Genomic DNA, 72089 nt, shown 5'->3' with positions numbered 1-72089 from the left:
TCCTTTCTTCTTTTCCTCCCTGAGTTAGTATTTTGGTATTCCTTTGGCCCAATTTGCTCCTAATGCCTTCCACACTATATGTGGAATGGTAATCTTATGCCGTTTGTATGAGATCCCTTTGACTCCTCAACTCTTTCATCATTTCTATTCTCTTAAGTGATCAGAACTGAGCGTCTTCATGGTACAATCTAGGACTGGGTATAGATTTTTTTGAGGGCATGCCTTCTTCGAATAAAGGTTGGAAGTCCCATTTTTTATATGTCCAATTGTCCGAGTCCATGACCTGGCTTATTGAATAACGTCTCAATCTTCCCTCTCCCTTCAAGTTGAGAGATCATCAGCACCAACCCGCTTGTTTAATTGCCTTTGAAAAACTGGAAGGAGTGCAACTGCGGCTCCCTTCTTTACTATAGGAGAGCCTATTGTATACTTTTGGGCTAAGCCCCATCCAGACAACTTTGAGCATCCCTTTTGGTAAAATTACTTGACTCTACTTGTACATCTCTGCTAACTGAGGTATTCTCTTTTACCTACGGAAATCATCATGTTTCAAGCCTTCTCTCTCGACTCTTCCGCAATGCCCAGCGCCATCCTACGGAAGCGAGGTAGAGAGATCATGACAGGCCAGGAGATTCCTCAGGCCAGCGCCTCAACAAAGGCTTCTTCTCAATAGTATGGGGACCCTAAGGCCTTGGAGCTAAATATCTCCCCACCGAGGCAGAGAGGGCTCCCTCTCCAGCTCTCGAGTAATACTTACGCCTTTAGCGCAAAAGGCGGCGCGTTAACCCATTAGTCAAGTCTTCACCTTAAAGGCTACCAGTGTCCCGGGCGTCCTCCAAATTCAAAACTCTTGCCTGGGTGAACACTCCCCTCACAATAGAGGCTACAGCTTCTTCTCCTATTCAAGTCTCCGTCCCAGAGTAGACCTTCTCCTGATCGGAAGGCTAGCCTAAGGCTTCTATGCCTTCTGCTCCACCGTCCTCGAGCCAGCTACCCACTTCGGCACCTACCCCTTCTTGTCATCCTAAGGAGCACCTCAAGGGTTGGTATACCTTCACTTGCTCCTTCCAACTGGCATCCCCACAAGTGTTGGGTTCCATTCCTTTCGCCTGCTCATCTCCCAACTGTGGTTAAATGCAACACCACGGGGCTCTAGCCGACGCATGGAAAAGCATTGATGACTAGATTTTAGAAAGCCCCCAACTAGACTTGGCCGATCTGTTCTCTCAACGACTAGTGTCAGTGAGTTTTATCTGTTTATTCTTTGTATCCTTGAAATACTACTAATCCTCTCCTTACAGATCTATGTCATGGGGTTGAGCCTCTCATAGTACGTGGTCGGTCTGCATTGTGAGAATGAGTCCTTGAGGGCTCGTATTCAGGAGATAACGTCTCCTACGATCGCCATTCATGTTTTTGACCTGACAACCACTAAGAGCTTGATCTAGTCCTATCTGCAGATGATGGAGGAGCAGACCCAAAATGCTAGGAGCATGGCTTATGCAAAGTCAAAGAAAGTACAGTCCCTACAGACCTCCCTGAGAACTAGTGAGTCCAAATTTAAGTCTGAGGACTTGAGGCGTGCCCAGAACTTGGTTGATTTAGAGGAGAGGGAAACAGAGGTGATCACCCTCTCTTTGTAGCTACAGGAGCTCCAAGAGGCGTACACCTCTATGGAGGCAAACTTGGTGGTTAAAACGAAAGATCTGTTTTCCGGCACTGATCGAAAGGCTGGCATTCAGAAGCAGTGGGAGGTGACTCAGGCTATTCTCAAGTCTGTGCAAGATGAACTTTCAGCGACTAAGGCAGAGACCGCAGCTACATGCCAAGAGTTAACTGAGGCACTGGCTGAAGCACACAAAGCTGGGGAAGAGCTGAAGGATTATCAAGAGGGCGAGAGCTCTCGTTTAGCAGCTTACAAGACCTACTACCTAACCTCCAAAGACTTTGGGTCAAAGATAGGCAACCTCATCGACTAAATGCTTTGCTATGGTGGTGCAAGGGCCTTATTGCTGTTAGGACCTTCAGATGGCTAGAGAGGGGGGGGGGTGTGAATAGCCTCCTTTAAAAATCCAATCAATTTCCTCACAAGAGTTTGTTAGCACAGCGGAAATAAGTAAAATGAAAACTGATGCAAGGAAAAGAACAAACCACCACTAACAAAATGATGTACGAGGTTCAGGGATAACTTGCCCCTACTCCTCGGCGTGTCCGTAAGGTGGACGATCCCTTGATCTTTCGGTAGATCACACCCCGGACAAAATCCGGCTAAGTGTTTCTCCTTCTCGGTGGAGTAACCTCTCCACAAAAGTCACATAATAGATTTGAAAACAAAGCACAATGACTTACAGAGTTTTGTGGCTAACGGAATGAGCAAATGAAACTTACAGCCACGAAGCAAAACGCACGCAAAGACAGAAGGAAGTCTTCAGTCAAGAGCTCAACAACACAGCCTCTTGATCGACAGAGAGTTTTTTCAGAACCTTAGTAAACCTCTCTTCTTCCTTCTTCTTATTCTGCTTTCTCACTGTCCCGAATCACTGTCACCTGTGTCGATGATATGCGTAGATTATATACTCTTTTATGCATGTTTTTACGCACATTTACATACTTTGAGCATGCTTGATCTATGCATTTTTATACTTCCAGCTTTCCTTTTAGCATATTTACTCTTTTGGTTCGGAGATCTGTTTTTTGTGCATTTTTTGTACACAGGAGTCGATTTGGTGAAGAATCTACATCTTTGGGCAAGCCTTGGAGGAAACAAAGGGAGAAAGCACCAGGCCGTGTACCTCACACGACCCTGCAGTGGTATGGAGCTCGGACCGTGTGGAGTTTGGCACCAACAGAAGAGGAAGATGACATGGCCGTGTGAACCTCACACGGCCGTGTCAAGATTTGAAGCCAACCAGAGCAGAAGCCTTACATGATCGTGTGGATCTACACGGTCGTGTGAGGTTTCCAGAAACCAAGCAGGCTGTGGCCGTGTGCACCACACGGCCGTGTAGCATTTCCAGAGAGCAGAAGGGTCCTGGCCGTGTGAGTCACACGGCCGTGTAGCTTTGGCAGAGAAGGAACTGGACATGGCCGTGTGAATCTCACACGGCCGTGTCACGGGGCCGTGTGGCGCCCGATTCCCTCCTCTATTTAAACTCTCCTTCATGAATTGAAAGGGGATCTCTCCCCCTTTGGGAGAAGGCAAGATTTGGTGGTTTCCTCCCATTCTTGGGAGGATTTCTGGGCGATTCTAAGGGAGTTCTTGACGATTTCGACTCCGAAGCGAGGATTGGATCCGAAGACGAGGCTTCTTCGTAGATAAGTTTTCTCTTTCCCCCTTTTCTTGGTTTCTTGGATTGGGGATTTAAGAAATGCTTGTAATCTTCATTTCTTCATATATTTTTTCTCGATTCATGGAGTAGATCTTGTATTCTAGGATTAAGGGAGTATTTGTATGATGGATTGATGTAATCTCTTATGGATTTGCCATTTTCTTGTTTCAATGACATTGTCTTGCTTGTATCAATTAGATCTTGAATGATTAATGGTGATTTGTGCTTAATTCTCATTCTTGATTGATTGTTTGGATTTCTTGTGGACTTTGTAAAGATAAACTCTCACTCGAGCATCCGAGGGATCCACGTGACAGGTGCAAGCCCGTGTAAGGACGTTTGAGAGATAATCTTGAAGAGGAAATAGGAATATTCAAGAGAGTAGGATGGATTTTGTGTTTAGTTTCTTGTATCTTGATAGATTAATAAGTTGTGGGCTTCTATGTTGATATCCGAGGAAGGCAAAGTAATAGGTGCGCTTCTGTGTAAGGACAACGTAGGTTCACGTCTAATTGATCATATTTAGATACATTTCTCAGTCCTTAGCCGGTTATCTATTGCAAGAGAGAACCGACAACTTTCTACAAGTGTTTGGCAATTTAGGGATAAGAATTGGTGAACCATTTACATTCAAGAAATCTTACAAAGATACCGAAACTCCTAGAATCTCCCTTATCATAACCCAAAACACTAAACTCTTGTTTGTTGATCTATAATATTAGATTTGTTTACCTTCACTTTGCATTTGAAACGATTGGATAGTTGTTTAGCTAATTCGCATTGAGACATTTCTAGTGATTATTACAGTCCCTGTGGATACGATAATCTTTTATATTACTTGCGACATTTCTGTACACTTGCGGAGCGTGACAAGTTTTTGGCGCCGTTGCCGGGGACTGCGCTATAACATTAGGAATTATCAATTGAGTTAGACTAAACATAACATTTGTTTTCCTTTCCTATTGCATAGTTGTAACTAATCATTAGATTTCTGTTTTTATTTTCTTGTATAACTTTTACTTCTTGTTAATTCTTTTTGTACAAATTTAATTCTGCATTTTTGATTCTTTTATTTTTCTTTTTCTGTTGAATTGTCATTTGCTATCTTGTTCTTGTGTATGCGAAGATCTAACTTTGCAGGGGAATTCTTTCCTTTTGACCCTGAGATTGACAGAACTTTCCATAAAAGAAGAATTCTGCAAAGGCAAATTGAAGAACAGGAACATTTGAACATGGCGAATAGACCACTCAAGGATTATGCAGCACCTTATGCAAGAGGTTTTCGATCTAGTATTTCAAGACCTCCAGTGGAAGCTAATAACTTTGAGATCAAACCCGCAATTATATCTATGGTGCAGCAGAACCAATTTGGTGGAGGACCTCATGAAGACCCCAATCAACACTTAGAGGTCTTTTATGAAATATGTGGTACCATGAAAATGAATGAAGTTCCTTCAGAAGCAGTTAGATTGTTATTATTTGGGTTTTCCTTAAGAGATATGGCAAAGCAATGGCTGAATTCTTTGGCCCCTAATAGCATCACCACTTGGGAGCAGTGTGAGCAACAGTTTCTTGATAAATTCTATCCACCAAGCAAAACAGCTCATATGAGGAATTTAATTGCAAGCTTCAAGCAAACTGACTCAGAATCTCTTTTTGAAGCATGGGATATATATAGTAGTATGCTCAGACAATGCCCACATCATGGGTTGGAAAGATGGTTAGTGTTGCACACTTTTTACAATGGTATCAACTATCATACCAAAGTGTCCCTTGATTCAGCTGCTGGAGGGGCACTTATGAATAAAAGTTTAGATGAAGCTGAAGAAATTGACAGTGTAGCACAAAATCATCATCAATGGGCAAATGAAAGAAGTGGTGGCTATTCTTCTGTAAACCCAACAATTAAAGCATTAGGGAAGTTTGATGTAGATGCAGTCACTCTTTTGTCTGCAAAATTGGACGCTCTTACAAAGAAATTTGAAAATATGGGGACTAGTGCTAATATGGTCAATGCTATTAGTACATCTTGTGAAGTATGTGGGAGTTCAGAGCACTCAAATGACTCATGTCCATTGGGAGCTATCACTGCACAAATCAATCAACTGGAATAATGTGATGCAATCGTGAGTTACAATCAAAGGCAGAATAACCCATACTCAAATACTTATAACCCTGGATGGAAGAGTCATCCCAATTTTTCTTACAGAAATAATCAAGATCAAGGACCATCTATGGGGGTAAGACCAAATTTTCAAGCTGGGCAACAAAATTTTCAACATCTATCTTCTCAAGGCTTACCAAAGTCAAATATTGAAAAGATGCTTGAAGAAATTATCTCAAGTCAGAATGAAATGAAGCAAGATTTAGCAAAGCTCATTCAGAGAATGGATAATTCTGAAAAGCATCAAAAGATCCAGGATAGTCAAATTGCCCAACTAGCTTCCTCATCATCCAGAGCACCAGGACAACTTCCAGGAAAACCTGATGTGAATCCTATGGAGCATTGCAATAGAATTGAGCTTAGGAGCGGACGGAACTTGGGAGACTCCCAAGTGACCGCTTCAAAAGGGATACAAAAAGAAGAAGAGCTCTCTCCTCTTATACCAAATCAGATTCAAGCTAATGAGGAGAGTACCATTGAGGTTGAAGAGACTCTTCCACTAAACCATCAGAGCAAAGCTGTCCCTTTTCCTCAGAGACTTACAATGCTCAAGAAAGATGAAGAATTTGGCAAGTTTTAAGAAAAGTTAAGGAAATTTGTGTAGAGGTACCTCTTATTGATGCTATTCTTCAAATGCCTAGATTTGCCAAATTCCTGAAGGATCTCATGTCAAACAAGAGAAGAAGGGGAGAGGTTGAGACAATTGCGCTTAGTGAGGAATGTAGTGCTATTTTGGAGAAGAACACTTCCCCAAAACTAAAGGACCCAGGGAGCTTTTATATTCCTTGCAACATAGGAAAAGAATTTTTTGAAAAAGCTTTTTGTGATTTGGGGGCAAGTGTTAGCCTCATTCCCTATTCAATTTGTAATAAATTAGGTCTCAAAAACATTAAATTTACTACTATGGCACTTCAACTTGCCGATCATTCCTGCAGGTACCCTTTGGATATTATAGAAGATGTGCCAGTAGAGGTGGATGAGAATGTTATTCCCACAGATTTTGTCGTGTTGGACATGGAAGAGGACCCCAGGATTCCTATCATATTAGGAAGACCTTTCCTTGCTACAGCTGGAGCTATAATTGATGTCAAAAATCATAAACTTTCTTTGGTAATTGGTAGGGAAAGGTTGGAATATGATCTATCTAATATCTCTAACCATGTCTCGTCTCTTTTAAATGCTTGTAGCGGGACAAGCATTTATAAACTTGAGGAATGGAATTTCCATCCTCATGGAAGGCCACCAAACGAAGGAGACAATGTGGTGGAAGATGTTGGGAGAAGATCTCCCAACAAAAATGAAAAGTATATCTGTCCTCCAAGGGCGAGGAAAAGAAGTGAATGATCAAGTTTGGTCGAGCTAAAGACCTTAAACAAGCGCTTCTTGGGAGGCAACCCAAGGGTTCTTTTAGTTAGTTTTGATTTGTATTTTAATTTCTTTTAGTTTGATGCATTCTTTTGATTTTGTTTTCAGGTTAGGTGCAAAACAGAGCCAGACCGTGTGCTATACACGGCCAGGTAAAGGTTGCAGAGAAGGGAAGTGCTTGGGCCGTGTCATCCGGCCGTGTGGGATCTCCCGAGGAGAAAAGGTATAGGCCGTGTCCCAGACACGGCCGTGTAAAGAATCCCGAGAAGAAGGATGGAGAGGCCGTGTCCCAGACACGGCCGTGCGAAGAATCCAGAGAGGGAAGAGGGGGAGGCCGTGTGGATCTGCACGGCCCGTGTAGGAGAGTTATTAAAGTCTTCTTTCTACCTTACACGGCCAGATCTCGGCCGTGTTCCACACACCCCCAACTCTCCAAAACATATCTTTCTCTCCCGATCTCTTAAAAACTCCTCTCTAATCTCTCAAGATCTCTTAGATCCGATTCTCCTCCTTTCTAAGACTTGGACTTTTTGTTCTCCTAACCTAAGATCTTTGTTCTTTGAGTTCCATTTTTCCAACTCTAGATAATTCTTCCCCTATTAAACTCATCAAGATGTCCAATATTTTGAAGAAACTTCGCAAAGGAGGTGGTGGATCCAGTGGAGACAAAGAGAAGGAGCCGTCAAGGGACAAAGGAAAACAACCAGTGAAGGGCAAAGGCAAAAGGACTTCACGCAACGAAGGTAATGACAATGAATTCAATATTGTGTTTAGAAATGATGATCAAGTAACTAGATTTGCAATTCTTGTCAATAGAAAGATAGTGTGTACTAGATATATGGACCCAACTGTTCTTGATATGCTTGGAATTAGGGAAGATGTAGATTTGATGATTGGGCTTTTGGATTAGAGTGATATTATGTACACACATTTGCCTACATATCCTCGTCTTGTTTTGGAATTTTTAAGTTCATTGGTTGTCCATTTTACTAATGAAGATGATTATTTTGGAAAAATCTCTTTTAGACTAATGAATCAAGAATTTCTATGGGCATTTAGTGACTTTAATTCTTGTTTTGGATTAACCACCGGTAGCCCTCATAGGTTTGATCCAAGGTTTAATTGGAATTATTTTTGGAATGCAATAACTGGGTTAGATCAACCTTATGAGCCTTCAAGAGCTAAGGCCTCCTATATGCAAAACCCCATCTTTAGGTATCTACATAGAGTCATGGGTAAAACTATTTTTGGTAGGGGAGAGAGTGATGGGGTGGTTAAAAAGATAGAGCTTTATGCTTTATTGGCTATGCTTTATAAGGTTGAATTTGATTCTGGTTTTCATTTTGTTCAAACCTTATTAAGATCTGCTAGGGCATCATCGGGATCAATTGTTTTTGGTGGTTTGATTACCCGAATAGCTTATAATTTAAATCTTAATGTTGATGGGTTGGAAATAATTCATGGTAATGACATGATTGACATTGATGCATGTCTTGCTATGAAAATGATCGTTCGGGATGAGAATGGTTTCGCGTTTCCTAGGAGGAGTGGTTCTCCTTTACCCCTTCCTTTTCCTGAACGAACTACTATTCGTAACCCGACTAATTGGGTAATTTCTGAGTTAGATTTTGAGGATAACCCTTCTATACCTGGAGACACTGAGCCACATCATGAGCCCTCGTCATATGGACACCCGCAGCCTTCTAGTTTTATGGAGCCCGCTAGGCATTCTTTTGCATATGGCACGGGATCTTCTAGGTTTGATTTTTCAGATTTTCCTACATCTCTAGAATCGCTTCATGAGAAGCAAGATTCCTAACGAAAAATGTTGGAGGGGTGCTTCTCTTTATCTGATGATCAATTTAGGGAGGTACAAAATCATTTTCAGTTTACGAGGAATTTTCAAGGTCAAGTGGCTGAGTTTGTGCAGGATTATGATACTGATCAGGCTAGGATGAGAGATTTTATGCAGAGCATGATGCTTACTAGCCAACAAGTAGATGCTTTATATGAGTATCATAGATCTTTGGGTGAGATTCCAGGTTTTCCTAGTTTTCCTATTGGCCAACCACGTCGTAGACCTCCTTTCCCTCGTCCACCTCCACCTCCTCCACCATATTGATTTCATCGGGACGATGAAAAGTTTAAGTCTGGGGGGTGTCATGTACTGTTTAGTTTGGTTTTCATTTTCATTTTTTAGTTTTTGTTAGTTTTTCATGTTGGTTCTTGTTGCTTTATTTTGCTTGTTTTTGAAATAATCATGGCAAAAAAAAAATTTTTTTTTTTTTTAGAACATCAATCTTCACTTATATGCTTTCTTGGATTCAAGTGAAATGTTAGCACGATTATTGTCTTGATTCATGGTGTTCGAATGGTGCTAGTAGTAAACTTTGTGTAGTTCTTTTTTCTATCTTGGGAAGCATTAATAAGCTGAGAATCTTATGGTGATGAGTTTTAGTTTTGGTTCAACCTTAAGGATTTTATCTTCACTACACTTGTGCTTGATGCTTGAATAGTTGATGTCATTGAAATAGTCATGATTCATCTTGTTTGCTTAGTACTTGGTTTCCATGGTGATTTCTCAACTTTCATTTTGGTTACTGGATGAGGCTCAAATCATTAAAGCTCATTTGGAAAAATCAAAATATCCCAACATGTGTGCTAAAAGTACATTTGTGAATAAGTTTTGCACAATGCAAACACTTAAAAAAAAAATAAAAAAAATAAAAAAATAAGGGATATAAAAAACAGTTGTCATGAGTGGAATCTAGCAAGTCACCCCTTTGAGACCGAGTTAGGTTACTGGGGAAATGACTGCTTAGCTTCCCTTGAGATTAAGCACACCTTTGAGACCTTGGGTTAGTTGAGAAATATGAACCAAGTGAATGGTGAGTAAGTGCCTATCACTGGTTACTTGTCTTTCACTGGAAACACTAGGAATTCAAATTTGATGACGACTTGACTAGGACATGGATTGAAACTTGAAGGGTGTTGAGTTACTTTTACACTGTGCACAAGATTCTTATGCTTGAACCATACTTGTTTCCATGATCATGCTTGTTAATGAAACTTTTTGATAGAGTTAGGAAAGTGCACTAGGTTTTATGAATGTGTTGTAGAACATATGAATTTAGACTGCGGCATTTTGCTTGAGGACAAGCAAAGGTTTAAGTCTGGGGGTGTGATGTGCGTAGATTATATACTCTTTTATGCATGTTTTTACGCACATTTACATACTTTGAGCATGCTTGATCTATGCATTTTTATACTTCCAGCTTTCCTTTTAGCATATATTACTCTTTTGGTTCGGAGATCTGCTTTTTGTGCATTTTTTGTACACAGGAGTCGATTTGGTGAAGAATCTACATCTTTGGGCAAGCCTTGGAGGAAACAAAGGGAGAAAGCACCAGGCCGTGTACCTCACACGGCCCTGCACTGGTATGGAGCTCGGGCCGTGTGGAGTTTGGCACCAACAGAAGAGGAAGATGACATGGCCGTGTGAACCTCACACGGCCGTGCCAAGATTTGAAGCCAACCAGAGCAGAAGCCTTACATGGCCGTGTGGATCTACACGGCCGTGTGAGGTTTCCAGAAACCAAGCAGGCTGTGGCCGTGTACACCACACGACCGTGTGGCCGTGTGAGTCACACGATGCGACTTTGGCGGAGAAGGAATGGACATGGCCGTGTCACTGGGCCGTGTGGCGCCCGATGCCCGCCTCTATTTAAACCCTCCTTCATGAATTGAAAGGGGATCTCTCCCCCTTTGGGAGAAGGCAAGATTTGGTGGTTTCCTCCCATTCTTGGGAGGATTTCTGGGCGATTCTAAGGGAGTTCTTGACGATTTTAACTCCGGAGCGAGGATTGGATCCGAAGACGAGGCTTCTTCGTAGATAAGTTTTCTCTTTCCCCCTTTTCTTGGTTTCTTGGATTGGGGATTTAAGAAATGCTTGTAATCTTCATTTCTTCGGATATTCTTCCTCGATTCATGGAGTAGATCTTGTATTCTAGGATTAAGGGAGTATTTGTATGATGGATTGATGTAATCTCTTATGGATTTGCCATTTTCTTGTTTCAATGACATTGTCTTGCTTGTATCAATTAGATCTTGAATGATTAATAGTGATTTGTGCTTAATTCTCATTCTTGATTGATTGTTTGGATTTCTTGTGGACTTTGTAAAGATAAACTCTCACTCGATCATCCGAGGGATCCACGTGACAGGTGCAAGCCCGTGTAAGGACGTTTGAGAGATAATCTTGAAGAGGAAATAGGAATATTCAAGAGAGTAGGATGGATTTTGTGTTTAGTTTCTTGTATCTTGATAGATTAATAAGTTGTGGCCTTCTATGTTGATATCCGAGGAAGGCATAGTAATAGGTGCGCTTCTGTGTAAGGACAACGTAGGTTCATGTCTAATTGATCATATTTAGATACATTTCTCAGTCCTTAGCCGGTTATCTATTGAAAGAGAGAACCGGCAACTTTCTACAAGTGTTTGGCAATTGAGGGATAAGAATTGGTGAACCATTTACATTCAAGAAATCTTACAAAGAAATCGAAACTCCTAGAATCTCCCTTATCATAACCCAAAACACTAAACTCTTGTTTGTTGATCTATAATATTAGATTTGTTTACCTTCACTTTGCATTTGAAACGATTGGATAGTTGTTTAGCTAATTCGCATTGAGACATTTCTAGTGCTTATTCTATTCCCTGTGGATACGATAATCTTTTATATTACTTGCGACATTTTCGTACACTTGCGGAGCGTGACAGTCGAATCACTGCAACCAACCCAGGCGTCGCCAATCACTCTTCCTTCTCATCTGGTCCTCTGAACTCACACCAATACCATCCATGGTGTTCACTGGTGTCTCTGAGCTCGAACCAATGAGCAAGAGTCCAACTGATCGCGGCCAGTGAACGTTGAAGCTCTAATTACATCACTTGCAGTGAAATATAGCATAAAGGGCACTTGTTCTTATTCTTCTTATGGAGTTTCATTTGAAATTAACCAATGGCACGATACCTGCAACCTGTAACTTAAAGATCTCACAGCTAATGATTTGATCAGGTGAATCAAAAGTGAATCAGAAATATCAGAGAAGCAGCAGAAACAAAACGACATGTTGTGGATCGGTCAACAGACCGATCCATAGCTCTCTGGACCGATCAGGACTCATCCTGATCAGTCTGGGAAGTGTCTTATCGGTCTGTGGACCGATCAGCCTATGGGTGGATCGGTCCACAGACTGATCCTCCCTAGCGCTTTGAGTCCCAGCGCATCCCAGCGCTTCTTTCTGATCGGTCTGTAGAATGCTTCTGTGTGGTTACTGATCGGTCCACAGACTGATCAGATAACCCACAGAAACTTTCTGTATGGTTTCTGATCGGTCCACATACCGATCAGATAACCCACAGAAACTTTCAGTGTGGTTCCTGATCGGTCACGAGACCGATCAGGTGACTCATGTATCACTGGATCGGTCTGCCGACCGATCCAGACAACCAGAGTATCGCTGGATCGGTCAACAGACCGATCCAATGTCCTTGTGTTAGTTTTAGAGTCTCTCAGCCCTAAACCCTAACGTCTTCCTGGTCCAGAGAACGAGCTACCAAGCCCTCTCTGACCTAGTCGGGAGAACGAGCTGCCGAGCCCTCTCCGACTTCGTCCGGTCCAGAGAACGAGCTACCGAGCCCTCTCTGACCTAGTCCGGAGAACGAGCTGCCGAGCCCTCTCCGACTTCGTCCGGTCCAGAGAATGAGCTACCGAGCCCTCTCTGACCTAGTCCGGAGAACGAGCTGTCGAGCCCTCTCCGACTTCGTCCGGTCCAGAGAACGAGCTACCGAGCCCACTCTGACTTTGCGTGCCAAGTATCCGTACTTGGACTTTTCCTCTCCTCATGATCAACCTTGATCATCAATCAGTCTGAGTTTAATTAATATCTGATACAAACTTAAATCAGTGTCAACATCAAAATAACAGCCAGGTCAGACTGTATCAACACTCGAAAGATCTCCCCTTAAAACAGATATACCACCATTTAATTTTAGGGGAATCAAGATCCTCCCCCTAAAGACAAACTTACATTTATCTGTAAGGATAGGGGAATCAAAGTCCTCCCCCTAAAGCCAAACTTTCATTTATCTCTAAACTTAGTTATTCTCTCCCCCTTTGTCAAACACCGAAAAGGTGCGAATTAGGTAAGAAAACTTTAAAAGACTCCCCCTTAACCCATACTGTCTTTTTCTTAATTCACCTAGAACACCCTCTAAGTGTATTATAAGACAGTGATAAAGAAATAAGAGACATACAAGACATGACATATAAACAGCATATTAAAAACCAATAAGGAGTGAAACATAAAGAAAGAAAATAAACAGCATAAATAGAAGAAATCAGTAAGTATCCAGGACAGACATGCATATCCAACAACCAACACCCAAAACATAGGCAGTCAAAATGACATCATGGAACAATGTATATCAATCAGCCTCCTCATCATGAGGAGCATCAGCATCATCAACTGGAGGAATGGGTCCCTGAGGTGGCATGCCGCTGCTCGAGGATGGATAGCCCGGGAAATCCTGCGGAGGTGGGTATCTGGCCATCCAATCCATAATCGCCTGATGTGTCGCCAGCTGCTGACTGCGTAAATCATCGTAGCGCTGGTCAATCCGGACGCGCAGCCCGTGAAGCTCAGCAACCAACAGCTCATCGTGCCGATCAAAGCGACTCTCCAGCTCGGCAATCTGCCAGCGCAGATCAGGATCGGCCTCTCCATCGTCAGCAGCAGGGGGAGCAGCAACAGGAGCAGCTGCAACCTGTCGTGGAGGTCCCCGTGGTAACTCACCTAGAGCTCTCCCATCCTTCCACCAAACATCCCCATTTCGTCCTATGATTCCAGACTTGGAAAATGCCCGCTTCCCAAGTCTGCAATCCTGTCTGACCATATTGACTATTCTACCCTTAGAGACATCAATCTGAAGGGTCTCGAGCCAATTTGTAATTATATGCCCATAAGGCATATAAACAGTGTAGCCGCTCGGCTCACTATAGGAGATGATCGAAGAGTAGATGCTAGATATGATGTCAAAGTCGAGACACCGACGCAATCCATAAAGTATCAGGCAATGATATGGTCGGATCTCAGACAATGGTTTAGATGTGATAGGCAGAAGGCAGTTTTGACAATTTTAAAAAGAATGTAGTCTTGAGGAGATAATCTCAAGGTTGCAAAAGTAGGAAAGTCAATATCTAGCTCATCAAGGCCACCCGGTCTAGGATGTCTGAAGAAGTACTCATAAATATCGTCAGATGAGATATCAAAGGGTGGAGGTAAAGGATCTGGTAAGTCAGGAAATATCGAAAAGACATTACCGGAACACCTCCGACAATCGAGATAGTCAAAGAAGGATGAGAAACTGAAATCAAGAGTCTGCTTAGCAACTTTTGTTTTATAACCTACATCATTAGTCTGATGAAGGTTGTTATAAAACTCAGAGACCAAGTCATAGTTGATATCCCGTTCTAAGTAGACAAGTGAGTCAAGTTTGTAGTAGGCTATGATTTCTGACACAGTTGGACAAAATTCGTCCATGAATCTTCGATCCACAGACCTACAAGGGAGTAATTTAAAGGATCTTTGTCTAAAGGCTTCCTCAAAATTGTGGTTCGGGAATCTCCCGGAAACAGATGGTTGAGGTCTGGAAGGAGCCTTAGACTTCGACTTCGCAGGTGACTTAGAGGTCCCCTCACCCACTGGTTTCTTTCTAAGAGTTAACAAAGTGATATAATGGGGCAAGTAAGTGAGCACCGGAGCCACCCGAAACAAAAAAACCACAGATATGGTGAGAAATGAGACCGAAATGCCAAGTTCTAGAGAAGTAAGGAGTTACCTTGGTGCCATTGAAGTTTTGGCTAGAGCTTTGGCTAGGGTTCCGGCATGCAAAGAGAAGAGAAGAGGTGAGGTGTAGGGAAGAGTCGGCTAGGGCTTCCGCGTGAAGAGGGAAAAGAAAGGATCGGGAAGTTTTAAGGGTTTTCTGATGGGTGTACAGTTGATGAAATGATCGGACGGCTGTCCGATCAGGAGGTATCAGGAGCCTCCTGATCGGTCCATGGACCGATCCAGGAACATCCTGATCGGTCTGTAGACCGATCAGGAGATGATCAGTACTCGCTGATCGGTCCCTGGACCGATCAGGGAACTTCCTGATCGATCGGTAGACCGATCAGAGAATGATCAGTGGCCTTGTACCGGATTGATCTGATTGGTCTCCGGACCGATCAGGGAACTCCCTGATAGGTCTGTAGACCAATCAGAAAGTGATCAGTAGAGGGCTCTGTGTGCCAGGCTGACCTGATCGGTCCGTAGACCGATCAGTGTCTGATACTTAGATCTTCTCCAGTAATTTCAGTAACTGAAATTCGCAATTTCAGTAACTGAAATTCATAGAGATGTTCGATAGTTCGTGGAAGTTTCTCTAGGAAAACTTCCAAGTTCAGAACCTAGAACCTGGAGGATCTACAAGCATAACTATTACCTAAAAATTATGGCCTAAACTTGTTTATAGCCCTAAAGTTGCAGACATTTAGAAAACAGACAACTTAAGGCTTGCAAACTGAAATTTTCGACCTTTGTTATGTTTAGTTTCATGTTTGTCAAAATATAACCAACTTGCTATCATTCTTTCAAGGACTTGTCCTAGTATCAATCAAAATCATGAAAAGCATCGTTCAAGTGTATCAAACAGTCCATCAACTAAAGTTTCATAATTTCTAGGTAAAGGTCTAACCAAGTTTCCTTGGTTGGAATATATGAGTAAGATCTAGGAACCAAATACACATGAATTATGTAATGGTCTTCCCCATACTCAATTTATGTCTCTTCAACCTAATTATTCAAGGGATGCATGATACATTTTGAATAATTCGGCTGATCCTAGCATCTCACCCCATTTATAGAAAACAAAAATCATTTGTTAAACCTTATAGTTTGTGTGAGATGTTCCCAAGTTGCCCAAATTAATTTCCCTATTTCTCTTGTTGTTTTAATTGTCCTTATTGATCATGATGAAGTCCTAATGGCCTATTGAGCCAAACACATTCCCAATTCTCTCCTCAAATGACTAAATTCATTTTCCGGAAGAGGTTTGGTAAAAATATCGGCTAGGTTTGACTTTGACTCAACATAGGTGAGTGCAATGTCTCCCCTAGCTACGTGATCTCTAATGAAGTGGTGACGCACTTCAATATGTTTGGTCCTTGAATGATGGACTGGGTTTTTTGTTAGGTGTATTGTGCTGATGTTGTCATACAACACTTGCACTCCCTTATACGAAAGTCCATAATCTTCTAGAGTGTGGATCATCCACAACAATTGTGATACACTCTCTCCCATGGCAATGTATTCAGCCTCGGTCATGGAGAGAGCAACACAATGTTGCTTCCGACTTGACCAACTAACTAATGATGAACCTAAAAATTGGCAGCCCCCACTAGTGCTTTGCACCCAGCGTAATCGGAGTCGGTATAACCTATCAAGTCAAAAGACTCCGTGCGAGGGTACCATAGACCTACTCTAATTGTGCCCTTAAGGTATCTCAGAATTCTCTTAACTGCAATTAAATGAGATTCCTTGGCACAGACTTGATATCTAGCGCACATGCCCACAACAAAAAGTATGTCCGGCCTACTAGCTGTGAGATATAGAAGACTACCAATCATGCTTCTATATTGCGTTAGATCAACTGGTTTTCCACTCTCATCATTGTCTAGGCGAGTGCTCGTCGCCATTGGAGTGGATACTTCCTTAGAGTCACTCATTTTGAATTTCTTGAGCATCTCTTGAGTGTATTTTGTTTGATGGACATAAATACCATCTCGAGTTTGTTTGATTTTAAGTCCAAGAAAGAATGTCAATTCTCCCACCAGACTGATCTCAAACTCACTTTCCATGTGAGTGATAAATTCATTCAAATAGCCCTTGTTATTTGAGCCACAAATTATGTCATCGACATACACCTGGGCTACAAATATGTTTTCACCATCTCTACGCAGAAATAGTGTTGGGTCTATTTGACCTCTTACAAAACCCTTTTCTAATAAGTAAGTTGACAACCTTTCGTACCATGCTCGAGGTGCTTGTTTAAGCCCATAAAGAGCTTTCTTGAGCTTGTACACGTGGTTTGGAGCTTCGGTATTCACAAAACTCGGTGGTTGTTCAACATAGACCTCTTCTTTAATGAAACCATTTAAGAAGGCTGATTTGACGTCCATTTGATAGAGCTTGAGGCCTCTATGTGTAGCAAAAGCTAGCATTAAACGAATGGACTCTAATCGGGCCACGGGAGCATAAGTCTCATCATAATCGAGGCCTTCGACTTGACTATAGCCCTTGGCTACAAGTCTTGCCTTGTTTCTTATGACTTCTCCCTTTTGGTTTAACTTATTTTTGAAGACCCATTTGGTTCCAATAATGGTGGTCTTCTTAGGTCTAGGAACTAAGTCCCACACTTGGCTCCTTTCAAATTGACCTAACTCATCTTACATAGCTATGATCCAATCAGGATCGTGCAATGCCTCATCAACTAATTTTGGTTCGATTTCTGAGATCAAGGCGACCTCATTAGACTCATTTCTAAAGAAGGACCTAGTCCTAACCCCTTGTTGAATGTCTCCAACAATCTGGTCTTGGGGATGACTAGAGACTATCCTAGATTGCCTTGGTGTTGGCGGTGCCTCATGAATGGTCTCACTAGACACAGGCAAGGGCTCAGTATCAGGTAAAGGATCAGACTGAGTCCTCTCTTGCCTTTGCTCATCGTCATCGGAGTCAACTTCGACTCTTTCTATGTTTTGATCATTTAAACTTAGATTTCTAAGTTCAAATTGAATTTCTCTTACATCCCTTGATTGATCATTTGATTTAGGGATTTCTTCAAATGCTACATCAGAGGACTCTTCAATCAATTTAGTCCTATTGTTGTAGACTCGATAGGCTTTGCTGGTGAGAGAATACCCGACTAGTATCCCTTCGTCAGCCTTAGCCGTGAACTTTCCAAGATGATCCTTGGTGTTCAAGATAAACACCTTACAACCAAACTGTTTAATTGAGATTTCCCAAACCAAAGTTCATGGGGAGTCTTTCCTAAAAACCTATGTATCAAGACTCGGTTTTGCACATAGCAAGCGGTATTTATCGCTTCACCCATAAGTAGCTCGGTAATGAGTACTCATTCGTGCAGCCTCTTGCAAGACTCGGTTCTTTCTCTCCACAACCCCATTTTGTTGTGGGGTCCTTGGAGTAGAGAACTCATGCCTATATCCTTTTTCTAAACAAAATTCTAAAAATCTATGGTTTTGAAATTCTCCACCATGATCACTTCTAATTGTTTTAATTGTTGTTGATTTTTCATTTTCAGTTCTTCTACAAAAAGAAACAAAAACATCTATGGTTTGATCCTTATTTTTCAAAAAGAAGATCCATGTATATCTAGTAAAATCATCAATGATCACTAAACAGTATCTACTCCCATTCAATGAAATAACATTACTGCAATCAAACAAATCCATATGCAATAAATCTAAAGCAGTAGATGTACTTATAGCACTTTTACCTCTATGAGCCGCTTTTGTTTGCTTACCCTTTTGACATGCATCACATAATTTTGTCTTTTGATACTTGATGCTTGGTAAGTCTCGCACTAATCCTTTGTTGGCTAGCTTTCGAATGTTCTTCATGTTTACGTGGGCCAATCTTCTATGCCACAACCATGATTCTTCTTCTTTTGACATGAAACACTTAGCAGAGGCATTAGTAGCACTTTTAAAGGATACTTGGTAAATGTTATCTACCCTTGTGCCTACTAGTACCGTGTCAAGTGTGTCAATGTGTTTGACCAGACATTGACTTGAATGAAACTCAATTGTGTAACCCGTATCACACAATTGGCTGACACTTAGGAGATTAAAAGTCATCCCCTTGACTAGAAGGACATTTTTGATTTGGAGACATTCGGATATTTGAATATCTCCAACTCCTATAACCTTAAGGCTACCATTATTACCAAAGGACACATTACCTCTATTTTTGTTTTGAAGGGTGGTAAAGAGTGACTTGTCCCCGGTCATGTGCTTGGAGCATCCACTATCAACAAACCAAGTTGATAGATGCTCCCCCTTGACAAATGCCTACAAGACACGAAAGATAGATGTTTTAGGTACCCAAATCTTGGGACCTAATGCATCTACAATGAAAGACCTAGGAACCCATGCCTTGGTCACACCCTTCCTAGTCTCATGAACCCTAGAAGCATGTGATCTATGAAATTGGGTTCTAGACACTAAGGAAATGAAACTAGACTCCTTAAGTTGGTATCCTAATCCAGCCTTGTTGTAGACCGCCCTTTGGGCATTTAGAATCATATCTAAGGTCTTAGAGCTAGTTGAGAATTTCTCAAGCATTTTCTTGAGTTTCTCAACTTCACTCTTTAGGGCATTATTTTCATCTTCAAGAAGCTCTTGATGAAGGTCATCAACCTCATCTTCCCTAAGAGTCTTTAAGTGTTCTACTTCTTCTTTTAATAATTTGATTTCAGTTTTTGATTTCTTAAGTAGTGTAGATAAATGAGCAATAGTCTTATAGCATTTTTCTAAATGTGGAGAGGTTACCTCTTCATCATCCGAAGATGATGAAGCCGCGGCTGATGTATCACTTCCGGAGTCCGATTCCTCCCTTGCCATGAGTGCTAATTGACGAGTGCTTTTCTCCTTCTCTTCCTCCGATGAGCTTGAGGAGGATTCATCCCAAGAAGCTTTGAGAGCTTTCTTCTTCTTGGCCCTTTCTTCCTTCTTCTTGAGTTTCGGACACTCGCTCCGATAGTGTCCTTTCTTGCTACACTCATAACAAGTAACGTTAGTCTTATCAATATTTTGATCAATAGACTTACCTTTCCCTTTGTATCGCCGGCTCCTTCTCATGATTCTTCTCACGAAGTTGGCCATCTCGCTTGATGATGATCCACCTTCATCATCGGACTTGGAGGAGGATGAGGATGTAGGAATTTCTTTCTCCTTCTTCTTTTCTTTTTTCCTTCTTTCATCCTTGCTCTTTTCTCCTGCAACCAAAGCTATACCTTTCTCTTTTTGACCCTTATTAGCAAATTCATGAAGTTCCATTTCACAAAAGAATTCATCTAACTTAACAATTGAAAGGTCCTTGGAAACCTTGTAGGCATCTACCATAGATGACCACAAGGCATTCCTCGGAAAGGCTTTGAGAGCGTACCTTACAAGATCGCGATTCTCTACGCGTTCATCTACGGAATGAAGACCATTGATGATCTCTTTGAACCTTCCGTGTAGTTCACTTACCGTTTGGCTCTCCTTCATGGTGAGGTTTTGTAGTTGGTTTAGGAACAAGTCTCTCTTGGCGATCCGAGAGTCTCGGGTTCCTTCTTGGAGCTTGATGAGCTTGTTCCACAAATACTTTGCACTCACAAACGGACCTACCTTGACAAGTTGATCTTTGGCTATCCCACATTGTAGGGTGACCACCGCCTTGGCATCGGCTTGTCCTTTACGAGTTTGCTCGGCTGACCACCTCGACGATTCTAGTTCCTTACCTTCTTCGTCCTTCGGAGGTGTGAATCCTTCCTTGACCGAGAACCACATGGAGATATCGGTCTTGAGATAATACTCCATACGGCTCTTCCAATATTGGAAGTCTGCTCCATCGAAGTAGGGTGGACGATTGGTGCTAAAACCTTCCTTCATAGCCATCTTCTTGCTCTTTAGGGTGTTAATTCGGATGAAGAGCGCCTTGCTCTGATACCACTTGTTAGGACCTTCGGATGGCTAGAGAGGGGGGGGGGTGTGAATAGCCTCCTTTAAAAATCTAATCAATTTCCTCACAAGAGTTTGTTAGCACAGCGGAAATAAGTAAAATGAAAACTGATGCAAGGAAAAGAAAAAACCACCACTAACAAAACGATGTACGAGGTTCGGGGATAACTTGCCCCTACTCCTCGGCGTGTCCGTAAGGTGGACGATCCCTTGATCTTTTGGTAGATCACACCCCGGACAAAATCCGGCTAAGTGTTTCTCCTTCTCGGTGGAGTAACCTCTCCACAAAAGTCACATAATAGATTTGAAAACAAAGCACAATGACTTACAGAGTTTTGTGGCTAACTGAATGAGCAAATGAAACTTACAGCCACGAAGCAAAACGCACGCAAAGACAGAAGTAAGTCTTTAGTCAAGAGCTCAACAACACAGCCTCTTGATCGACAGAGAGTTTTTTCAGAACCTTAGCAAACCTCTCTTCTTCCTTCTTCTTATTTTGCTTTCTCACTGTCCCGAATCACTGTCACCTGTGTCGAATCACTACAACCAACCCAGGCATCGCCAATCACTCTTCCTTCTCATCTGGTCCTTTGAACTCACACCAATACCATCCATGGTCTTCACTGGTGTCTCTGAGCTCGAACCAATGAGCAAGAGTCCAACTGATCGCGGCCAGTGAACGTTGAAGCTCGAATTGCATCACTTGCAGTGAAATACAGCATAAAGGGCACTTGTTCTTATTCTTCTGATGGAGCTTCATTTGAAATTAACCAATGGCACGATACCTGCAACCTTTAACTTAAAGATCTCACAGTAGATGATTTGATCAGGTGAATCAGAAGTGAATCAGAAATATCAGAGAAGCAGCAGAAACAAAACGACATGTTGTGGATCGGTCAACAGACCGATCCATAGCTCTCTGGACCGATCAGGACTCATCCTGATCGGTTTGGGAAGTGTCTTATCGGTCTGTGGACCGATCAGCCTATGGGTGGATCGGTCCACAGACCGATCCCTCCTAGCGCTTTGAGTCCCAGCGCATCCCAGCGCTTCTTTTTGATCGGTCTGTAGACCGATCAAATAACCCACAGAATGCTTCTGTGTGGTTACTGATCGGTCCATAGACCGATCAGATAACCCACAGAAACTTTCTGTGTGGTTCCTGATCGGTCACGAGACCGATCAGGTGACTCATGTATCACTGGATCGGTCTGCCGACCGATCTAGACAACCAGAGTATCGCTGGATCGGTCAACAGACCGATCCAATGTCCTTGTGTTAGTTTTAGAGCCTCTCAGCCCTAAACCTTAACATCTTCCTGGTTTAGAGAACGAGCTACCAAGCCCTCTCTGACCTAGTCCGGAGAACGAGCTGCCGAGCCCTCTCCGACTTCGTCCGGTCCAGAGAATGAGCTACCGAGCCCTCTCTGACCTAATCCGGAGAACGAGCTACCGAGCCCTCTCTGACTTCGTCCGGTCCAGAGAACGAGCTACCGAGCCCTCTCTGACCTAGTCCGGAGAATGAGCTGCCTAGCCCTCTCCGACTTCGTCCGGTCCAGAGAATGAGCTACCGAGCCCTCTCTGACTTTGCGTGCCAAGTATCCGTACTTGGACTTTTCCTCTCCTCATGATCAACCTTGATCATCAATCAGTCTGAGTTTAATTAATATCTGATACAAACTTAAATCAGTGTCAACATCAAAACAACAGCCAGGTCAGACTGTATCAACAATTGCAACTGTAGAAGAAAGGCTTGTTCCGGTCAATTCTCCCTGAGAACTTCCTGGACTAGACCTGTCTCCTAAACGAGCTTCTTAATGATGTCTTCCCTTCCTTTGAATAGTTTATGTTCCCCTTGTAACTTTCTTCTAACAAGGATGTAAGGCCTTCCCCCTTTCTGTAGCATTGAAGTTGAAAATTATGGAAGATATATGAATGGGCAGGCTACCCGTGGGCAATGTGATGCTTACTTGTTTATTACGCTCGTCCAGGGCCTTTGCGCCTTTCACCTTATATATTTGAGTGGTATGTTAAGTCTCTATCCCTTTCGCGAGTGTCGGGTCGACTTAAGGCTTGGTCAGGCATCAGCGGCCGACCAGCTTAATACCTGAGCATGCTTTAGTCAGGGACCTCTGCCTGATCAGCTTAATACCTATGCAGGTGTCAGGAAAGGTCACTTTACCTGACCGACCATCTATCCTAACTGGCCTCTTCAATATCCTTCGGAATTGCCGCACTCCCTTGGTGAGTATTACCGTCATCCTAACTTGCTCTTACTTATCATGTTAACCTTCAATTTGCTGCAGCTAACACTCTTGCCCGATCGACGCTGACCAGGCCCCTCCCCCTAAGTGCTTTGGAAATAAATTGTCGAGGGCATATAATCTTGGGTAGGCAGAGTCTTCTGCATTCTACTTCCATCGCTCCCGGGGTGGCTACCACTACCGTTTATCGGTTGGGCGCTTCTAGGGCATCACCTCCTGCACACTCTGCTCTAGAGCCTACTGGGCAGGCTCATCTTGCTCTTTCCGTTCATTGTCCCCGGATTCTAGAGGAGTCTAACTCAGATGAAGAGCCACTTTTGCGTAGACCAAGGCACCGACCCATTGGACCCGGCCCGGTATCCGAGTCCCATGCTACGACTCTATCGTCCTTGTCAACTCTTACTTCCATTCCCAATCCACAACTCCCGAGCGACCCTATTATTCCTCCAGAAGTTAGGACAGGAGCTGATCGAGGGATGACCCCGGTCATTAAAGAAGATATCGATCCGAAGTGGCAATCTACACCCATCGCCCGGGTTGACCCTTCTCCTCCTCGACCGCCTACTTCTTCTCAACCTGGCCCTTCCACTCAACCTGGGCCTACCTCATCTCAATCTAGCCTCTCTACTCAATCTGGGCCTACGTCCTCTCAATCTGGCCCTAGTGGGACCACTCCCGGCTCATCTTGATCTCGCTATTCCCGTTTCGTGCTACATTGCCTTCAGAGTAGGGATTGCGTTGCTACCCTGCTGCCCCTACTTGCGCTGTCCTACTACGAGGCCAACTAGCGATTTAGTGGGAGCAAACTATGTAGGAGATGGATATCCTCTCACTGCCTGCCCAGGTGGACCTATCCTCTGAAACTGCCACCATGGTAAGCCTCCATTTTCTCTTATAGCTCCCCTCCTCCTATTCTGACTACCTGTTCTTATGAATATATTTTTGCCCAGTCGCTGCGTTTAGGTCAGACGCTCTCGCATATACATCGGTTGAATAAGATTTTAAAGGATCATGTAGTTGATCTAGAGTCTCAACTTTCTGACCCCTTTTCGGCCATTTCCCAACTAAAGGCAAAGATGGAGACCTTGAGAAAGGTCAATGCATCCCCGGCATAGACCTAGGCCAAGCCCAACTACATACTGACCAGCTTCGGGATGCCAAGAAGAGACTAGAAGTGCTCCACCAGTCATCTGAAGCTAAGTACCAAGAGGAGCTGACTCTCAAGGAGAAGGCACAGTTAGAGATGGCCCAACAAACTGCAGCCTTAGAGGACTTCAAGCTCATGCATAAACAAGAGATAGATCACCTGACCCAGGAAGGGATCTGAAATCTCAAGCTACAGAGCTGGACTCCTTGTGAGAAGAGCTATCTCAAGCCCGATCAGCACTGTCTCAGCCAACTCAGGCCTTCGAAACCTACAAGTCGGGAGAGAACGAGTGCCGGTTGGTTGATCGGGTGGAGTACCTGCACTCTCTAGAGTTTGGTTCGTAGGTAGGAGATTGCTTTGTCCGATTGTTGGCGTATAGAGCAGTAGGAGCAGTCCAACAACTCTAAGAGGGAGGGTACTTATCCTTTGACCCCCTTGAGGATTTTCTAGACCATCATCGGATTATCAAAGAAATGCTTGATGATATTTTTTTTTGAATTTAAATGACTGCTTTACTTTAGCACATGGTATTGTTATGTATAAAACTCGTCTAAGGTTTTCAGTTCTCACTTTGCAATGGGGATTTTTGGATCCGTGTGTACAAGGATCTGTAAGTGGTGCAGAGTTCGTTAGGTCCTGAGCTTCAAGAGCTTGTTGCGAGATACTCTTTAGATCTTTACTTACCCTAGCTGATAGTCAGCAGGGTTTAGAAGAGCTTTGTTCTAGACCTGCCCCAGGGAGTGTGGTGGGCCTTAACTAAGTCTTGCCCCTATATCTCAAGGACTTCCGGAATGGCTTGCTGAAGAGATTAGACTTAGTCCAGGTCAGGATTTCCCGGCTGAAGTTTTGCGCATATTCCTGTCATGTTTATTCCACATCCTTAGATCCTTTTCTTAAACAACTATTATTACAAAGGAATAACATTTTTAAATATGATAAGGCTGAAGATAGTTAGCACTCCATGGGCGATCTAGCCTCCTACCCCGAGCATCCTGTAGGTAATAGGCATCGGACGTTAGCTTCTTAATGACCTTATAAGGGATGTCCCACTGAGGTGCTAACTTAGTTACCTCTCTTACCGGTTTGCACCTTTTCCATACTAAATTCCATTCTCTGAAGAAACGGGGAATAACTTTCTTATCATAGGTCTGCTGCATCCTTGCTAGTATGCGTTTAACCGAGCAACCGTCCTTTCCCGAGTTTCACTGATTTGATCCAACTCTAGAAGCCGCTGCTCAGCATTCTCAGGGTCTTACAGTAACCGTCGATCAGACAAGACTCCAACCTTGACAGGCATGACTGCTTCGTTGCCGTAGATGAGATGGAAAGGCGTGAGTCCCGTACTTTCTCGCAGGGTTATACGGTATGCCCAAAGAATGCTCAGGAGATCTTCAACCCAATCACCTCCCATATGGTTCAGCTTGATCTTTAATCCTCGGACTATCTCCCTGTTGGTGACCTCGGCCTGCCCATTGCTTTGTGGGTAGGCCATGGACATGAAAGCCTGAGTGATGCCAAATCCTCGACACCATTCCTGAATCTTGCATCCTTAGAACTGTCGACCATTGTCTATGACGAACTTGTATGGGATTCTGAATTGACACAAAATGTTCTTTCATAAGAACTGGATGACAACTCCCTCCCTTATCCTGGCTAGGGTCTCTTTCTCTACCCATTTGGAAAAGTAATCCATCGTCATAATTAGAAAGCATTTCTGTCCGGGAGCTATGGGAAAAGGTCCCATAATATCCATACCCCATTGGTCGAAGGGGCAAGAGACTATGGAAGTTCTCAAAGTCTTCGTTGGTCGATGGGTCAAGTTCTAATGCTTCTGGCAAGAGAGGCAGGTGGTTACTAACTGCTGAGCGTTCCTTTGCAGGGTAGGCCAAAAATACCCGGCCAAGAGTACTTTGCGAGCCAATTTCCTTCCGCTTGCATGGTTACTACAACACCCTTGATGCACTTCTTGCATAACATATTCCGCCTCATCTAGGCCTAAACATCTAAGTAGTGGTCGAGAAAAGGCTCTCTTGTACAATTGATCCCCGATTAGTGTATATGCATGGGCACTTTTCTGATTGATCTGGCTTCTCCCCCTTCGACTGGTAAAATGCCTTGTTGAAGATAAATAATTATTGCAGCTCTCCAATCAATCAGCTCTTCCAAATTATTTTGTTGATCGATCTGAGCTATTAGAAAGTTCTGAGCTATTGACTTATCCAATACCCAAGTGGCAGAGAGCTGGCCATTTTTGCTAGTTCATCTATCCTTTGATTGTCTGCTCGGGGAATCTTGGTCACTGTGACTTCCTTGAAACCCTCCTTCATTTTCTCATATACTTCTCTGTATAGCTGCAACTTCTTATTGTTAACTTCAAAGGTACCAACCACTTGCTGAGCTACCAGCTGAGCTACCAGCTGAGAATCTGAATAAATGATCACCCGGGTGGCCCCAACATGCCAAGTTGCCTGCAACCCAGTCAGTAATGCTTCATACTCCACCTCGTTTTTGGTAGCTCTGAAGTTTAGCGTGACCGCTAGTTGCATAATATCTTCTTGAGGGCATATAAGGGGTATCCCTACTCCACTTCTCTGTTGAGTGGATGATTCATCTACATAGACCTTCCAAGTTTCTTCAGAGTAAGGCTGATGGACCTCTGTCAGAAAATCTGCTAGGGCTTGCACCTTAATCGCTGTTTAGGGCTGATATTGTATATCATATTCTCCCAACTCAGCTGCCCATTTGATGAGATGACCAACTATCTCCATGTTAGTAAGAGCCTTCCCCATGGTGCTATTGGTCAGAACAATGATTGGGTGTGCCAAGAAGTAAGGTCTTAGTGGCGAGCCATAAGGACCAATCCATAAATCAACTTTTCTAGGGTCGTGTATCGGAACTTGGCCCCTTTCAATAAGTGGCTGAAGAAGTACACTGACCGCTATACATCATCCTGTTCCTTTACCAACACTGCCCCCATGGCCTCAGGGGTAGCTGACAGATATACCTAGAGCGGCTCTCCAGCAATAGGCTTAAACAGCGAGGACAAGGCTTCCAGATGTTGCTTCAATTCCTCAAAAGCTTTGCTGCACTTTCCATCCCACTGAAACTTGGCAGCCCTTCTGAGCACCTTGAAGAAAGGGAGCACTCGGTTTGCAGATTAGGATATGAATCGAGAGAGCGTCGTAATCCTGCCTACTAGCTTCTGTACTTCTTTTAGATTCCTGGCCGCCTACATGTCATGGAGAGCTTGGACCTTTTTTAGGTTGGCTTCGATTCCTAACTCAGTAACGAGATACCCTAAGAACCCCCCCCCCCCCTCGCGGCCCCAAAAAGGCACTTCAGTGGGTTTAACGTTAAGCCATGCTGCCACAGGTATCACAAGTTTCTTCCACATTAGCTATAAGGCTAGTGGCTATGGTGGATTTGATGAGGATGTCATCTACGTAAACTTCCATGTTTCACTTGATCTACTTTAGGAAGATCTTATCCATCATTCGCTGATACATAGCTCCTATGTTGCGTAGACCAAATGACATAACACTATAGCAGAAAGTGCCATCAGCTGTGATGAAGCTAACCTCTTCTTGATCTTCCAGAGTGAGAGGGCCGGGATTTGATAGTACCCTTGATAGGTATCGAGCATATAGATCCTCTCACAACTTGAAGTAGAATCCACCATCTAGTTAATTCTTGGTAACGGGTAGCAATCTTTGGGGCTGGCTCGATTGAGGTCTCGAAAGTTGATCCAGACCCTCCACTTATTGTTAGGTTTGGACACCAGGACCACGTTAGAGAGTCAGGATAGGAACTGTACTTCTTTAACGTGCCCTGCTTTCAAGAGTTGGTTCACTTCAGCTCGGATTATCTTATTTTGTTCAACCAAGAAGTTCTACTTCTTCTGCTTGACCAGATGGGCATCAGGTAGAAGATGTAGCTTGTGCTCAGCTACCTTGAGCTTGACTCTCGGCAGCTCCTCGGGGGGACCAAGCGAAGATGTCCCTATTGCACGTCAGGCATTTGACCAGATCTGTCTTGATCTTGATCGACAAATCGCCTGATATATGGGTAATGCTTTTTGGTCGCTTTGGATAGAGCTGGACTTCTTCCCAAGGGATGAGTTTCTTTGCTGTAGGTAGGGGCTCCTCTTGGATGATGTGGATTCCGCCATCTTGGGTTCTTTGGACCTTGCAGGCCTCCACTTTTACCATGTCAATGTAACACTTACGAGAGACCAGTTTCTCGCCTCTGACTTCCCCAACCTAGTCTCCTACAGGGAATTTAATTTTCTAATAGAAAGTGGAGACTACCGTCTGAAACTCATGTAGTGTCGGTCTTCCCAGGATAACGTTGTACGAGGATGGTGAATCCACCACTATGAAAGTGCTTCTCTAAGTCCTCACTAGGGGCTTGCTACTTAGAGATATGGCTAGCTTAATTTGGTCCATTAGTCTTACCCCATTTCAGGTGAACTTGTACAATGAAGTGGCTATTGGCTGGAGCTCACTGGCATCAATTTGCATGTCGTCGAACGTATTCTTGAACAACACATTGACAAATCTTCCGGTATCAACGAAAAACCTGGCCACGCGGTTGTTGGCTATGACTGCTTTGATTATTAGGCATCATCATGAGGGAGCTCTAACCCTTCCAGGTCTTATGGTCCGAAATTGATTATAAGCCCAGCAGCTTGCTCCCGACTGCATCTTACAGCGTGTATCTCTAGGTGTCGCTCATGAGATTTCTGAGCCCTAGCGAAATCTCCATCTGTGAGCCCTCTAGAGATCATGCCTATCTCTCGGATGACCGTATTTCCCCTGTTCTCCTCCTCCAAGAATTCCCACACTCCTTGCCCTGGCATGGCTGCTGGCTTCCCTGACCTGTATTTTTGGACAGGGATTTACTTGACTGAACTACTGCGGTAGGCTAGCTAGCCAGCAGCCTCTGAAGCTTAGGCGCGATCTTAGATAGAGGAAGGCCCAGTTTAGCTGCGCGTCGAGAGTCACGGTCGACTGGACACAATCCCCAATGGCATGGGTGTGGGATCGATGATAAGTGCAATAGCGAGGTTCCCACTGACCGGGTCTTAGGGCTTGAACAACCTCTACCCGCTGAACCATCCTAGAGTCTTGACAAGGTGGGAATCCTGGTCAGGTATCTTTGGAGTGGGGAAAAGGCTGAGCTAGGGGTTAGGCCGGCCTTTTCTCCAGCTTGTTGGCATGAGCGAGCGCCTTGTCTGCTTTTCGCCGAGTTGCCTGGGCGTCTTCTACGCTAATGGACTAGCGACCCTCCCCAGCATCTTATCAAAGTTCCATATGGGATCCTAAATGAGAGACCAGAAGAACTTCCCCTCCACCAAGCCATGGGAGAAGGCGCACATCAATATCTCCGAGGTAGCGGATGGTACATCTTGGGCTACTTGGTTGAAGCGTTTGATATAACTCCTCAAGGATTCCGCAGACCCTTGTCTGAGGGCAAAGAGATAGTTGTCTATCTTCTGATACTTCCTACTACTGGAAAAATGGCGCAGGAAAATAGTCTTAAAGTCTTGGAAGCAAGTGATGGACCCGTTCAGCAGTCCATCGAATCATTTTTGTGCTGAGCCAGATAGAGTGTTTAAGAACACCCGACACTTGATGGCGTCGCTGTATTGGTGTAGAAGAGCAGCGTTCTGAAACTTTTGAAAGTGATTCTTCGGGTCCTTGCTACCATCATATTTTCCAATAGCTGGGGCTTGTATCCCTTTGGTAGTTTTTCCTCGAGTACCCTTAGAGAGAAGGACACTTGCTCTTCAGGTACCACCCTGGGCTCCTCCCAGAGGACTATGGATTTCCCCTTCTTTGAATCTCTAGGCGGGGAGCTTTTAGCCATGGAGGCTTGTGGCTGATCTTTCTTATTATAACAGTTCAGGCCCTTGTTGTAATAGTCTAGGTAGGGCTCTCGATAGAAAGATTGAGGGAAATCATTGGGTTGTTTTCTTTTAGATCCCCTATTCGAGATGCGGATCAGGTCCTTAAAAATTACAGGCATCTTGTGTGGGTGTGAAGTGGTGGTCTATTTTTCAGAAGTCACTCGCCTCTTTCCCTCCTAAACAGTTCATATTCTCCTGCTGTCATGGTGACGTTGATTCTTCCGGTATCCTCTATCTTCACATCCCATAACAGGTGAAGGAAGTTCCCACAAATGGTGCCAAAATGATCTTGTCCAGAACCTGAGTCAGACGAAGGTCAGATGAGTTGTTACTGGTGTTGACGGAGAGGCAAAATTTACAAATCAAAGTACATTTTAAATGTGATAAATAAAAGTATACCGACAAGTAAGAAAAGAGAATTGAATGCTTCTGGTTATCGGAGTCGAGTTATGGCTTTATCAGATCATCCTTTGAGAAGTGCGCAATAGAAAGATTGCTCAAATCAAGTTTGTTAGAGCCTCTGCTCGAGACTGCCTTAAGTAGCCCATTGAGGGCGCTTCCAGCATCCATAGGAGGCGCCTTCAGCAGGGATACTTATCCTGAAATCACAACATCGATAACCTTTGCGGCATTCGTTGCTTATCCACCCGAAGGTGCCTCTAAGCTCCATGGAGGGTGCTCTCCATCCAACGTTCAAGGCACCTTCCATCTCCTTGGAAGGTGCCTTACTGTGCGAGGCTTTCAACCAAGGCACCGAGGCGCCTCCAACAACCTGGGCACCTCGGGCACTGTTCATCCGAGCATTCCCTTAGGCAACTTTATTTTGTAAGGCATATTAGTCCATAAACAAAGTATACCCTGTAAAACCAAGTTACTACAATAATATAAGATAAATACAAGTATTTGACAGTCACTGGACTGTCCGATTCTGACTTCGAGTTTCTCGGAAACCCTAGATCGAACTGATGCCTACTGTTCCCTTTTCGGGGAACACATCCTCACCTACTCCTCTCAGGAGAAGTTATCAGTTGCCAGATTGATCCTCCAGAGCAACTGGACTTTTGCTCAGCATCTGAAGCTTCCCGTCTTCATGTTGGGCGTTCGCTCCATGACCCATCCAGACTTCCACCCGATTCATGACACCAGGATTTCAACCTAGAGTCCCCAACTCTAGGATTTTGCCTGAAGCGCTCGACCTGCCAAGACTTTCCGTCTAGGGTTACCACCCCCTAGGACCTAGGGTTACCACCCGTCAGGGGTTTCCACCTGCCTAACCGCAACTAGGACTTTTGCCTAAGAACACTTAGGATTTTCTTGCAATCTCATTCAAACTTGTCAAACAACAAATAACCTTAACTTTGAACCCTTTGACATAATCAAAACATCAGTTCAATCGTCTTGTGCTTCTCGCACCAACAATCTCCCTCTTTTTTATTATAGCAACCTAGTTCAAAGTTAAGTAAAATATAACAATAATTAAAGGAATTTTAGCATGAACATAAATACAATAATTTGTAAAAAAGAACTTCCTTATGCTCCTCCTTTTCAAAAATTATGTTTAACTCTTAATTTTTAACTTCTTTCTCCTCCTTTGATATATATCAAAAAGAAAATAAGTAGAGAGAAAGTTTGTTTAATATATAAAGATAGTAAAAAATTTACTCTGTTTAACTTAAGCTCCCCTTGAAGGATAACACTTAAAAAACTTAGCTAATTTTTAAGCGTTGAAAGTGAGTTAGCTTTTTCAAAAAACTTAGCTAAGCTTAGCTTTGAAAAGATTTTTTTTGAAAAACACTTAGCTAAATTAGAAATGTCTTGAAAATAGTTAGCTTTTTTTTTTTTAAAAAAAAACTTAGCTAAACTTAAGTTTTGAAAATTATTTAGCCGAAAAAAAACTTAACAAATCTTAAATTTTGAAACAGTCTTAGCCCTCCTTTTTTTTTAAAAAAAAACATAGCTAAATTTTTTTCTTTGAAAATAATTGCTTTGACAAAGAGTTAGAGAAAAACTTAGCTTTAACATGATTTTGATGAAAAAGATTTTGATAAAACATTTAACTTTAAAAATAATTCCTTGTAAAAAAAAACTTAGCTAAGAAGATGAATTCTTTTAAAAGAAACTTTATCAAATACTTTGCTTTATCAAAACTTAGTTAAATACTTAGCTTTAAAAAAAAATTGATAAAAAGCTTAGTTAAAATTTTTTTTGATAAAAGCTTAGTTTTAAAATTTTTTATCAAAACTTAGTTAAGTACTTAGATTTAAAAGGATATTGATAAAAGCTCAGTTAAGTACTTAGATTAAAAAGAATTTTCATAAAAAGATTAGTTAAGTACTTAGTTAAAAAAATTGATGAAAAGCTTAGTTAAGTACTTAGTTTAAAAATGATTTTGATAAGAAGCTTAGTTAAGTACCCATTTTTTAAAAAAAAAATCTTATTTTTCTAGATACAAAAATATTTAAATTTATTTTTTCAAATAAAATATTTAAGGATTATTTTAAAAAAATAGTTAAACAGGAAAACTGATTTTTTTTTTAAAAAATAGTTTTTCAAAGAGCAAAAAAAAAAGTTTAACTTTGAAATTTTGAAAAATAATACTTTAACTTTTCAAAACAAAAAATTAACTTAACTTGACTCCCTTTACTCCCCCTTGATTAATGTCTTAAAATTTTTGAGGATTCTAGAGTCCAAGCATGTATAAGATAAAAGAAATTATCTATTTTTCTAATTTTCCAATGTAGTTTTCTATTTTTCTGATTTTCCATCTTACCCTTTCTAAGTTATCAAATATGTAAAACTTATGAGTTTGTGTGAGATGGAGTTAAGTTTATTTTAATTTTATCAATATTTAAAAATATTAAAATTGAGATTTTAAAATATAAGTTTAAATTTTCAAAGAGTTTCAATTTCAGATTTTAAAATATGTGTTTAATTAGATTTAAACATTTGACAATAACTAAAATTTTGAAAATATATTAAAAATTAATTAAGTTTGAAATTATAAACTTACATATTAATTATGATTTAAAAATTAATTATCTTTTAAAATTAATTATGATTTAAAAATAATTAACATTTTAAAATTAATTATGATTTGAAAATAATTAACATTTTGAAATTAATTATGATTTTGTAATTAATTAGATTTTGTAATTAATTAGATTTTGAAATTAATTAAACTTTTATAATTAATTAGGTTTTGAAATTAATTGTTATTTTATAATTAATTATGAATTTTAATTGAGTTAGCTTTAATTTAATTAATTTAGGTTTGGTTAACTACTTTAAACCTAGGTCTATCTTACCCTTTTCTAGATTTTCAAACCTTAATAATTTTGTGAGATGGTTAATTTAATCTTCAATTTAAATTCCAATCTAAGGATTGATTTACAATTGAGTTAGACTAAGGTTTTATAGTTAGTTAATTACATATTTATTTCAATGATTGACTTTCAGGTTGTGGCGAGGCACTAGGCCTTCTTGGGTATGAGATCATTCACCACTTCTAGAGAAAGCCTTTCAAAGAAATTAGATATTTAATTTTCTTTCTGAAACTCCTCGATCAAACTAGTCAAGTGTAAATCAAGCCTAGGTCATTATCTACCCTAGTCTAAGCATGTATAGTGAAAGCAATAAAGCAAGTATCAAACAAATCTATCTATTGATAAAAATGATCTTTTTATCGGCTCCGCCTGGATCATAGCCTCGATAGGGTTTATCAAGGTAGTAGATTTGATTCTTGGGGATCCAATATCGACCAAGTCCAACTTGATTAATCAAGTTAGACTTGGGAACCCATGCTTGGACTAATTTTCTATTTGATCGATTTACTAATGATAAGTAGGATCTAAATCTTTGTTTGACCTTGTATCCAAGCCCAGTTTGGTTGTATATGGCACTTTGTTTTCCAAGAATTAGATCAAGATTCTTGGAACCCAAAGTGAACTATTCCAATGAGTCCTTGAGTTCTTTGACTTGAGTTTTCAAATTGAATTTTTCTTCCTAAACTTGCTCAGTCAAAGAACTTGAGTTACTTACTTCCTTAAGAGTTGTTACCTGTTTTTGGAGTGACTTGACCCAGACGTTGGATTTGGCCAATTTTTTAATAAATATGAAACTAAATTTTGTAAATCATATACGTTAGTACCAGAATTTAGAGAGCTTACAATGTGATTAGGCCCTTTAGAAATGGATACAGATCCATGGCTTCTCTCGGACTCGTTTTCTAATTCTCTCTTGATATCATACTCGGACTCCATTTCAGCAACATACGCTTGTACCGGTAGAGCAAGGTAGTTTGTTTGCTTGTGTTCTTCTTCGTCGGACTCTTCCGAGGACTCGAACCACGTTGCCTTCAACACCCTCCTTCTTCCTTGCTTCTGGTTTGGACAATCAGGCTTATAGTGTCCCTTCTTGTTGCAGCTGTAGCAAGTAACCCTAGACTTGGCCTTTGTGTTCGATTGAGTCACCTTCTTCTTTTTGCATATTTTTCGTACCAATTTTACGAGTTCGGCGGTAATCTCATCATCTTTTGAGTCTGATTCATCTTCGGACTTGGGTTCGATTCTGCACTTTGCTTTTGATCCCCACATTCTACTTGTTCCTGCAATCAAAGTAACACCTTTCTCGGTCGGAGTAGTATTAGTTTGTTCATGAAGCTCGAATTTAGAAAATAATTCATCTAATTTGATTAACGATAAATCCTTAGACACTTTGTAAGCATCTACCATGAATGCCCACAAGGCGTTCCTCGGAAATACATTTAATGCATACTTGATGATATTATGATTTTCAACCTTCTGTCCGATTGCATGAAGGTTGTTCAGAAGGTCCTGAATCCGTGCGTGAAGTTGGCTTGCCGTTTCACCTTCCTGCATTTTTTATGTTATACAATTTATTCAAAATTAGATCTCTTCTACTTATCTTAGTATCGAAGGTCCCTTCATGCAGCTCAATTAGCTTCTTCCACAAGTCTTTGGCGCTTGAGAACGGGCCAACTCAGTTTAGTTCCTCCTTTGTTAATTCACATTGGAGAGTGTATGTCGCTTTGGCATTGACCTCAATCTTCTTGCAGGTTGGCGTGCCCCATTTGTCGCAAGGGACAAGGAGTCCATCTTCAGTGGGAAATGTGAATCTAGTTTAGATTATTATCCACATTTCCACTTAAGTCTTCAGATGATACTCCATTCGACCCTTCCAATAGCCGAAGTCTTTTCCGGAGAAGAGAGGTGGGTGGGTTGTGCTATAGCCTTCTTGATGGGCCATTGAAATAGAATCTCGCACACAAGAAAAAAATTATGAATGTTCCAAGACTTGGTCTTGGATTAGTAGTGTGGGAGAAAATAAAATGATAATTTGTAAAAATAATAATAATAATAAAACAATAATAAAAATTAATGTTTTAAATTTGGGCAAATGTGATATTTTGCTAATACTGACCAATGGTAAAAATATGAAAATAACTTTTTCAAAAATAATTTTGGAGGGAAAAAATGAAAGTCATAAGAATCTAATTTAAAAAAAAACAGACGAAAAAGCAAAACTTGCTCGAACGATAGTTGTACCGATAAGAGCGGTTCCACTCTGATACCAATTGTAGGATCATAAAGCACTAGGGGGGGAATAACGCTCGTGGCTAATTCGTTTGTAGAGTAAACACGTAGCGGAATAAATAAAAATCAAACACAAACACCAAGATTTTTACTTGGTTCAGAGCCTGTGGTGACTCCTACTCCAAGGCCCGCACGTAAGAGTGCTTTCGATGGGAAATCACTATAGCTTCAAAAATTTACAAATCAAAGTACATTTTAAATGCGATAAATAAAAGTATACCGACAAGTAAGAAAAGAGAATTGAATGCTTCTGGTTGTCAGAGTCGAGTACGACTTTGTCTAGAGGGGGGATGAATAGCGCTCGTGGTTTTCACTTTCGTTTTGAAATAATCGACAAAGATACGTAGCAGAATAATAAGAATCAAACATAAACACCAAGATTTTTACTTGGTTCGGAGCCTGTGGCGACTCCTACTCCATGATCCACCCTCGTTGAGTGTTTACTTTGAGCAATTACTATCAATTTGTAATATTACAAATTAAAGTACAATGATTAAATGCAGTAATGGAAATTATATCAACAACTAAGAATATAGAATTTTAGACTTCTGGTTGTCAGAGTCGCGTTATGACTTTGTCGGATCGTCCTTTGAGCAGTGCACAGTAGAAAGATTGCTCAAATCAAGTTTGTTACAGCCTCTGCTCGAGACTGCCTTAAGTAGCCCATTGAGGGCACCTCCAGTATCCATAGGAGGCGCCTTCAGCAGGGATACTTATCCCGAAATCATGACGTTGATAACCTTCGTGGCGTCCATTGCTTATCCACCCGAAGGCGCCCCCAAACTCCATGGAGGGTGCCCTCCATCCAGCATTCAAGGCACCTTCCATCTCCTTGAAATGCACCTTCATGCCTTGCTGTGTGAGGCTTTTGACCAAGGCACCCAAGGCGCCTCCAACAGCCTAGATGCACCTTGGACACTGTTCATCCAAACATTCCCTTGGGCAACTTCATTCTGCAAGGTATATTAGTCCACAAACAAAGTATACCCTGTAAAACCAAATTACCACAATAATATAAGATAAATACAAGTATTTGACAGTCATTGGACTGCCCAATTCTGACTTTGAGTTTCTTGAAAATCCTAGGTCTAACTGACCCCTACTATTCCCTCTTTGGGGAACACAACCTCACCTACTCCTCTCAGGAGAAGTTACCTGTTGTCAGATTGATCCTCTAGACCAACTGGACTTTTGCTCAGAGTCCAAAGCTTCCCGTCTTCATGCTGGGCATTCACTCCATAGCCCATCCAGACTTCCACTCGGTTCGTGACACCAGGATTTCAACCTAGAGTCCCTGACTCTAGGATTTTTCCCAAAGTGTTCGACCTACCAAGACTTTTTGCCTAGGGTTACCACCCCCTAAGATCTAGGGTTATCGCCCCCTAAGATTTTCTACCTACCTAACCGCAGCTAGAACTTTTGCATAAGAATACTTAGGACTTTCTTGTAATCTCATTCAAACTTGTCAGATAACAAATAGCCTTAACTTTGAACCTTTTGAGATAATCAAAACACATGTTCGTTCGTCTGGTGCTTCTCACACCAACACCCTTATTGTATGTGCCCAAGAGAATAGATCCCCACGTGGCACTAATGGATGGTGGTAACTAAGCCGGCGGTACTTAAGATTTGTGCACATTCAGACAAGCACACGAAATGTTAGAGGCCAGAAACCAGGGGAAAAGTCCCCAAAGAAGTCAGGTACTTTTCCCTAGAAGAAAGGTGTACGGAGGAAAAAAGAACTGTAGAGGACAAATGCAAATGCATGTGTACCTGCTCAAGGGAGAGGCCCTCCCTTTTTACATGACTGTGTGTACCTCTGGAGCCTAACCAATGTTAGAGAATGTCGGGTGTCAGGACCTGTCAGGTAATGGAGGACGCATGACACCCACCCATGGATTGGAAGAAGGTTCCATTCACAGATGACCGTAGACCACTGGAATATTCTATAACATACAACAATTATCTCTGACAGGCAATTATGATTCCCTGACCTTGTTGTCGACTAGTGCCTTCTGTCCCGTCCGAGTTTGACTAGGGGCAACTCAGGATGATCTTTCGGGTATAACACCTGACTCGAGTCTTGATGAGAAGGACGAGCTGTGGCGAGAGCCCCATCTTCCTGTTTGGATTGCTAAAGAGACGACCGGGAGTTGGCCTCTCAGTGCCAGGCCTAGATATATAGACCAAACTGAGAAAACTCCACCAGTTAGAGTAGGTCAGGCATTATCCCGGTTGCACATCATGTCTCAGATCTAGGATCCTGATCTGTAAGCACCCGATCGGGAATCATGCGGTTGATGACGTCAGACGATCCCACTTCTTCTTTCCCTGACTTCTGACTGCCACGTCCCCTTGACTTCGGTTGCCACACCCTTGACTTCTAAATGCCATGCCCCCTTAACTTCTGACTACCACATCCCCTTGACTTTTGACTACCTGACCTTATCGGAACCTACCGTTATGTACCGTATCACTACTGTTGATATTAAGTTAGTCAAAGGATGCATCTATATGGTACACTCCTGAGCCCGAATGAAATGTACCCCTGACCACCTGTTAAAAGAAATAAAAGAGAATTATCAGAATTGTAAGAATAAGAATAGGGAGAGAGTAAGAAATAATATAAGAGCAATAAAATCTATTATTCATTGATATTTGTCCTAAGGGCAATACAATATATAATTTTCAAAAAGTACTTGGTCAATTGATCAATTAATAAATAACAAAATTATTCTAAGAATAATTCTGAGAATTATTCTAATAATTATAATAGAATTATTAGAATAATCTAAATACTAATTTGATTTGATTTGGTGATTTGATCCGATGAATTTTAATAATTCTCTTTTATCTCTTTTACTTGTCTCATCCTCTTCTATCGTCTCCCCTAAGTAGATTGCCACCATCAATGCCTCTCAATTGGGTTGCCCAGTGGGAAGTGACAATGGTGTAGTTCCAACACCGCCAGTACAAGGCTGCCACTGTGTGACACCAAATTGAACCTCTCAAGGCTCTTGTAGGCGTAGGTCCCCATGTAGGAGCCACAGGGTCGAACGACCGCCATAGCATCATGCCCACATCAAAGTCGACAATCTTGATCATGCCAACGGAGTTGATGAGGAGGTTGGCAGGCTTGACATCGCAGTACATGATTAGGTGAGAATGGAGTTCGATAAGGTCGAGGAGCGTCTAGCGGGCGATGGGGGTGAGTGTATACTCTAAAAAAGGGTGGCTCCCCCTTTGTCGAGGTAGGGCGTCAAATGATCCATCTCCTTGTGCTCCAGAAGGAACTTGACATCTCCAGATAGGGCAATGTGGCTGAGCATCATATCATTCACTAAAGATGGAACCCACAAAAGGTAATGTTGTTGAGCATCATGTTATTCACTAAGGTTGGTCATCGTACAAGCACTCAGCATTGATCGTTTGTGTGTCCAAGTGCCTGAGTATTCGGAAGCTGAGGGTTTGAGAACGTGAGCTTGAAGTACACATGGAAGCCAGCGATTTTAAGAGCCTAGACTCAAGCATGGCTATGATAGTTACAAAGGAGGGAGATGAAGGATGATAATATACGTGACACATGTGAGTCCTTTGGGAAAAGGAGGGATAGTTCTTCACTAGTCTTCTCCCCTTTATAAGTAAATGATGTGAGAGGTACATTATTCTTGCCTATTTCCTAATCTCTCTTTTAAGGTCTGGCTTGAGTGCTAGACAGATTTCATCGAGGTCCACCTCAACACTCTTCTAACCTTCTTATGAGTGCAAGATATCAATAGTCAAGATGTCGTTTTAATCCTAATCCCATAGCCAACCTTTTCCATGCCATCAAACTCATTGTTTTGCAAGTGCCATTGACCTATCCAAACTTTACATCTTCGTCCATCTTGATCTCATCTAGATTAGAGCTCATTGGCAAGGATTTAGTATAAATCTTAGGAACAACCTCGTGTGTGGTGCTTCGGGGACTCAATTAGGTACCAAGTTGACGCAGGGGAAGAAATTCCGAGAGCAACAAGTGTGACGTTAGAATTAGAGATTTGTAGAGAAAGACATAGAAAGATAATTCGTAAACAAAGAGGAACTGTGTCTAGGTTTAAACGAAAATAATTTATTTATTCAATTCAAAACCAAACTCAACATGATTTTACAAGAGCCTAACCCTTATTTAAATAACCTAAAAAATAAGACAAAGTTGCAATAGAAAAATAAAAAGTAAAAAAAAAACTAATCTTAAAAACAAGATCAAATCTAAACTAACTGTAAGAAAAGAAAATTAATTCTTAAAAAAGAGATATAATTTAAATTAATTTTTAGAAAGGGAAACTAATTCTAAAAATTTGAAATAAATAAAGGAAAAGTCAAAAGACCAAATCTAATGTTTTGATGACATAGTTAGCCGATTCTGTCTCGTCTAGACTCTGAATAAAGTGTAATCATGTCAGGAGACCACGAACTAATCATTTTCCTTATAAGTAGCCTCGATCATCCTTCTTCAAAATCTAAAAAGAGATGTTGGTAGCCTCATTTTCTTCTCATAGCAGTTTGAAGGGGTGCATAGCCATGTTAGATGATGTGAGATAATTGTGTCTCTGGATGCTCCTGTATCAGATGCTCCAGGTTGAAAATAACTCATCCTCAAGTTCAAAATAACATCTTCAACATCCATAGTCTCCCTTTTCTTCGCATTGTCTTCTGATACGGCACGAACTACATCTTCAAATAAGACCAAAATCTCAAGGTCATTGGCATAAAGCACCTCATCAACTTCATCATCAAATACCGATTCATCAAGTGCCTCGACCTCTTCTTCATCATAAATTGGATCACTAATTATTCCAATCTTGTCGTCCATATCTTTCTCAAGAAATTTTTATCAAAATTAAAATAAAAGAACTTACAATTTTTAAGATCTCGGGCACTATGATCATAGTGTGAGACTTCCTCAGTTAGAACCTGCCTTTCACATCCATGACCATGATGACTATCCATGGGATCTAAGGCTCTGATACCAATTGACATAGGAGATGAAACTCCGAGCGCGATGTTCGAATTAGAGGTTTGCAGAGAAAGACATATATATATAATTTGTAAACAAAGAGGAGTCGCCTCTAGGTTTAAATGGAAATAATTTATTTATTCAAATCAAAACTAAATTTAGCATATTTTTACAAGATCCCTAATCCTTATTTAAATAACTTAAAAAATAAGAAAAAGTCGTAACAAAAAAAAAAGAAAAAGTATAAAAAAACTAATCTTAAAAGAAATCTAAACTAACTTTAAGAAAAGAAAATTAATCCTAAAAAAAGAGATAAAATATAAATTTTTTAGAAAGGAAAAATAATTCTTAAAATTTGAAACAAATAAAGGAAAAGTTAAAAGACCAAATCTAGAGTGTTGGTGACCTAGTTAGCTAATTCCATCTCGTTTGGACTTCGAATAGAGTGTAACCATGTCAGGAGGCCATAAACTAATCATCTTCCTTATAAGTAGCCTCGATTGTCCTTCTTCAAGATCCAAAAGAGAGGTTGATATCCCCATTTTCTTCTGCAGCAACTCAAAGAGGAGCATAGCCGTGTTGGATGATATGAGATAAATGTTGTGCCCCTGAATACTTCTGCATCACAAGTCATATGGAGTGTTCTAGGAGTTGATCTATATAAAGGATCCAGAGGCAGTTGAAAAACATGTGAATGGAAATGTTGTGGATGGAAAGAGACTTCATTGTGAATAGGACATTAGTCTCACATTGGTAGTTGAGTGACATTAAAGTTGTATATAGTCACAACTATTAAAGTTGTGGGCATTCCCATGATGATAGGAGGGGGTGAAAATCCATGGCCTAGATTGTACTAATTCAAATAGCTCTTGTGTGCATGTTACTTGCATACATCGGGATCAATTGGGGTAATTTGTCTAATCGAATCAACCTATATTTTGCCACATGAATCCTTTTTGTTAACTATTAAGTGTGTAACGGATGCATTAATTGATGATTAATGGAGAATCTGAAACCCACCAAGTAAAATGACCCGACCATTGATAGCTGGCGACTGATGTTTCGAGCTTGGTGAGTAAAGGTAGTGAATGACCATTAATCGACCATTGGATGTTGCTACGGATCTAAGAACCTATATAAGGAGGTTACGACCACAGACAATAAACACACAACAAAAAATAGAAGCAAGAAAAGAAAACTCCATCCATGCACCTTCATGTTGATGCAGGGTGCACCAGAATCAAACTTATACACTACTACAAATTGAGGCTAAGATATCACCCCAAAAGTGTTGTTTTTGGTCATATAAATGTTGTATTATACCTAAGATAACACTTTTCATTCTATCTTATCAGGTCCTGTCATGTTAGATATAACGCAACGCTTTTGTTATTTTATGTAACACTTTCTTAAACTGTCGCGATACATAGCAAAGGCAACACTTCTCTATATGCAACACTTTTTTCTTCCAACAGCAACAATTATTCTTTTGTTACTCTTAAACAATTGCAACACTTTTGACTATTAATAACAACACTTTTTATAATTTTTTTAACCCAATAATGCAACACTTTTTAAATTAAATGTATCACTTTTTATTAAAAATTTCACCTCTTAAATGCATCACTTATTGATACATATGAAACACTTACATTTGTGTTTTATTTTTTAAAATATAACACTTTTATCTATTAATAGTAACACTTATTTTTTCACCAATATATTATTGATAATGCAATTATATTATCCAATCAAACACATTTGTATAAAATAGATTATTCTAAATATGATCATTATATTACAAAAGTTGTATCACATTATATTCTGTTTAAGAATTTTACAAAAACCCAACAACTGTCATCTACAAATATATATATAGCCAACGAAAGTACTATACAAAAGCCACCAATTAATACATTCATAAATTCCCCCCAAAAAAGGCAACTATACATTTACAAAAAGTTAACAATACAAACTCTTTGCTTGCAGCCTTAATAAAATTACATAGGTATCCAAAATGTAACACCCATTCCCATTCCCAACTGTAATAGCTGCTTAGCTATCCAAAATGCTTGCTATCTACAAGAAAAGCATCACAATGTGGACAATAAAAGTAAGAATAGAGATTTAATTATGTAGCATCACAAAGGACTAAACAACAGAAATTTTCTCAAAGGAATATGAAGTTACCAGAAATGAGAAATAAACAACAGAAATTTTCTCAACAGAACTAAACGTGATTTTCTCATATGGAGCAAAGGCAACTATATATTTACAAAGGCAACTAAACAAATTTTTTGCTTGCCTTAAAAATCAACAACAGAGATGAGAACCACAAAAAAACGTGGAAGATCAAAAAACGTTGCAGATAAATCAACAGAATTGAGAACCACAAAAAAACGTGGAAGATCAAAAAACGTTGAAGATCAATCAATAGAAATGAGAACCACAAAAAAACGTGGAAGATCAAGCAACAAAAAATATAGTTTACCTCTTTTGGATGTACTATGGGCATAGAAAAATATAAATAAATAAATTTTGACAATGAAACATCAATGATGTGATACTAACAGATGAAGACTTTCAAAGGTATTCATGATAGCAAAATGAGATATTAAAATGCCTTAGTTTAGATTGCATGAGTTATCTAGAAAATAAGAACAAATAATAGAGTGCAGTAAAAGATACCATATACATCCAGTAACTGAAACAATTTTGTAATAGGCACAAAAGGCTGTAAAAGATACCAAAAAAACGTGGAGTAAAAGTTAGTTTAGATTGCAGCAATGACTATTTTTGAAAGTTAATAAAATTATTCAGTAAACCATAATAACATGAAAGAATCTTATAAATCTTACACAAAAGGCTGGAACCTTATTATTAACATATGATCAAGTAACTGAAATATATAGGTAAGAAATTACATATAAAACTATAACATACCTTAGGAAAAATATTGTTTTGCAATTTCCGGAGGTAGTTTTGCAAGAACTTTCTGGACTGCATCTTCAACAATTTTGTCACGTTGAAGGTCAATGTCCCTTCGCATCTTTTCCAGCTCCAACCTTTGCCTTTCATTATTAGCTTCAATTTCTTTTTGCAAGTGCTCTAATTCTGCCTTATCTCTCTTATATCTTTGTTCAATCTCAGTGGTACTTCTTAGAGACTCAAAGACCTCCTCAGATACCATATACGATGGCGTCGGTGCACTGACCTTGTTCAACATCTTCCTAGTAACTCCTCTACCATAAAGTCTACAACGTCCGTCATAATCCTTGCCCATAACGGCAAGAAAAGGATCTGCATCACCACTTTCCATAGCTGAAGGCTTGTAGTTCTTCATAGCTTCCTACAATATTATCAATAATAGATTTTCACATATATAATTAACTATTTCAGTCAAAACAATCCCAACAGTGAATACATATACATGTATATAAAGAGAAAGTGGAGTAATTTAGTTACAATATTTTTCGCGATGTCATCATATGGTTCATCATAATGCCTTCCCTCTACTCGTTGGCGTGTGCGCTCAAAAAGTTGAGCTAAAGAAGGTGGATTCTTGTCTGGATTTTCATTTTTCTGTTTTGATGATAAATGTATATAATATTAAAAAAATTGCTATCAAATGAAACCAAACAATAAGACAATAATAAAGTTTGAGAAAAAAAACCTTTACCATTTCCTCTTGAACCCTAGCAAAACTCTTCGGACCAGTCGTGTGCCTATTCCTTTGAGACTTACATCGTTCTCTTGCAATAGAAGAACATTTCTACCCAAAGAAGTATAACAACTTGGCAGCTTATGTAATTAAGAGTTGAAAACAGGAAGGATAGTATTGAAAAAGAATATCAACAAGACTAGTACTAAATATACCTTCACTTCCTTTTGGTTCCATACTCCCAACAGTTTAAGAAAATCCTTTTCTGGAATTGTCTTAGGTCGATTGTTCCATCTAGACTTGTTATCTTTGTACTTGGAGAAGTGTTTTCGCTTTACCCGACATTTGTACCCTCTCCATGCAGCACCGATAGATTTCAACACCCAACTTTTACATACATTAGGTATAATGTATTTCTCCTATGCACATAGTTAAAGATAGGTAGTTAAATAGGTGCCAAAAAAAAAAGGAATCAAGTAATTGGAATACATATCAACACATACTCCCACATCTTCTCTTTATCAGGTACCTTCTTCCAAGATTGATAAACCAAGGGTGCATATTTATACTCACGACCTATTGTGCCCAAAAATTGAGATAACTCAATCACAACATTTTTTTGTTGTATCACTGGTCCAATAGGTTGCCCAAACTCATTGCAAATGATGACTTTACGTTCATCCGCTCCGCGACTGTGAACATGATGCATCATGGTTGGCCCTCGTTTTTTTGCATCATCTTTAGCTGAAATTAGAAACCATGACGTAAAGTTGAATCTTGCATATGAAAATATATATAACCACAATGAGTTATGCACTGAACACAACAAAATCCACAATGCCCTGAATAAAAACAATCCCTACGTTCTTGTTATAACCACTACTTTTCCCTATTCTGCAGGCCAGTGTTGTTTTCCTTGCCAAGCTTTATTGGCATAAACACGACATAAAGCAACTTCTAAAAAAGTTGTTTACTTTTTTTGGTTAATTTATAATTTGTTTTTATTTTGTTTCAAAAAAATTTAGTCCACAAGATCTAACATTCAGAGAGGTGAAGTTCTAGTTCACTCAATTTGATAAAAGAGGTCGTCTGACACAATGTTGCATTATTGAACAATATTTCAATTTTCTATGTTCAGGTGCATAATTTCACAGATTGAGAACCCACAACACTATGAATCACTAATTGAGGAAAGCAACCACACCACTTCTACTATAATAGATACTAGTCCTGACATCATTGCTTAAGATACTAGGAGACAAAAAAGAGTAAAAGGTCTCACCCTACCCTTCAATGATAGAATAACATAGTGTTTTCATTATCACCACAAGCATATCTATCGTAGAATGTCCACATCTCATTTTAGCAATAAAGCCTAGTAATGTGGAAAATTGAAAATAATGAAAGATAAACAAGGGGTTAATTGGTTGATTGAACCGTCTTATAGAGACGAATACTAGGAAGAAATTAGTACTTATTATTAAGAACTGCATCTTAGCCATATACTCACATTAAATGATACACAAAAGAGAAATAGTATGTTGTGTATATATGATAACTATGAGGCTATATTTTTAAGGTTCACATAGGGCTATATGAGAATTAGTAAAGCTGAATCTTGCATATATATATATATATATATATATATATATATATATATATATATAGTTTTAATTGGTAATTCATGTATAAATATACCTGTAGGTTGTGACTGGATGTTTAAAAATGCTTGTTCATCAAGTTCATTGATGTCATCTTCACTAGACACACTTTGTTCTTCAATGTCCATAGATTCACATCCAATGTCATTCTCATTTCTGTCATTTTCATCATCTTCACCTCCAATCTGATTTTGCTCTTCATTATCATTGTTATCCCATGAATTCCCTTCTATATCATCCAGGTTAGCATCTAATTTCCATGAAATGTAAAATAATGCATTATCAATTTTTTACAAGAGTTAAAACATCCAGGTTAGCATCTAGATAGAATGGTCCTTAAATTAGTGTCAATAGTTAAAACAAATATATTAGAGAAAATATATACCTTTATCAGGAGATTCAGTTCTCATAAGTGATATCCTAGGCCTTGTTATGTCATGGAGCACTTGAACTGAATCTCCTTTCTTGGAATGCACAATTGGTGTTTTTAATTGTTTTGTCCGTGAGAGTATTTCACCAACAGTAGTTGCATCTCCACTTATTTTATTTTTTGCAACATTATCTTGCACAACTTGACGAGAAGTCTGATTGTGTCTTGCCTTCACACGTGAAGCAATTGGTAACTCCTTGCGCATTGGAGGAGGTGTTCTATATTTCTTACGTAACTCCACATATTTTTGGACTGACATCGGTGGAATGTATTTTTGTCTGGCAGTCTATACCTATACAATACCATACACATCACAGAATGTGATCACACTGAATAACCAAATAAAGCAACAACAAGTATTAATGTTATAAAACTGGACAAATTAGTTTTCAAGTTCTCATAAGTACATAACAGAATACTTGGTTACCTTTGTTGGAATAAAACCATCTGTGGAACTGCTTTCATCATCCTTGCCACCACCATTTTCATCCAAAAACTGTTCAGCGTCATAGTCACTGGTACCCAACGATTTTTGTTTTTTGTTCTTCAATTTAGTACTGGTCGCCAAAGATGGCATAGTATTACCAATATCCTTCAGTCCAAGCTCTCTCATTTTTGCCTGGTTCTCTTAAACCCTTAGCATTCTAACTCTCTCATATGCAGTCATACTATTTTTCTCTAAATCATCCTTCTGGCGTTGATTTCCCATTAGTGATTGAATTGCTGGAATTGAAATCAGCAACTTTAATCATTAGTGTAAAGCATTTTGTAACATTATAAAATAAGATAAGAATACCCCAGCAAGATGATATAAAATATCATAATTTATTTAACATTTAAATCATTAACTGTCATTTGTTCGAGCATTACAATAGCATAACATTCAAATCATTAATTATCATGGGTTGATTACATATCACAGCATAACATTCAAATCATTAATTGCCATTTGTTCAAGCATTACAACATCATGATTTAATCATCATCAGCTTCTTGTTCTTCATCGGCATTCATCCAATCCCATAAAGTTTCATCAACAGAATCATCATCATCATTGTCATCATCTCCATTTATGTCTTCTAAATTTGTATTTGCACCAATAAAGATCGGACACATATCCTCTCTTGATAACTGAATGTCTTCAACCCCAACTTGTAAAACTGGATGTATCTCATTATCATGAAGTTCGGACCAGTATGTGTTTCCATCATTTATACCATAATCACCCTCATATAGATCTCTAGGAACACGATTCATAACATATTGAAGGCTGTCTACTAGAGGATCTGGTACATAAAATACTGGATGTACTTGAGAAGGCATGACATAAGGATCATTCAAAGAGCACAGCTTCTTCATATTAACACAAGGAAGACCATATTCATCTTTCTCCACTTGGTACCACTCACAATGGAACAAAACTACTTTGGATTTGGACCAATAATTGAGTTCTATTATTTCAATTATTGCACCATAGTAGTCAACATCTCCAACCACAGGATTTTTGTCCCTTGAGCTTGCAAAGCTAGGAGTTGATGCTCTTACAGAAACTCCACTATTCTAAGTCTTACATTTTGCGTCACGCACTTTTGTATAGAATCTATATCCATTGACATAATACCCAGTAAATCTCCTAGCTGTAGGACATGGACCTTTTGCTAACCAAAAAATGTGATCTGAAACACTATGGTTAATCACTTTTTCTCTCAGCCAATTAGTAAACTGGTTGCTGTGGTTTTGTGCTCGTGCCCATCTACTTCTTCCTAGCTGTCTATTAATATGAAGTTGATGTTCACTGCATTAATCAAGAACATGTATATTACCAAATGATGTACACTTCATTATACAATTAATTATTTATTGAAAAAATAGCAAAATCATGAAGCTAGTTTATAATGGGTAGTTAAACTATTTACCTTATATAATTATCAAGCTCTTTGCAATCAGAATTGAATAAGGCATATCGATGAGCTTGTTCACCACACACTGGATCTAGAGTGAAGAGTTTGCCTTTTCTTCTTTTCTTTCCTCCTAAAGGGTGTCCAGAATTTTTAAAAACTGTTGTGTTGGATTCATTTGAATAAACACAAGGCATGTCTAAATCTTGAGCACCCTTGTTTAGTCTAGTCTTCACACCTTCATCCATATACCGTGAACAAAAAGTTGCGCATTCTTCAATCAAATACCCTTCAGCAATAGACCCCTCTACATACCTTCGATTTCGTACATAAGACTTTAATTTACCCAGATATCTTTCGACAGAAAACATCCATCGATATTGCACTGGTCCACCAAGCCTAACGTCATTTACCAAGTGAATCGGTAAGTGCATCATAATATCGAAAAAGGCTGGTAAGAATATCTTCTCAAGCTCATATAATATTTCAACAATTTCTGTTTCCAACTGATCGAGATCTTCAAGCTTAACAACCTTACTGCACAAACATCGAAAGAAAGCACCCAATCTAATCAAAGGGATAGCAACATGTTTGGGGAGGGATTTCCTAACCGCTACTTGAAGCAGGTATTGCAGTAAAATGTGAGCATCATGACTTTTATAACCAGCCACTTTTCTTTCTGAAGTGCGTACACACCTTGCTATGTTTGATGCACAACCCATAAGGCAATTTGACTCCCTTTATGGCATGAAAGAAAATATCTTTTTCAATTTTAGACATAGCATAACATGCCTTTTGCAAAACAACATTTTCACCATCAAGAGATAGCTCAGGTTGAAGGTTTTCTTTGATCCCCAATTCTATAAGGTGAAATCGAGCTTTTGCATGATCCTTTGACTTACCAGCTACATCCAACAATGTCCCTATCAAGCTATCACAAATATTTTTTTCAATGTGCATCACGTCAAGATTATGCCGACATAAATTGAATTGCCAATATGGCAATTCAAAAAATATTGACTTCTTTTTCCAAGGACATGTGGCATCATTTTTTTTCTTTCGAGTCTTCCCAAATTCATTCTTAAAGTTAGACAAGTCTCTCAAAGCCTCAACCCCGGTCAAAGGGGTTGGAGGTGGCCTATCCTCAGTATGCCCATTAAAAGAACTCTTATTACGACGCCATGGATGGTCCAAGTCTAAAAATCTGCGATGGTCCATATAGCATGTTTTACTGCTGTGACTCAAGTACAAAGAACTAGTTTCATAATTACAACAAGGGCAAGCAAACTTGCCTTTAGTTTTCCATCCCGACAACATTGAGTAAGCTGGGAAGTCATTAATGGTCCATGTTAGGGCTGCATGCATTTGAAAAGTTTCATTTTTTAACTTATCATATGTTGCTAACCCATCATTCCACAACTCATTTAACTCATCAATCAAGGGTTGCAAGTAGACGTCAATATTATTCCCAGGAGATTCAGGGCCAGGAATTAGCAAAGACAAAATAAAGTACTCTGGCTTCATACACATCCATGGTGGTAAATTATAGTTAACCAACACCACAGGCCATGTACTGTGAGCAATACTCATTGTTCGAAATGGATTGAAACCATCACTAGCCAAGCCTAGCCTTACATTTCTAGGTTCTTTTGCAAAATCAGGATACAACATATCAAACTCTTTCCAAGCTTTCCCGTCAGCCGGATGTCTTAAATTACCATCTTTATGACGTCCTCTATCATGCCATGTCATATACATAGCAGATTCAGCACACATAAATAATCTTTGCAATCGGGATTTTAGAGGAAAATACCACAATACTTTAGCTGGAATGTTTGACAGTTTTTTCTCAGCCTCATTATTTGGTTTCTTGCCATCTTTTTCTTGTGATTGTTTCCACTTAGAAGCATGACATGTATGACACTCATTATCATTTTCATGCTCTTTCCAAAATAACATACAATCATTAGGACATGCATAAATTTTTTGACAATCCAAACCCAAATTTCTCAATATGTTTCTAGCTTCATTAAAATTTGGTGGAAGCTTTGCATCTGGAATCATTTCCCTTAAGAGCTGTAGAAGATCATTTAATGCTACATTACTAAGTCCATGAAGTGTCTTGTAAATAAACAACCTAATGATAAAAGAAAGTTTAGAAAAATTCTTGCACCCAGGATACAACTCTTGTTTACCCTCTTCAACCAACCTATAGAACTTTTTGGCTTCCTCATTTGGACCTTGTTGTACATTACTTGTTTCCTCTACGACATCTCTAAATCTATCATGCAATAATTCATCAATGTTATCATGCATTCTTGGAACATCGTCATATAAATCTCTTGTAGTTTTCAATGATGATGGATCCTCTCCGTGAAAAATCCACAAATCATAATTTTCCACAAACCCCTCACTTTTCACATGATTATACACCTCATCTCTACGATACCAATATCGATTTTTACACCGCCTACAAGGGCATTTAATTTGACCTCCCGAAGATGCTTTAGCAAATGATATATTAAGAAAGTTCAACAACCCATTTTCAAATTCAGGCACCCATCTAGAAAAATACATCCAGCTTCTGTCTTCACCCATCACTCTAAAATTCTGCAACTACAAACAAAGAGCCATAAATTGCTAGAACAATCTTTAATAGTATGAGCAAATGACTTTGATAAACCGGCTTTGACAAATTTGGTCACTTATTAGGTATAAAACCACCATTGTTAAATAGAATGAAGATATTTTGAGGAATTTGATAAAGATATAAGCATTTGTAATAATGTCACATTAGTGCTTTCTATTAGTAACAGAATTACCCAAGTCAAAGCAAGACTGATAAAATTATAATACCACATACCACACATATATAGGAATAGGAACAAGCTTAATTCAATTTTAGGAGCCTCAAGGAATAAGAACAACAATAGAAGCTGAATCAAATGGTTTGATACAATATGATCATGAAATTGAATCAAATACCTCATCAGTGTTCAATCTAAAGTTGTGGTTTCATTTTGCATAACTCATTTTGTAAAGCTTAGAATAATAGATCCAACCTTAGAAGAAAGACAACATAATACAAGAAAAATAATACAAGAAGAACAAGGATTGGGAGAAAAAAAGCTTGAGGGAGCTGCAAAAACATAATACCCTTGGCAGCGGTCCAAGGTGTTCAACGGAAATAAAATACAAGAAAAATAAAAGCAAATAAGTGAAGATCTAACCTTAGAAAGACAGTGATTGCAAGAGAACCAAAAAAGGAGTCCGGTGAAGATGTTAAGTTCGCGGAGAGGGCGTCGTCGGAGATGTTCGGCAAAGACAGAGTGAGGAGGTTGCGAGATTAGGGTTAGCGGGAGAGAAGTTCGGTGGAGGGAGGGGAGGAACTCGCGATTTAGGTTTTGTGAGCGAGATCGCGAAATTAGAGGAGTTGGTGTGAGGGAGGTCCGGTTTAGGTTTTGTGAGTGAGCTCGCAAAATTAAAGGGAGTTCGCTAGTATTTTGTTCACAATGGCAGGCGGTTCGCGAGAGTTATTTGGCAAAAAATAATCCCGCGTGCGCCATTCATCAATTGCAACAATTCTACAAAAGTGTTGCTTTTACTAATAACAAAGGCAACTCTACTAAATAATGTGTTGTATTTTAATTATAATGCAACACTTATTTGTAAGTGTTGTATGTTTTTTCTAAAATTTGATATATAGCAACAATTTATTAAAGTGTTGCTTCCAAAGTGATACCTTAGGCTCATTTTGTAGTAGTGATATTTCGATGTTATCAAAGGTTTAAGTTAAGTCTTGTTGTTATCTGATGAACTGATCAAGTGTGTAGGACGCTTAACTTGGTAAGTCTAGTAAATTAGCTAGACCTGATACTAGGCAAGAAAAGTCTAAGCAGAGGCAGAAAGTCCAGATTAGTTAAGTAGACCTAGCATCTAGCAGGTGGATTCGATAGGTCTGGAAGACCCGATATCGAATCAAGTGGAAGCACTAGTAGGCTGATTCGATGCTGAGAAATTAAAGTCTAAATAGGTCAAGAGAACTCGATGTTTGATATGTGTGTTGAGGTAAACTCCTGGAGTGAGTGTAGTGAGGTCATGTCCAAGTAGGGACAAACCTTAGGCATTAATCCAACTGAAGAAGCCAAGAGGCTTCTAAGTTGAGATCAAGATAGTTCTAACTGTCATACTATTCTTGCATATTTATCTAACTTTATTTTATAGGACTTCTATTATTATATATTGTCTGTGCTAACTTTGTTTATAGATACAAAAAGTTTTGAAATTTACCAAATGATAAGTCAATGGATAATTTGGATCAGTTGATGGATCCTTGAAAATCTAATTACATCGACAGATCAAAATGATTAGTTGATGGATCATAGATTTGTCCATGATTGGATCAGAGCACAAATGGTAAAAAGGGTTCCATCGATGGATTAACAAAGATTATGGAGATCGAACTGATAAGCCAGATCAGCAAAAAGGAAACTTTGATCAGTCGATGAATAAAGTGATTTAGTCGATGGATCAAGATGATTTCGTGACAGATCAGATCATAGAGTTGGATGCAAACCCAAACAAATTCATTAGGGTTCCGTCGACTGATCAGTCTGATCAATCAATGAAACAATGGCAATTTCAGAATGTTAATTAAATCAGCGGGATTTTACTTGTTAGAGTTTGGCTATAAAAAGAGCCTCAAGGATAGAGTCAAGAGGTACTTTTGCTCAAAATTAGTTCTCCATTCACTACTTTATCTTGCTACTACTGCTCTTTGTGCAAGTTCTGCTCCTATGACATTGGAAGGCTCACCAACAACTAAGCTTCATTTCTACTCCTATTTGTCAGTATATTTAGTTATTTACTTGCATTACTCTTAAAGGTGATAGTAGTATTACTATACACCTCATTCTTGTATGAGTTTGTTTTAGTGATTGTCCATTGGAAGCGATCAAGGATCGTGAGCCTTGGAGTAGTAGTCATTGGGCTATGAACCAAGTAAAAAAGGGATTTATCTTTTGTCTTTTATTTTTTTATTTTATTCCACTGCGTACTTAAGATGTTTTTCGAAAGATTTAAAAAGAAAATGTTTTAAATGATTAAGATTCATCCCCCTCTATTGACTTCTTTGATCCTACAATTTGTATCAAAGCCAGTTTTTCTCTAAAATAGCGTAACAATTTTTTGAGCTTTTAAAAATCTTTTCTATGTTTTGAAAAAGTTTTCTTTTCTTTTTCTATAGCATTATTTCTTTTATCTTGCACTCCTAATCCCAAGATAAAATCCTGGATTTTTTTTTCGATTTATCTCTTATTGCAAGAATGTCGATATCCAAGAAGGATACAGCATGGTGCGTCCTCCACTAAGCAACGAAAAAGACTTTAGTTAATGGAAACGAAGGATGGAGTACTTCATCAAATCCGACATTGATATGTGGCTCACAATTATAAAGGGATACTCACCACCAACCGAACACGGAGAACCAATAGACCTAGAAAAGTGGAATCCCGAAATGAAGAGGAAGGTCCAAGTTGACCACAAGGCGATGAACACATTAATTTGGCCTAACCAAGGAGGATCTCAACCGAGTTGATCCATTTGATAACTCCAAAGAATTGAGGGACCGATTAGTCAAATTGAACGAAGAAACTGATGACTGAAAGATAACTAAACAAGATCTATTTTTAAATTAGCTATTCAATATTAAAATGTGGCAACTCAACTACACACAAGAATTAAACACATCATCAATGGGCTCCACCTTATCGACCACCAACTCAAAAATCAGGACATAATAAGGTACCCTTTAAACTCTTTCCCTCGAAATGCACTGTGGGCATCTATGATAGATACTTAAGATTTTGAAGGATCTTTCCATTATTAAATTAGATAAATTGTTTTGAGAGTTAAAATTACATGAGCAGACTAACTCTAGTTAGATCTATAAGGGTATAGCCTTATATGCAGGTCAAAGCAAAAGCAAGGACATTAAGTCCAAGTCTAAACCGAAACAAGAATCTGAGAGCGAGTCAGACTCAGATTCTAACAATGAAGAGGAAATGATAAAGATGGTACAAAAAATGTTTAATAAAAAGAAGTTCACTAAAAGATTAGAAGAAAGTACAAAACACCTCAAACACAACAAAATGTGAGGTAACATGCAATGGGTACAACAAAAAGGGCCACTATAAACATGAGTGTCATAGCCTAAAAGAGGAGAAGCCCAAGTCTTCAAGAAAAAGAAAAGCATTCAAGGCTACTTGGGATGAATAATCTTCGGAAGAGTGGGATGTGGATGAACCAAAGCAGTCAAATCTCTTGATACTTATGGAAAGAAATGAGGAGTCCTAGTTAGAGTCTGATTATGAGTTCGAGAGAAGTCACAGGTTTGCACCCATTTCAAAAGGACTAGATAAAGTAACTTTCCTTTTAGAATTTTAAATGCTTAAAATAATTAAATGTTTATTTAAAAAATTGACTATATCTGAGGATTAGATCAACTTGTTACTTAAGAAAATTAACCAAAGTCAACTTGAATCCCTCAACTAAGCATATTCAAGAGGGAACTTCAACTCATGTTGCAAGACTTGAGGAATAAAATTCCACCTTGAAAGGTCAAGTGGAGGAACTCAAGAAAATGTTGAAAAAGTTTAATTTCAGTTCCAAGTGATTGAATATGATGCTTGGGGTCCCAACAAGCTGTAATAACAAATATGGACTTGGGTACAAAGCTAACATGACAAACAAGTTGTACTTATCTTTGATTAGTCAAAATATTAGAAACCAAATCCAAGCATGGTCCCCAAAGCATGTTTACTTAACTTAAATGGACCAAATTAATATTGAGTCCCCAAGGATCAAATTCATTACCTAAATATATCATTTCAAAGTTATGATTTAGAGGGACCTAATAGAAAAATAATTTTATCTTATTAAATGCATGATTAGCTGATTTACTACTTTAAATATACATGCTTAGTTTTAATTAAAAATTTAGAATGGTTAGAAATAAAAATGTTTAACTAACTTTGATAGCATAGCATCAGAATAGATTGCACACTATGTGAAAAATGACTTTTTACTTCGCCACAATTTACTTCGTCAATTTAAATATACGAAGTAAAAGTGTATAAGCAACTTCACTGAAAAAACCGACGAAGTATATACAAATATAGACTTCGCAGATTTAAAAACACGGGCTTCACTTTAAACAGAAATAAGCTATTACTTCGGAAAGTTGTTAAATACCGAACGTTTTCTTGGGTTAGGGCTTCCCTCTGCCGAAATTGAGTTGTTGGACCTCCTCTTCCTTCCCCTTCATTTCAGTCCTCTCCGTTCCCCCTCGTTAGGGCTTCCGATTTGGAGTCTTAGGCAACAGAGACGAAGGTTTCCTCGTTAGGGCTTCCGAAATAAGGTTTGGCAACTTGAACTTTCTTACGCAAGGTTTAGGTTGCAAGTGTTTGAGATATACCGTATGTTTTCAATTTGACAGAGCTGGCGGAAGGCTGAGGTCCAGGTTTCTTTCCTTCGATTTCTTTTTCTTATTCTTCTTCCTTTTCTCCTCCTTTATTTTGCAAAATCATGTTTTAGACGGTCTCCAATTTGTTGTAGGTTTGGTGCTATTCTTCCAATAAAGACAAGTGTTTAGAATTTTTTTTTGCTTTTTTTTTTCAGTCTCTATGTTTACGAGGTCATTACCTAAAGGGATGATTCATGATGCTTTCTTGGAGTAGATACTTCCGTTTTTGGTTGTTCTTTATTTGGTTTGTTGTTGTGGATCGTGTATTGTGGGATTGATTTCTGTTGTGAAAGTTTATACCAATTAAAATTGTTGGTTTTTGATGTAGAAGAATGCATTTCTCAGCTGCACAAATATAGATTTTTATTGAGCACTGACAATACTTCATGAGATTTATGAGTCATCCCATGCTTTCGTTCTTTATATATCCACATATTGTACAAAATACGCATTATTTTTCTTCATGATGAGTAGAAAATATTGACAGCTGTTGGAATGAGTATAAAATACGGAACTGTGCTCGATATGAATTTGACTACCTTTTTGCAGTCTTACTCTAATGTTTGCTTAACATATATGTAGTATCTTCAGGTTTTGATCAAAGAACACATTGAGCTAGCGGTAAATAATTTTAGCACGATAATTCTGAAGAAGTTTCTTGGGATTCTGTTGTACTATAATGGATAAATCCTGGATTTACTTAGATAGGAGGTCCAAAGAGTATGAGGAGGGTGTGGAACAATTCATTAGAAGTTGTTTGCAGAATCCACATATCGACCCCAATTTAATTCATTGTCCTTGTTGCAAATGTATGAATCTTAAAAAGGGAGCGGTTATGTGGATTCGGGAGCATCTTTACTTCAATGGTTTCAATAAAAATTATTTGAATTGGATTTGGCATGGCGAGGCTGCGGAGAAGGATAGATTAAATTCGAGTGTCAACCAAGAGCCAACTGATAATTGTCATGATGATTTTGAAACTGTTAATTTGTGTGAGGCAGCGTATGATAACCATACAGAAAATCCAGAAGCATTTATGAAGTTTTTGGAGGAAGCAGAGAAGCCACTATAAAAGGGATGCAAACGTTACACAAAGTTGAGTGCACTTGTAAAACTATACAATACCAAAGCAAGGCATGGGATGAGTGATGCTCTATTTTCAGATCTACTAGCAGATTTTGGGGACATGCTGCCAGATAACCACAATCTGCCATCGTCAATTTATGAAGCAAAGAAGACGTTGAGTTGTTTGGCTTTGAGTCATGAAAAGATTCATGCTTGTTCCAATGATTGCATCCTTTATAAGAAACAATATAAAGACTGCGTAAGTTGCCCGAAATGTGGCTTATCAAGATGGAAGCTAACTAAGAAAAATGTTGAGAAGAAAGGTGTTCTTGCCAAAGTGGTTTGGTATTTCCCTCCCATACCAAGATTTAAGCGCATGTTTAAATCTTTAGAAACTTCCAGAAATTTAACATGGCATGCAGATAGCACAAGAGTTGTTGGTCAGTTATGCCATCCAGTTGATTCACCGTCATGGAAATTGGTGGATCATATGTGGCCCGACTTTGGAAGTGAGGTAAGAAATATTCGCCTGGCACTCGCAGCCGATGGAATTAATCCTCACAGCAATCTGAGTAGTCGCTACAGTTGCTGGCCAATCATGCTGGCCACATATAATTTGCCTCTAGACATGTGCATGAAAAGGAAATTCATCATGCTAACGATGCTCATTTCAGGGCCGAAACAGCCTGGAAACGATATCGACGTCTACCTTGAGGTTCTGGTTGATGATTTGCAGCTGTTGTGGGAAGGAGTTGATGGAGTTTATGATGCTTATCGAAGGGAGGTTTTCACTCTTAAAGCAGTTCTTTTATGGATCATCAACGACTTTCCTGCATATGGTAACCTTAGTGGATGTACTACACATGGTTATTACACATGCCCAATATGTGGTGAGGATACTTATGCAAAGCACTTACAAAATGGGAAGAAAATGTCATTTGCTAGGCATAGACGATTCCTACCACGATTTCATCCATATCGGAGGCAAATAAAGGAGTTTAAAGGCATGGAGGAACTTGGTGAAGCAGGTAGGCCATTATCTGGAATTAAGTTGTTTGACAAGCTTTCAGACATAACATGTGAGTTTAGAAAGAAAACAAGTGTGAAGGGGAAAATAAGGAAAAAAGCAAAGGAGAATATTGTGGAAGACATTGAAGAAGAAAAGTATGTTGGAGCTACAAATTTCAGTAAATGTTGGAAGAAGAAGTCAATTTTTTTTAATCTTCCATACTGGAAATACCTACATGTTAGGCATTGTCTCGATGTTATGCACATTGAGAAAAACGTTTTCGAGTCTCTGATTAATACTTTGATGAACATCAAGGGAAAAACCAAGGACAATGTGGTAGCTAGGTTGGACATGGTTCAGATGGGAATTAAGCCTCAATTGGCTCCTAAAATTGGTGAGAAAAGAACATATCTACCTCCTGCAGCATGCTCATTCACAAAAAATGAGAGATTACAAGTATGTAGGTCATTAATGGATATAAAAGTTCCGGAAGGTTTCTCATCAAACATGAAGAATCTTGTTTGCATGGATGAGATGAAGCTGAGTAGCTTGAAATCACATGATTCTCATGTTATAATGCAGCACTTCCTGCTAATAGTCATACGTAATTCTCTGCCAAAATATGTTAGATATGCTGTCATAAGATTATACTTCTTCTTCAAAGATATTTGTTGCAAGATTATTGATGTAGCCAAGTTAGATAAGCTGTAATCTGACTTGATCGTTACACTCTGCTTATTGGAGCAGTATTTCCCCCCTTCTTTCTTCGATATCATGCTCCACTTAAGAGTTCATCTTGTTCGTGAAGTCCAATTATGTGGACCAGTCTACTTCAGATGGATGTACCCATTTGAAAGATGCATGAAGGTGTTGAAAAGTTACGTAGGCAGTCGAAAATATCCGGAAGGTTGCATTGTTCGGAGATATGCAGCAGAAGAAGCAGTTGAATTTTGTTCAGAATATCTCAATGACCTTGATCCTGTTGGGGTCCCTAAATCACTACGTGACCCAAACGCAAGCATTCCTGGATTCTCAGCAAGCAATTCATCAATCATCGTCCAACAAATTGATCTCCAACAAGCACACTTGATTGTTCTAGAAAATACAGAAGAAATATCTCCATACATTATGTAAGTGTACTGCATAACTAATAATTATATGTACTTGGCAATCCATATGTATTCATGAAAATAAAACTTTAGAAGTAAAATTCTTCAGTGAACACAAATCCTTCTTGAAGACAATGTTTCCCAAGAAACAGAAAGATGCAAGGTGGATACAAGATGCTTATAATAAGAGGTTCATTGACTGGTTTCGTGCAAAGGTGATGTAGAAGATGCTAACATACAATATTTGTTAATCATTGTTTTGATCACACTAATTAATAAGAATGCATGTCAGGTGGCTGCTAAAATCGATAGTTGCAATGGTGGAATGACATCGTCATTGAGATGGCTGGCCCATGGACCATGTGTGCGAGTCTTAAAGTGTGATAGCTATGTCATAAATGGCAATTTATACCAAACAAAAGAGCGGGATGATGAGAAAGTTTGTCAAAACAGTGGTGTTTCTCTACTTGCCAACACGATGCTTGTTTGTAGTGCCAAAGATAAGAATCCCGTGTTAGAGAATGTGACTTTTTATGGAGTTATTGAAGAGATATGGGAACTAGACTATCATCAATTTCAAGTTCCTCTTTTCAAGTGCGCATGGGTATCAAATGACAAAGGAATACAATACAATGATGAATGTGGCTTCACCTTAGTTAATCTGAACAAACGAGGCCACCAGAAGGATGAATTTGTGCTTGCAAGTCAAGTTAGACAAGTATTTTATGTTGCTGACCCACTGAACAAAGGGTGGTCAATAGTGCTTCAAGTTCCAAATAGATGTTACGAGGGAGAAGAGGATCTTTGGACCAGAATTCCCGAAGCTCGACCAATTGATAATGTTGATATTCATTGTATTCCTACACATGAAGGATACTTTAGATCTTCTAAAGAGGGTTTCTTTGTAACAAACAAGAAAAAAATGATGTTTTCCACTTTTATGTCATCTGCATTAATATTTATTATTTTTACTAGTATTATTTTTACTTGTTCGTATGTGTTAATGTTATTATTTGTATCACATCTTCTTTTATTATATTGTCACTGCAGACTTTATATACCGTTATCTCATCATTTATTTTCCTATATGCAGGGAAAAGAAAAATGTGTCCTAAAAAATAGCGAAAAATAGCAAAATATGATGAGCCACGTGTAGTTGAGGACACCGAACTACACTAAGATGCTGATGGGTTAGCAGCTGCAGAGCTACGAGGAGAGACTGAAATAGAAGAACCTCCTATTACTGGGCAGAAGAAGACTCGGGGGCCTACATCAATGTGCAGACTTATTGCTGCTGCAAGATGGGGAAAAAAGTCGACGATTGAATATGATGACATGGGACGACCTGTGTACAATGAAAATGGGAAGGCACTACAATCTTTCATAGGCTCTGTTGTTAGATCCATGGTGCCTATTAACATAAAGTCATGGCCCACTGTTCTAGAGAACATGAAACAGAAAGTGTGGGAAGAAATATCGGTGAGTATAATCCAATAATACACTTCTTTATGAGATTGCTTATGTTTTTTTTTCATTGTGATTTTTTCAATATACAAACTGATAGCAATTACTGCTATGTGTTACAGAATGTCTTCGACTTAGCACCTCAAAGCAAGGCGGCAGTGATGAGTTCAGCAGGCCAGAAATGGAGAGACTTCAAAAACAAACTCAACAGTAGGTTTGTCTAGCCATATAGAGATAATCCTGAAAAACTGAGGTCACCACCGGAGCAGTATCAGATCCCATCTGCAATTTGGAAAGCTTTTGTCGATGAGAGGCTACATCCATCTTGGGAGGTACTTGATGATATTATCATGTTATATTTAAATTATTATATGCACCAAGATTTAAAACATTTAGGGCATTTAATTAACAAAATGAAGTTCTGTACAGTAGGAATATATATAATAAGTTCATGTACAGCAGGAATATATATAATAAGTTCATCATACTCCATCCTATTGTTTTTAAATTCTAGCCATTCTTCTAAAAATTTACTTTTTTTTTACGAGACATAGGTCACTCATGAAAAACAAAAGGAACGGGCGAGCAATTGCAAGTATCATCACGAAATGTCTCGCAAGGATTGCAAGGAACGGGCGAACATTATATTATCCTTTTCATGTAGTACGTCATGTTTTAAATGATCATTTTTTGGAATTGTAGAGGCAGAAAAAAATATTCAGGGAGGATGAGGAAGATGATAGGTCATTCCTTTGGCGTAAGGCCCGCGAAGATAAATCCGGAAACATCACAAATACAGAGACTGCTGAAGTTGCTGAAAAAATTATATTATTTTAGTTTTATTTCGAGTTCATTCATAATAAGTGAAAAAAGTGTCTTCATTGGATATTTAATGTTACCTCCATATTTTTAGGATGATTTGTTGGACAAAAAAAAGAGGGGAGAGTTCATATCTTCTGGAAGCAATGACGTATTAACTACTGCATTAGGGAGCCAAGAACCTTACGGAAGGGTTAGAGGTGTAGGGGGATTTGTGAAGCCCCAAGTCTACTTCAAAACTCCAAGGAAGAAGAGGGAGTTGGTGTCAAAGGCTTTGGCTGAAAACTTCAAAGAGCAAGCGGAGGAAACAAAGAGTTTGAAAGCTGAAGTTGAAAAACTGAAGGCTCTTCTTGCTCAATTTATGCCAGAAACAAGTGATCGAGTTTCTGAACGTGTAGCATCTAACAAGTCATCGTACATGGCAATTCAAATATTGGAATATGATGTGGAAGTTTTTGAATGCGACAATTCATTCAATGAGGTTTTGTATTATATTTGGTACATTAAATTTGTTTCCTAGCTTCAGATATTAAAAGATAATATCTTATTGTTCAGGGGAAAAATGTCATTTGGCTCTGAAGAATAAGGGGAATGTGGTGGCATATGGCACGATAGTATCCGACGGAGGCCCAAATGTAATGCTGCACAATGCTCCACTTGGGGAAGGCAACTTAAAGGTGTCTGTTGATGTTGTTTTACAGGAGGAAGCGGAGCTTCCAATTCCACTTAAGTCGGGACCAACAGTAATGGTAGATGCTGTTGGAACTGTGGTTGGTTGGCCAAAAGAATTGGTGATATTTCCGACGACAAAGGTATTTTCAGTTCACTTTTCTGTTGCTATAGTTATATATTTTGCTACAATTATTTAAAATTACAGAAAAAGGAGAAACCTGCACCACCATTTGCTATTTTGGAGGTTCTTGATGAGAAAAATAAATTCAAGGAAGTTGAAAGTGCTCTACCAATGCCATGCAAGTTTTTGTATTCTTTTGTTGTTAGACTGATGACTGAGGAGGAGACCATTCCTATCGAATTTGATGAAGCCATGTTTGGACGTAATGTGAGTACATCGTTGTTGAGAGAGGATGTCATGCGCTGTATGGAAATGAGAGAGATAGGGTCCAGGCAAATTTTGGTTTACATGGGGTAAGTTATGTCTTATATACAATTCTTCTCTTTGAATGAGTTCATGTCTTAAGTAACCATGTTTTTTATTACTTGAATGCAGTTACTTGTACAAGTACTTGAAGGAAACAAACAGGGCTGAGTATGTGTCGTTTGTGGATCCCAACAAAATACCAGCCGCTCAAGATGGCAGTACCTCTTCACAACACATTGCTAATCAGTTGAAAGCATCAAACGGAGACAGCATATGCCTTATCCCATACAACACTGGGTATATTTTTAATCCCTGCTCATTTCCTAATACATAGTAGCTTAGCTATATATTGACAATCGTGCAGGAACCACTAGATCTTGATCGTTATAAACGAGGACAAAGATACAATTTATTTTTTGGACTCAATGGGTAATAGGAACCGAGATAATGCTTGGAAAACTACAGTGCGCAAGTATGTTTTAGATTATGTAGATTGTGAATAGATTGATTAGCAAATATGAAATGAAATAAGTTCTATTTTTACAATGTAGTGGAGTGAGGACGTACCTTTGTATGAGGGGTAATCCAAAACGACCAACTTTCAAACAGTTGACGGTATGTCTTATTGAAAACATGCATTCCTGGTTCTTATATATTTGGTTTTTCACTTTGCATTAACTTTGATTTATTAGGGTAATCTCAAACAACAAGGTTGTGTTGAATGTGGATATTGTGTCATGCGGTACATGAAAGAGATTGTTGAATGTGAGGATCTACAGTTGGAGAGGAAGGTGTGTGAATTTCTTCCATTTTGAACAGGAATGCACATACTGAATCAAATTGTTCACGCCCTGCTACTGCTTTCTTCTCATGCTTTGATATGGCTTCTTTCCTTCTTTTTTCCCTCGCCCTTAGATGACACCCTGTTTATGGTTTTATACAAAACTATGTTATGCATAGTTCTATTAGTAGCTGGGGGAAATTAGTAACTGATTTGGGCATGGTTATCTTATAGACCTAATAAACTATTAAATTTCTGCTTGCCGATGATTGAGAATATAGAAGGCTGTCAAGGAACAACTATTTTTATTTCTAGAGCAGTAGTTACCTTCACAAGATGTGTACCCATCTCCTTGATATGGGACATTATTCACTATAGGGCATACACAGAGTCTACCTCTGAAGGTATCCTAAAGAATTCAAATTGACATAATTTATCTAAAATGCAACTTCAAAGCCTATAAACAATGTGATTAATGACAAAGTACCTTGCAGGCTGTGATATTTAATTTTGGGTGTTGCCAACAACCACCATTTGATTTAAGGCACTCATTTGTTTCAATATCTGAAAAAATAATAAAGCAAGCATGAACCACCCACTCGTTTTGGTATGCAGTTCAGTAGAAATGAATAGTCATGCAAACCTCCACTCAAGCACACAGGAGGTTCGGTAGACTCCTTGAATCCTGCACATATAGCCTTCAGCACAGCACTCCTCTCTAATTTTCCTTTTTGTGGACAGAAAAGTATAGTCTTGCTATTAGCACTAATGTTATAAAATGCTTTTAATTAATACTAGTCATTTGCTAATAACAATGACAAAACCTTTCTAGACACGTGCTTAGTTTAAATCAAATCCAATAGAACCTTAGGCATCAAAATATAAACTGTATTATGAGTTGAAATTCAGATGTTTTAAGATGAGAGACAAGGGATCATAAGTCATACCTCGATATTGAACATTATTTATGACCAAGGTGGGTAGAATACTGACATCTCCACGAGAACCATGCCCAAGCTACCATAAGAAAATGTTCAGCATATCAGCTAGGCTACTTGAAAGATGCAGTTATCTGTCCACACCGCTAATTCAGTACTTTCGTGTTGTGTGATTATTGAGAAAGTCTCATTGTACAATTTTTTGCTTTTTTGTCATAGTGCATGTGAAATTGAGAATGCAATACATTAATTTAACTGAGCATCTAATCACCATGCGATTGGAACTACTAAAACTTAAGGTTCAAAAAACTGTTGGATCATTTTTATTGCACATTTGATGAAATGTTATTGTTACTATAAGAGTGCATATAACAATACATATTTATTTGTCTTATCATGCTTTTGTTAATTTAATTCATGATTTTTTTGTCAACTTACTATGTTTTGATTTAAAGTTTTCAGTAATAAAACATAACATGATGGTTCTTTCTAAATTGCAGTTTGCAGGTTGTGTGAAGAACCAGTACTATACGCAGACACAATATGATGAAGTGAGAATTGAATGGAGTGAATTTGTGTACTCGTATTTGAAGTGAATTGCAGGTTGTGTGAATGAACCAGTACATGTTTTTGGTTTTTTATGGCTTATTTTGATCATATTTAGGGAGATTTGTTTTGTATAAACATATGCTGAAATCATGGCTTATTTTGATCAAGGCTTATGAAGTTACCTTTTGTGATGCTCAAAATTACTGAAGTCTAAAAATAATGAAGTAAAAAGAGAAAAAATACTTCACTTTATTCATAAAATCCGAAGTAAAATCTACTTATAACTTCGAAGCAATACAATTTGTTGCTGTAAAATAGTATCAACTACTTCGGTTATTACCAAAAATTCTGAAGTAGTATCTATCTATTACTTCGATCCAGAACGAAGCTAAATGTAATTTAATCGATAATTACTTCAGGAATTAACGATATATGACGAAGTAAAAGTAATCCATTACTTCATTTTTAACCGAAGTTAAAGTAGGTATATTACTTCACAACAAATACTAAACGATGAAGTCGAAAAGGATTAATTACTTCGGTGTTTTTAAAAACCGACGAAGTTATATGCACTTTTTACTTCGTAATATGTCCGAACCCGACACCCAATACGACTTCGTTTTTTCTGGGCCTACGACTTCGGAGTTTATCCGAAGTAAAATGAATCTTTTTACTACACGCGTGTCTACTTCGGTAAAAACAAGTCTTTTACTTCAGGTAAACAACGAAGTAAAAAGTCATTTTTCACATAGTGTTGGGATGATAGTAGGTTAAAAAAACTCTATCAAAGACATGTCTAGGCTGAATTATATGTGTTCTACCTGGTGTATTAAACTTAGTAGATCTGGCTGAAGCTATCCCAGTCAAACATGGACAAGTTAGACCAAAACCTAGTATTAAGTTCTTTAAATTGGTTACTTTTAGAAAGTTTTGTCTAGGCACATGATTACTTTAATGATATCCTTTGTAACTCACCACAACCTAGAAACTTATCCTTTAAACTTGTTCTTGATGAACTCAAAACTGAGTTTAAATCTAAAAGAGTCAAACAAATTTTTTTCAAAATTCTTAATAATTCAAACCAATTTAATTAATCAACTTTAATTGGAATAATTAATAATTAATAATTTCAATCAATAATGAAAATGATAATTGGAATAAGTCATAACTAATCTAACAATTATATTAATTAAATTTGAATTTATGTAAACATAATTAATGCAATCCAAAAGTAAGTTTAATAATTAATTAAATAAATTAAACTCCAAATCTGAATAAATTAATTCAAAAAAAATTAATCATAATTTAATTATAATTCAATTAAGTTTAATAAATAATTGAAAATTTAATTCTAAATTAATTAATAAATTACTTTAATTAAAACTAAATTAATTTAATTTGAAATTAATTAACTTTAATTAATCTTAAATAAATTTATATTAATTAATAAATTAATGTTAATTAATCATAAATTAATTTTAAATTAATAATTAATCAATTATTAATTTAATTCAAAATCAATTAATCAATTGTTCTTATTAATACTAAATTAATTAGAAAATAATTAATTATTTTAACTAAATAAATTAAGTTTAAATTAATCCAAATTAGTTAAATTGATAATTAACTTAAAATAAATATTAAATAATTACATTCAAAATTAATTAATCAATTAATTACTTTAATTAAACTTAAATTTCCTAACTTAATTCAAAACCGAAATAAATTTAACTCAAAATAATAATCAACTAATTTATTCGAAACCTAATTAATGATTAATAATTTAACTTTATTAATCTGAAATTAATTTTAATTGCGGAAACAATTTATCAACTTTTAATCCTGAAATTAATTAATTAATTAATAATCCAGAATGGATTAAATAAAAAATTCAACAACTTAAATTTAATCAAAACTTAAACAATTTTTTAATAATTCATTCAAAATCTAATCACTTAAAATAAAATTTAATTATAAACTTAACCTTATAATCTGAAAACTTAATCTAATACTCAATTAAGTAATTATTAACTCTACAGATTAATCTTAATTCTAATTAATGCAAAACCTAATAAACTAACTTAATTAATTACAATTTAATTAATTAAGCATTGATTAATCAATTCAGTTAAATGTGAAATTAATAATAATAATAATAATGTTGATCAACTTAATCAATTAATCCTAAATTGATTAAACCCAATTAATCTAAGTTAAAACTTATATCTATCTTAATTCAAAATTAATTAATTAATCTTGAATTAATGAATCAATTATTCTTATTAATTATCCATCCTAAATTGAATTAAAATTAATTAAGATTAACTTAACCAAAGTAATTAAATTCATTAACTTAAAGATCAACTTAATTAACTTTGAATTAATCCTTAATGAAATTAACTTTAAATCTTAATCTTAAATTAAAATTTAACTTCATTAATTTTAACTTAATCAAGTATTAATTTAACTTGAATCCTAAACTAATTTGAATCATCTCACACAAGTTTATCTTATTTGATAATTTAGAAATGGTGAGATAAATTAGGTAAATTAAAAAAAGTCATTAAACCAAAACCTTAGTCTAACTTCTACTTTTTTATAGAAACCTAAAGATTTGAATAAATGGATACTAGAAGTGGATACTCCAAACATGTGACTGGAAATCAACAAAAATTTACAAGTATAAATTTTAAGAATCTAGGATTAGTTTCTTTTAGAAACAATGACAAACTTAAGGTAATTGGAACAAGTGACATTCATTTAAAATCAAACTTGTTAATTAGAAAGGTATTAATGGAAACTTGTATTGCTTAGTTATAATTGATGATTACTCTAGATACACTTGGGTAAAATTATTAACACAAAAAAATAAATATTTGAAATATTTAGTAATTTTTTAAACAAATAAAAAATGAAAAATGACATAAAATTAAGAAAATTAGAAGTTATAATGGGGGAGAATTTAAAAATCATAGGTTTACAAATTTATGTCTAGAAAATGTTTATCATCATAAATTTTCATGTCCTAAAACCCTCCAACAAAATATATTAATAGAAAAAATAGAACTCTAAAAGAAGCTGCAAGATCAATGTTAAATGGGTATAATCTGCCTATGTTATAAATAGAATTATAATAAATAAACTACAAACTAAAACACATTATGAAATTTATTTTAATAAAATACCCAATATAAAATACTTAATAGTATTTGAATGTAAATTAGGCATCTTAAAACAAAAGATTATCTAGAAAAATTTACATCGAAATCTCAACAAGGAATTTTTCTAGGTTTCTCATCTAATAGTAGGGCTTATAGGGTATATAACAAGTTGGCAAAAGGCGATTGTGCTAGCCCCCAGCGCACTCACCAATCCGTCCTAGGGCCAACATGGAGGAGGTAAATCACAGATGACTACTATCCCTTGGAATAGTGACTGACACATAAAGGGTTGAATTATGGGGTATGTAACAAAACTACACTAAAGGTTGAAGAAACCACTAATGCCACATTTGATGAAAATTCTAACTTTAGGGATTCTAACTTAAATAAAAAAATAACTTAATTTTGAGACAACAAATGATGAAAACTATGAAAATACAACTCAACAGGAAGAAGAAAGACCAAATCAACTACAAGAAGAAAGTAAAAATGAACAAGAAGTTAAGCCTAATCAAATAACACTACGAACAAAATCCAAACCATCCAATTGAACAAATCTTAGGGAACACATAACTAAGAGTACAAACTAGATTAGTCTTTATAAATATACATTAAATATGTTTGTGCAGGGAGCACCAAACGATCGAACTTGTGTTTTGATTATAGCAAAGGGATTTAAAGTTAAGTTGTATTGTGATCTAACAAGTGTGACTGAGCCAAGAAATTATGGTAAAAGTTAATCGAGTTTCACGAGGGCACCTCCAACACTAAGGTAAGTAAACAAGACTTAATATTAAATAAGTTATACAATATTAAAATGTAGGATGGTGAGTCGGCAAGTCAACTCCATGCCCGGATCCAAGACCTACTTAAAGGATTACACGCGATCGGCCAGAAGATAGAGAATCGTGATATAATAAGGTATATGTTAAATGCTTTCCCGAGGAATACCTTGTGGGCATCAATGGTAAATTCTTACAAAGTATCCAAGAACCTTTATTTAATTAGACTAGATGAGCTCTTTTCATAATTTGAATTGCATGAACAGATTAATGCACTTCCAACTAAAAAAGGTATTGCATTGGTTGCAGGTACAAGCAAGACAAAAGAGTCTAGGAATAAGCGTCGAACTGAACCCGAGTCTGAAGATGAATTAGACTTAGAAAATGACGATGAGATCATCACCGAGCTCATTAACCTGGTATAAAAAATTTTACAATAAAAAGAAGAGCTTCAAAAAATGCGAGATAAAGAAGATGATCCAGTCAAAGATGATGCAACCAAGTCCAAACACAAAAACCAAGTCTAAAGTCACCTGCTATGGCTGCAACAAGAAGGGACATATGAAGGCGCTACAAGCAATGTGGGGTGAATCATCATCAGAAGACTCCAACAAAGATCTCAAATGGATGAGCTTCCGCGCACTTCCGGCCTAAGAACAAGTCATCGAATCCGAGTCTGAGATAGAATTGGAAGCTGAGTCTGAGCGAAGTCATGGATCCATATCTGGTTCAGAAGATTCTCAATCCTCTATAAGTATCACTTTAGTTAGATTCCATAATTTAATTTCATACTTGTCTAGAAAATTGGTTAAGTTTAACCTCCGAGTCAAGTCACTCCAAGAGGAGGTCAAAGCCCTCGAGGAAGTGACTGACCCAAGCTCCTTAATCGATTCTGTTCAAGCTAGAACTTCAACTCAAGTCCAATAACTTGAGAAAGAAAATTCTAACTTGAAAAGTCAAGTCAAGGAACTTAAGGACTTGTTGGAATGGTTCACTTTGGGTTCAAAGAACCTTAACCTAATTCTTACGAAACAAAGGGCCATATACAACTGATTCGGACTTGAGTTTAAGACCAAACATAATTTTAAATCTTATCTGTCTTTTGTTAACCGAACAAATAGAAAAGTACTTCAAGCACGGGTCCCTAAGTTTAACTTGGTTAATCAAGTTGGACTTGATCAGTATTAGATTTCCAACGATCAAATTCACTACCTTGGTAAACCTCATCAAGGCTATGATCTAGGAGGAGCCAATAGAAAGATCATTTTCCTTAGATAAACTTGATTGATGCTTGATTTACTACTTTTTCTTATTCATGCTTAGATTAGGATAGATAAAGACTTAGGCTTGATCGACACTCGATTAGTTAGACCAAGAATTTTCAGAAAGAAAATTAAATATTCAATTTTTTTTTAAAAGACTTTATCTAGAAGTGGCTGTTGCTCCAATACCTAAGATAGTGTCTCGCCACAGCCTAGAAACTAATTATTAAAATGGATGTTTAATTGACTATCTATTAAATCCGAGTCTAACTCAAATGTAAATTAATCCTTAGATTTTGATATAAATTGAAGATAAAAATTAACCATCTTAAAAAATAGATAAGGTTCTTTGATTGACAACCTAGAAAAAAGGTGAAATAGATTTAAATTTAAAATGAATTAATAAACCCAATGAACTTAATCTTTAAATCAAAGTAAACCTAAAATTAAAACATAATTTAATTCTTCAGAAATTAATTTTCAAATCATAATTAATTTTTTAAATTTTATTTAATTTAAAATCTTACTTATTTTCAAATGTTAATTAATTTTAAAATCTTAGTTATTTTGAAATCTTAATTTTAAAATTGCAAAATTTAAAATTTAATTATTTAAATTTAAATATTTTGAAATTTAAACTCAAATATTCTTAAATTATAACTTAATATTTTTTAAAATTCATACTTAAACATTTTTTCAAAATTCAAACTTAAATATTCTTTTAAAATTTAACTTAAATATTATTTTCAAAATTCATGCTTAAACATTTTCCAAAATTCAAGCTTAAATATTCTTTAAAAATTTAACTTAAATATTCTTTAAAAATTTAACTTAAATATTATTTTCAAAATTCATACTTAAACATTTTTCAAAATTTAAACTTAAATATTCTTTTAAAATTTAACTTAAATATTATTTTCAAAATACATACTTAAACATTTTCTAAAATTCAAACTTAAATGTTATTTTAAAATTTAACTTAAATATTATTTTCAAAATACATACTTAAACATTTTCTAAAATTCAAACTTAAATGTTATTTTAAAATTTAACTTAAATATTATTTTCAAAATTCATTCTTAAGTATTTTTAAAATTTTTAATGTTAAATATCTTTTTAACTTAAAGTTTTTTTTTAAAATCTTGAAGTTAAATTTTCTCAAAGTTAAAGTTTTTTTAAAAAATAATCTCAAAGTTTATTTTTTTAAAAGTATTTTTTTTTAAAAAAAAAGTTAAATTTTTTTTAATAAAATTCTTTTTAAACTAAGTGTTTAGCTAAGTTTTTTAAAGAAACTCTTTTAAATCTAAATATTTTTTTTTCAAAACGAAAGTTAAGTGACCCATTAAGGGGGAGCTTACGGGGAAAAGATTAAAAGTTATCTTCTCAAATTTTAATTTTTTAATAATTTTTTCTCTCTCTACTCATTACTCTTTTTGATATATGTCAAAAGGGGAGAGAAAGGTTAAAGTTAAGTTAACTTACGTCAAAACATAATTGTTTTTATTAAGGGAGAGCATTTTTTAAAATTTTTTTGTCAAATTATTTACTTATGCTCATGCTCAAATTCCTTATATTACATTAATTTTTTTTGTTATGCTTTACTTAACTTTGAACCAGATTGTCATAATTAAAAAGAGAGAGATTGTTGGTGCAGGGAGCACAAGATGATCAAACCTGTGTTTTGATTATAGCAAAGGGGTTGAAGTTAAGTTGTCTTGTGATCTAACAAGTGTGACTAAGTTTACAGGAAAGTCCTAAGTGATCTTAGGCAAAGGAAAAGTCTTCGTTGAGGCTAGGCAGGTGGAAAGTCCTAACTGCGGTTAGACAACGAAGTCCTGGTCCAGGGGACTGGGCAAAGTCTTGGTGGAGCAAGGACTTTGGGCGAAATCCTAGAGTCGAGGACTCTAGGTAAAAATCTTGGGAGTTACAGACACCAGGTGGAAAACTGGATAGGTCATGGATCAGATGTTCAGTATGAAGTCCTGAAGTTTCGGACGCTGAGCAAAAGTCTATACGGTTTGGAGGATCGATCTGGCAAAAGGTAAACTCTCCTAAGAGGAGTAGGTGAGAACGCATTCTCTGAAGAGAGAATAGTAGGCATCGGTCTGACCTAGAGTTTTAGTAAAGCTCAAAGTCAGGACTAGACAGTTCGAAGGCTGTCAAATCTTATCATTTTTTACATATTATATGCCTAGACTAACCTTATTTGTAAGAAGACAAAGTCATGAAAATGGTGGTCCGGG

The 72089-nt window shown here is 38.0% G+C and overlaps 2 protein-coding genes and 1 long non-coding RNA gene across 3 annotated transcripts; all 3 read right to left on the bottom strand.

Moving 5' to 3' along the window:
• Positions 1-43580: 43580 nt before the first annotated feature.
• Positions 43581-46647, bottom strand: LOC122023019. Its single transcript, XM_042581119.1, has 6 exons — positions 46344-46647; positions 45996-46208; positions 44827-45041; positions 44513-44716; positions 44102-44218; positions 43581-43985 (listed from the first exon to the last, which is right to left on the bottom strand). Exons 1-6 carry the CDS (start codon positions 46645-46647, stop codon positions 43581-43583), a joined length of 1458 nt encoding a protein of 485 aa, XP_042437053.1.
• Positions 46648-47363: 716 nt separating this feature from the next.
• On the bottom strand, positions 47364-50884 carry LOC122023018. Its single transcript, XM_042581118.1, has 3 exons — positions 48951-50884; positions 48700-48823; positions 47364-47948 (listed from the first exon to the last, which is right to left on the bottom strand). Exons 1-3 carry the CDS (start codon positions 50882-50884, stop codon positions 47364-47366), a joined length of 2643 nt encoding a protein of 880 aa, XP_042437052.1.
• Positions 50885-63481: 12597 nt separating this feature from the next.
• Positions 63482-64140, bottom strand: LOC122025358. The gene is made up of 4 exons (XR_006123676.1): positions 64102-64140; positions 63798-63881; positions 63642-63718; positions 63482-63563 (listed from the first exon to the last, which is right to left on the bottom strand). It is a non-coding gene; the product is annotated as an uncharacterized LOC122025358 (long non-coding RNA).
• Positions 64141-72089: the final 7949 nt, after the last annotated feature.

Source organism: Zingiber officinale, chromosome 9B (genome assembly GCF_018446385.1).
Source record: "Zingiber officinale cultivar Zhangliang chromosome 9B, Zo_v1.1, whole genome shotgun sequence".
NCBI lineage: Eukaryota > Viridiplantae > Streptophyta > Magnoliopsida > Zingiberales > Zingiberaceae > Zingiber > Zingiber officinale.
This window is presented reverse-complemented; position numbering and strand designations above follow the sequence as displayed.

Excerpts from the sequence above, each read along its gene's own strand:
- LOC122023018 (XM_042581118.1), bottom strand. The coding sequence starts at position 50,884 with ATGGGTGAAGACAGAAGCTGGATGTATTTTTCTAGATGGGTGCCTGAA. Across the intron at positions 48,824-48,950 it reads TTCAGAAAGAAAAGTGGCTG|TAAGGTTGTTAAGCTTGAAG; the intron begins GTTATAAAAGTC and ends ATGTTTGTGCAG. Across the intron at positions 47,949-48,699 it reads TGCACTTACCGATTCACTTG|AATAGTGGAGTTTCTGTAAG; the intron begins GTAAATGACGTT and ends TGTAAGACTTAG.
- LOC122023019 (XM_042581119.1), bottom strand. The coding sequence starts at position 46,647 with ATGTCAGTCCAAAAATATGTGGAGTTACGTAAGAAATATAGAACACCT. Across the intron at positions 44,219-44,512 it reads GGAACCAAAAGGAAGTGAAG|AAAAATGAAAATCCAGACAA; the intron begins GTATATTTAGTA and ends TCATCAAAACAG. Across the intron at positions 43,986-44,101 it reads ATGACATCGCGAAAAATATT|GAAGCTATGAAGAACTACAA; the intron begins GTAACTAAATTA and ends ATAATATTGTAG.